The sequence below is a fragment of the Babylonia areolata genome, chromosome 13, assembly GCF_041734735.1.
Source record: "Babylonia areolata isolate BAREFJ2019XMU chromosome 13, ASM4173473v1, whole genome shotgun sequence".
Taxonomy (NCBI): Eukaryota; Metazoa; Mollusca; class Gastropoda; order Neogastropoda; family Buccinidae; genus Babylonia; species Babylonia areolata.
The window spans coordinates 23636849-23696848 of record NC_134888.1 but is presented as its reverse complement, the minus strand read 5'-3'; the positions used below and the strand labels follow the sequence as shown (position 1 = coordinate 23696848).

The 60000-nt window shown below is 40.4% G+C and overlaps 3 protein-coding genes across 6 annotated transcripts in view; 2 read left to right on the top strand and 1 right to left on the bottom strand.

Moving 5' to 3' along the window:
* Positions 1–3440: 3440 nt before the first annotated feature.
* Positions 3441–18628, top strand: LOC143289162 (dehydrogenase/reductase SDR family member 12-like). The gene is made up of 9 exons (XM_076598065.1): positions 3441–3509; positions 4094–4191; positions 4954–5170; positions 6473–6568; positions 7994–8081; positions 9839–9900; positions 11535–11733; positions 12376–12513; positions 13241–18628. The coding sequence occupies exons 2-9, from the start codon at positions 4136–4138 to the stop codon at positions 13351–13353; spliced, it is 969 nt and encodes a 322-aa protein (XP_076454180.1). The 5' UTR covers positions 3441–3509; positions 4094–4135; the 3' UTR covers positions 13354–18628.
* Positions 18629–18649: 21 nt separating this feature from the next.
* Positions 18650–46114, bottom strand: LOC143289161 (WD repeat and FYVE domain-containing protein 2-like). The gene is made up of 12 exons (XM_076598064.1): positions 45971–46114; positions 44951–45018; positions 43027–43100; positions 41241–41295; positions 39730–39880; positions 38952–39064; positions 38078–38204; positions 35829–35934; positions 34845–34946; positions 29346–29476; positions 27959–28067; positions 18650–26299 (listed from the first exon to the last, which is right to left on the bottom strand). The coding sequence occupies exons 1-12, from the start codon at positions 46111–46113 to the stop codon at positions 26270–26272; spliced, it is 1209 nt and encodes a 402-aa protein (XP_076454179.1). The 5' UTR covers position 46114; the 3' UTR covers positions 18650–26269.
* Positions 46115–58958: 12844 nt separating this feature from the next.
* LOC143289159 (uncharacterized) overlaps positions 58959–60000 on the top strand; it is a 46282-nt gene continuing 45240 nt past the window's right edge. For 2 of the 4 annotated variants that reach the window (XM_076598062.1, XM_076598060.1), the window contains exon 1: positions 58961–60000. This exon is cut by the window's right edge and continues 818 nt beyond it. In XM_076598062.1, coding sequence (XP_076454177.1) covers positions 59449–60000 — 552 coding nt within the window. In that variant the 5' untranslated portion in view covers positions 58961–59448. The other 2 variants (XM_076598061.1, XM_076598063.1) reach the window with 2 other exon arrangements.

Below are 60000 nucleotides of genomic sequence, written 5' to 3'. Positions count from 1 at the left end.
TGAGCCGCAGCTGAAAGAGGAAAAGAAGGGACCCTCGTTTCGCGCTGCAAAAACTGTACAGCTGTATATCGTTGTACAAAGTTATACAACAGGCCCGACACAGGAAAAGTTTGAAAGTAATTTACACGGCTAGAATGCAACCACACACATTAATTTTCGTTCTAATGAATAATAAAGAACATCTTCAACAGATAACACCTCCACAAAGTGAATGTATTTTGTGTTTTGTATGTTACTAATATTTCTTTTAATGACCATTTTCCCCGATTTGTAAATCCCGCCTCTCGGAAGGCCTGCTCTATATTTATCCATGCTCGCCGGCACTGGACAGGGCCGTGTCAAGGACGGCCTGATCTATATTTATCCATAGTTGCGCCAGGTCTCATTTTCTTTTTCTCAATTAACGAGTCAGACCAAGCTTAATACAATTTTCTGTGACATCTTATTTGTATAAGAATCAGGAAAAAATTGTTAAATCCAATTAAATTACCACGTGGTCGCGCGAGACAGGGTTTATAATCTCTATACCATATCGGAATATAATTTTTAGTTTCTTTGCAGCTATGACAAATTTTGATCAATTTAAAACAAATGTTCATAGCTGTTTTTATGTTGTTAATTTGTACTTTATAAAATTTTCCATAATATTACAATAGCAATGAGCACTTCCAAATTTTATTTTGGAATCGTCAGAACAACCGTTACTATGGTTATAGAAACAACATGGCGGCTGCTTTTGCCTTGAAACCCTTATAATAAGAAGCAGAGAGCTTTGCGAACTGCCCCGGCGCAAACCCAACTCTTTACCATTTTTCGTATCGCCGGCACACACTGCCGACAAGACCAGGAGCCGGCCTTATCTAAACAACCTGTCAAACGAAAGAGGGGGCGGCTCGTGACGAGCGTGGTAGGATAGGATGGTGGGGACAGAAGTGAGGGGCAAGATGGGGGTCGGGGGGGGGGGGAGAAGACATGAAGACACCGACATGGAGTGCGAATTCAACTCATTCAACCATGTGCCCGAGCACTCAGTGCTTGGGTGTTAAATTTGTTTCATTAACTCACAGAGAATTGTCGTATTCTTTGTCAACATTCACCTGTTCAGTATAAGAGCGTTCCGCTTGCAATATTTTGATTGGGATGAAACGCTGTTAACGTCGTCTCTTTCGCCGTTCGTATGGAGAGAGTTAAAATTGTTTCCACGTTCCTGCATAAAGCACAAGTAAAGGGAACTAACTTCTATAGCATTTCTGACTTCGTCTGCATGTGTCAACTCAAGTTGAATGAAAAACCAGCCGATTTCAGTGTATTTCTAATTTTTACCGCATCAAAATGGCAGGGAAGCATGATAAGGCTGTGAACTCCCTGGCCATGTTTGAATGGGTTACTTTTAAGAGACAGATCTGGATCGAAGATTGTTGATATGTTGATAAAGATAGATTATTTTTAATCAGTGGTCACTGACCAGTTCACTGCTGCCGGAGGGAAATTATGCAGTAAGTGGCAAGGACTATGCACAAATCTTTAGTCTCCTAACTGATTAAAAGAGCCATTAAAATGTTGTAAATCCGGCGTCTGGCTAGTTTCAGTTTCAGTAGCTCAAGGAGGCGTCACTGCGTTCGGACAAAACCATATACGCTACACCACATCTGCCAAGCAGATGCCTGACCAGCAGCGTAACCCAACGCGCTTAGTCAGGCCTTGGAAACAGAATTAACCATCAATGGCTTAAAATCTGGATGACTTTACCTCAGTACAACTGAACTATCAATGGAAAGATTTTTAAGTTCTCCATGTAAATCCAAATTTGGCATTTCTAAAGAAAATCACACACACACACACACACACACACACACACACACTGGTACGTGACACAAACAACCCGGAAACCGGCAGCGGCGTGTCCGACACAAATTGACTCACGGTGTGTGAACATGCACAGTTGAGCTAGAGCTAGCCATGTCAGTATGGCTTATCTTCACAGTCAGTTGAGCCCATCATGTTTTTTTTTTTCTTTCTAAATAAAACAATAAATGGTTTTCCAAGATTCTCAGTAGATCACTCCTTCTCCCGAGTCATGCCAGGGAAAAATATGGACTTCTCATATATCGGTCTTGTTTAATTTTCAACCTATTATAGTAAGAAGGCCACTCTTCGCACACCCCGGCTGGCCACGTTTCATCCTCAAGTTAATTGTAAAACATTTGCCGATTAAAAAAAATAAATTTTTATTTTTTTTAAAGACGAACGCAGCATGCACTCATTTGCACTCATCTGATAAATTCGTCAAATGGACTGACTGAATGATTCAGACGGCAAGTCGCCCTCACAACTGACAGGAACCTGCAACTCCCCAGAAAGTGGGCGAAACGCCCAACTTTCACTTTCTTTCACTTTCTCAAGGAGGCGTCACTGCGTTCGGACAAATCCATACACGCTACACCACATCTGTTGAGCAGATGCCTGACCAGCAGCATAACCCAACGCGCTTAGTCAGGCCTTGAGTGCATGCTTACATATTTGTGTACCTATGAAAGGGGATTTCATTTTACGTAATTTCGCCAGAGGACAACACTCTCGTTGCCATGGGTTCTTTTTCAGTGCGCCAAGTGCATGCTGCACACGGGACCTCGGTTTATCGTCTCATCCGAAAGACTAGACGCTCAGTTTGATTTTCCAGTCAAACTTAGGAGAAAGGGCGAGAGCGGGAATCGAACCCACACCCTCACGGACTCTCTGTATTGGCAGCTGAGCGTCTCAACCATTCTGCCACCTTCCTCCTAACGCCCAACTGAGTATCAAAACTAAAACAATCGCTTGTACTTCTAAGGTAGGCCAACGTGACAAAGCACTGGGAAAAGTGAATCCCCAGAAATTAGGTGGTCATAGTATTGACAATAACCATGTGAATTAATGCTACATACAATAAGTTATTGAGAAGAATACCTCCGTCGGTCAGCTCAGCTCTAACGGAAGGAAACTTCAGTTTCAAGGCGATGTAAGTGCTTGCGGACATATCCATATCCGGTATGTCACATATGCTAGAAAGGAAAAAAAGGGGGGGAAAGAAAAAAAAAACAAATCATATGTATCCTTATACTTGGATCAACAATCCCTTATAGTTATACTCTTTTTTTTTTTTCAAGCGACCTGACATTGGCAAGGCCTCAGTCCAACATCGTCATAACAAATTGTTTTTCCTCGTTGTACTGTATTTCACACACATCATCATCTTACTTTTGAATGCATCTACTTATTCCTTTGTTTCTTTATATCATTGAAAAACAACACACACACACACACACACACACACACACACACACAATCAACCAAAAAATGAACCCATTTTCATCGCCCACATCGTGCGACATTGAAACCACCCACGAGCCACCGGGGACCTCACCGACAGCACACAATCTGTGACGAAGCACACACAATACAGGTCAGTCTGTAAACAAGAGTACACACCCTCTGCATGTGTTCACTCAGTCCACGAGCAGCCTGCGCAGGTTTGCCTAGCGTTAACATATATTTACAAAGATCAGGACATTGAAATATTAGATCTTCAGTGCACGTACAGTGGTATAACGAAGACATTTTTAATATTTATTGTCAGGGGATTGTAAAAGATGAAAACGATTTTACTTATTCAGAACACCATTGGATATTTGTTATGTAAGCGAAAATCAGGCAGGTTATCGGGAACAACTTGCAGATAAGGACAGAACGATTATATCAGAAATGGCGAAGCGAAACCGTAGCAAGTTATCACCATCGTAGTTTTTTGTAGTATCTGTGTCATTTATGTTCTTCCTGATTCAGTGATTGTGTCCGAAGTTGATGGAAATATACTGTGAAAAGCACGAGCAACCACAAAATACACCAGAATGACACCAATATATCACGGAAAAAAAATCATTTGACTCTTACTGTCTTAGTGATGGTTACAAAAACTTTTTTTTTATGCAGAATGAATTTGAATGTTTATAAATGGAAGATTCCTCCCCTCCCCCATTTTGCCCCCCACCTCCGCTCCTACTCCCATTTTCCATACTTTGTGATCAGATGTGTTGTGCATTGCCACTTGTTTCAGTCAGCACAATAAACCAAGCTTGAACCCGAGGACAGGAAAACCATGACGTTTTTCAGAAATGTCGTGTGGTTTACCAAGGGCCTCCGAGAATATACGAAGTAAGTTTGTGATTTGTATCAGGGTTGATGTTTCTCTTTTCTTTTCTCCTTTCCTAGCCATGAGGCCACACATCAAAGGATACATTGCATTGCTACTGAATCACTTTGGTAGTTTTAAGTAATACCAGTTCCGGGTTAACACACCCAGGGGATTATACATCTGTTATTTGTACTACCGTCTGCGACAACAATAATTGTGTACATAGTCTTGTTCAGAGCCAGACTGTATTCAGGATTGGGGTACCCATGATGCCTCTTGAAGAGTGCAGATTGTGGAATAATAACAACAGCCCCCACCCCCACTCCCTAACCCTCCCATAAAAAAAAGCCCAAACTCATTAAAACAAAATACAATTTTTAGCATTATACTTTATAGTAAATTAAAGGGCATTGAGCTTCAAGAATATGCGCTATAGCAAGATATCTCAATAAATGAATATATTTTGTTTGTTTGTTCATATACAGATTGTTGGCTTTAAAAGAATATTTGGAACTAGAAATGCTTTGGGCAAATAATTGAATAAATAATATTGCGTTTTTTTGTGTGTGGTTTTTTTTTTTAGGAGTCTTTTTAAATGATTAAAAAAATTTATAGTTTTGTTTGTTGTTGTTTTTTTTAAGGAATCTTTTCAAACGCACACTCTTTGTATTTTGCTTTTTTCACTGATGGATATTCCCCACGCCTGACCTCCGAAATTGTCTGGTGGAAACCATTCCTCACACAGTGTTTGTCTTCTGTCAGTGGAAGTTTGTCTGCTGCAGGAGTGGCTATGAAAAGGCCAGTGTGTACTTTGGACAAGATGACCTCAAAGTGGACATCAGTCAGCGCAGCTTCATGATCACGGGAGCAAACAGTGGCATCGGGAAGACGACGGCCCTGACCATCGCTAAGCTTGGGGGCGTGGTTCACATGGTCTGCAGGAACCGAGAGAGGGGAGAGAAGGCCTTGAAGGAAATCCTGGAGGCTTCAGGCAATACAGTAAGTTAGTAAGTTTGATTGACATTATCTTTCATTTGGCAAAGAGCAAAGAGCTGTAAGATCAGTGGTTTCTCCATCACAATGGGCAGTCATTTACAGCTTAGTCTTTAGTGAAGGACTAACACTGAAACCAGGAGGCAAGACTGCACTAGTTCCTAGTGCTGCAGCCTTGGGGGCTAGTTGGCTTTTGAGAACCATCCCAGCACCAACTGCCCTAAAACCCTCTTGGCCAAGAGAGAGGGGGTGTACCCTGGGCAAGACATTCTCCACTATAATCAAATTCTAGCCTGGATAGTTGGGGCAGCAGTTGCCTCGTCTGCTGTTCTGATGGTCATAGTTGGACACGACTGACTATCATAAAATACATTATTTGTTTTTAGACCACAGAGTGGCAAGTTTAATACAACTCTTATCATCATTTCTATTGCTTTGTAGATTTCAAGGTGATGAGTTTGATCATTTTGAAAATTGGTAACTATGAATACAAGGAGTGTGATATTGTCATTATCATTATTTTTTATTATTTTGTACAGCACAGAGTACATTGTGAGGATCATGCTTTCTCTAGTTGTTTTTTGCTAATGGATTCGTTTGGTCTCAGCAGTAAGTTTAATTTTTTAAAAAGAAATAAACAACAAAAATGAAAACAAATAAAAGATAATTAAAGGGATAATTACAGATTGATATTTTTGTGTGAAAATTATTAAAAAATAGAGGTTAAAAGGTTAAATATTTGCTCCAAAAATACATTTACAATTGGTTTCATTTTTAAAATTTGACATTCACATTCACACAATTTACCCATCAAAATAGATATAAAGTCTTTATGAGTATATATCCAAAACTGTACTTAGTATTTCCTTTCCCATTAACTAAAAGTACAATGATGGTGATGATTTTGGCAACTTGTGTTCACAAGAACTTATATCCAGTATAAAATGTAAACAAGGAAGTCATAATAAGTGATAATTTGTGGTTGATATAAATAATGAATTTGCTGAAAGATGGGAGTGTGTCATTTTTGCTGGTTGTATGTTCACTGGAAGCTGTTGCAGACTGACAACTAAGCTGCTTATGATACAGTCTTTCAAAATACAGTTAGTTGATGTACTTTTAAATAAATAATGTGCGTGGGATGGGGGTAGAGAGAGAGAGATAATGTGTGTGTGTCTTCAAAGTTCACTTATTTTCTTATTCATGCATATAGTTTGTCTGTGTGAGCACTTGTGTGTGGGTTTGTTTGTTTTTTGTTGTTTTTCTTCTTTGTCAACAGAACGGGTTTTTTTGTTTTGTTATGTGCAGAATGTGTACCTCCATGAGTTGGACATTTCCAAACCCCGAGCCATCGCTGCTTTTGCTCAGTCTTTTGAGGAAAGTGGTAAACCACTTCATGTGCTGGTAAGGAACACAGGCCTTTTCTTTTTTTGTCGTTTTCTTCTTCTTTTCTTTTTCAGTATTTATTCCACATTTGTTTGGAGAAGGAAATAAATGAATACATAAAACAGGGGTGTAGGGTGGAAACAAACAAACAAGAATGAAAAAACTGATGAAGAAACCAACCAGGAATCCACATTCAATAGAGCACATGCATTAAAAAAAAAGTGTTGACATTTTCATATTAGACTTAAACATTCTGGATTTGTCCTCTCTTTTTTTTTCTTTTTTTTCCCTTTCCTTTTTAGAATGAAGACAAATAGATCAGATGACTTCTGAAATAGACCCTCCCGTCCTCCCCGCTTCCTGTTCTCCCTGCTCGCTGCGCTGGTGATGGCATATTGCCGTCAAAAGAGGGCGCTAGCCAGCGGGACAAAGGAGAGGTTACCTACTTCCGGGAGGTTATCGGCCGTAGTTACTTTCATTTTCTCTGCATAGGCAGATAGTAGTTTGCACAGGACAGGAATGTCAGACCCCTGTCGGAGTCTGCACTAGTTGGGTCATGGTAAGTAGGTTATTTAAACGTAATTTTAGATAGAAAATTTCCTGTAATATAAATCATGTTGAGGGTGTCCCTTGAACATATCGATATTGGATTTGTAGTTTTGGAAATAAATGTATAGTTAAAATTCCTTTTCAGAATCATTAAATAATATATGATATTTGTGTTACTGTGTATAGTATTCTTAATCTGTGCAAATCCAGATGTTGCTAAGCAATTTCAGTATTTCTGGTTTTTCAAAATTTTCCAGGAATGATGATGACTTGATTGCCCTGGTTGTCTGAGAGACATTTTCGTAGTCATTTATTTGTCGTTTTATTAAAAACAAATTGGTGAAAGGCTTGGCAGAATTTCTCATTTTTCATTTTACCCCTAGTTTGTTTATTTGAGTTCTTTTTCCTTACTGGATTGAAACATGAAAACATGACACATTATACCTATAATTACAAGTTCAACTTGTGGGGTTTGTTAAATTCGTTGCTGCATGAGTATTCAAGCACACAACATCTTGTTTAAAAAAAATACACCAGAACCATTTTGATACTGCTGGTTATCAGTATCAGTATCAGTAGCTCAAGGAGGCATCACTGCATTCGGTCAAATCCATATACGCTACACCACATCTGCCAAGCAGATGCCTGACCAGCAGTGTAACCTAACACGCTTAGTCAGGCCTTGAGAAATAAATAAATAAATAAATAAATAAATAAAATAAGATAAAATAAAACAAAATAAAATAAAATAAATAAAAAATAAGAAGAAGAAGAAAAATTTTTTTTTAATGGTTATCAGTGTATGAGAACAAGCATTCTGAAATCACCTGTACTGCACAGACTTAGGCATTCACAGGACAGTAAGAATCAAATTGCCAAATGTTTTGGTGCCAGATAAACAATGCAGGTGTGCTGCTGACGGAGACTGAACGACAGTTCACTGAGGATGATCTGGAAGTCACCTTTGCCACCAACACATTAGGTCAGCTTGCGTTTTATTTCTCTTTCCATGTCTCCAAATTGTGTATACATGTGTGTGTATGTTTGTACCCCTTTTTGTGTGCATTATGTGAATGGTGTGTGTGTGTGTGAGAGAGAGAGAGAGAGAGTGTATGTCTGAGAATGTGCATGCATCTGTGTGTGTTTGCTGTACCACAATTATATGTCTGACCACCTAATGTATTAAAAAATCGTATGCTTCAGTGTGGAGATGAAATGAAGAACTTTTGCTTTTTGTTTTTTTCATTCTTGTTTATTAATGACTTGATTCAAATTATTAGTTTAGAACAATAAAAGATATGAAACCCAATAGAAGAAGAAATTTTAAAAAGATTTTTTTTTTAAGTGATAGGAAGAATGCAGTGATTGTATTATTGGTAATTCATCAAGCATGGTCAAATGGGTCAACGGGGATATGTTGTTCCAGACTTGTTACAAGTTCACATTTAAATGTTTAGCACCTGATGTAAGTTGTTTTATTTGTTAAGTTTCACAGTACTGTTGTAATTGTTGGACTGTTCAAACTTGTTAACACTTTTGCCAGTCACAGTAACTGATGAACTCTCATTTAAACTATTTACCTGGACTTTTGCAGGTTTATCATAGTAAAATTGATGTGTTACTATTAGTGACATGAATAAATTGAATTGACATGCTGCACAGTCTCAGCAACAACACACTGCTAAAATCTTTCCGACACGCATGCTAATTGTAATGACATTGTTTTCTGTCCAGAGACAGCAAACTGATGTATGTGTGTTAGCAAACTGTTGTATGTGTGTTATGTATCTCTGCATATGTGTGTGTGTGTGTGAATGCGTTGTTAGTATTTTACGCTTGTGTGAGTACACATGCATGAGTGGGTGTGAGCAGGTTTACTGAACGTAGCCCATTCTTATTTTATTTCACTCATTTTCTGTTATATATATATTGTTTAAATATGTTTACTTATTTGTTTCTTTTGTTCATTTGTTTTATTGTATTCCAAATTTAATATTTCATACAAACCTAGGGTAGGCTCTCAAGGCCTGATAGGCACATTGGGTTTATGCATAGTGTCACAAATGAGATTTCTGTTACATATAAAAATGGAACACATACCCAGGCTCACATCTTCGGCATACCAGTTCCAATCAAAGACAATAACGAAATCATTTTCATCTTCCTTTCTTGCACATTTATTCTTCCGGAACCCCTTTCCCACAACAAATATAATCGCAAACACATTCTTACCACTGGCCTAACACTCTCTCATTCAGTTCAGTTCCTAACCTACTTCAGAAATTCAACATCACTTTAGATCTGGACATAGCAATAAAAGACGAGCTCAAACGAAGAACCAAAACTTACATTTTGAATCCTGAGGAGGGAGCCAGCTGAACAAAATAACACAAGGAGGGTTGCTGGTACTCAACAGTCTGGCACTTCAAATTTTAGATACATTCATCCTACTTTCATCCTACAGCATTCCCTCAACAAATTTCGTGTTCACATCTCTCTCTCTCAAACCAGAAAGTGAAGTCGAACCATTGACTACTCATCCCAACTTCCAACTGTCCCGTCCGACCAATCAGAAAGGAGCACACAAAAATTGTGCATTTCGCTCCCTGACACATAGGTCAAGCATTTGCTCCTGTTTTTTGTTTGTTTGGTGGGTTTTTTTAAGCAGATGTGGCTTAGCGTATATGGATCGGTTCACACGCTTTGACTTCTTGAAACCCAAGGTGAAATTTTGTCCAGGTACCCACATTATGACCACCTCCTTCATTCCAATCCTGTCGAAGTATGAGGATCCCAGAGTTGTGAGTGTATTTTTTATGTTAGTCTTTTGTTTAAACTGTATATTCGCTGTGCTGAGTGTTGTGAGCAGACCTGGTTTTGTCCAACACTGACTGATAACAATAACAACTGATAACGAAGAAAAGTAGTCGTCACATTGTGTTGATAAACACGGTAGCTGAGCGGTAAGAGTATTGGATTTTCAAGCAGTAGATCTTGGGTTCAAACACTTGTAGCATTGGGTTAAAAGTAGCCACATTGCGTTGATAAATATGTTAGCTGAGTGGTTAGAGTATTGGATTTTCAAGCATCAGGTCTTGGGTTTGAATACTTGTGGCAGTGATTTAAGTGTGGAGATAGTTTTTATACCTTATCTCCCAGGAATGTTCAGACCTGTCTTCGCCGTCATCCCCTATAGCAGGCTCTGTTGGTACTGTATTAATTTGTATGTATTGCTTTGTTTGTTTTGATTTGGGTGAGTTGTTTCATATGTGTTTTATTTGTGTTGTTTTTTATGTATTGATTTGTTGTTGTCTTTTGTATGGGTTGATTTTGCATGTATTATTTCATATGTGATGATTTATATTGATTTGAATGTATTGTTTGTAATGCACTTGTTTGTATATATTGATTTTTTATTGTACTGAATTGTTTGTATTGATTTTAATGTATTTTGTTTGTTTTGTTTTGTATATGATTATTGTTTCATGTGTTGTTGTTTTGTTTTGTTTTTTTATTGAATTGTATGTATAATATTGAAAGAATTGATGTGTATGTACTGATTTGTTTGTATTGATTTGTGTGTATTGTTTTGAAGGTATTGATTTCTATGTACTGATTTGTTTATGTTGATTTATATACGTATTGATCTGTTTGTTCTTTCTTTAAATTAAGGTCTTGTCACTTTCAGTGATATTAAACATGTAACGAGTTTGTGTATTAGGGGTGTTAGAGGACAAGAGGGTGTGTGTGCGTGGATAAAAGAGGAATGTTGTAAAATAAAGGAACATATTTTTTTTAGCATGTACAATTCCGAACATACTGATTTACATGTGTGTTTGTTGTTGTTTTTTGTATGCATTGATTTCCATGTGTTGTTTCGTATTATGATTTTGTTATGTGTTGTGATTATTATTCTCCCCTCTCCACCCTCCCCCCATTCACCACCACCCCCCCACTCCCACCCCACCAAAAACACCACCCACCAAACTGATTTGTGGGCTGTTTCCATGTGTTGTTTTGTATGCATTGTTTTGTTTTGTATTGCGATTATGATCCCCCCCCCCCACCTTTACCCACGCACACCCCCACCCCCACCCCAGCAAAAAAACACAAACCAAACTGATTTGTGGGCCGTTTTCATGTGTTGTTTCGTATGCATTGTTTTGTTATGTATTGCAGTTATGATTCACCCTCCCCCCACCCCCCCTAACACCCCAACGCCCCCCACCCCCACCCCCACCAAATTGATTTGTGGGCTGTTTGGATGTGTTGTTTCACATGCATTGTTTTGTTATGTATTACGACTATGATTCCACCCCCCTCACCCCACCTTCCCACCTGCACCTCCCACCCACCCCCATCTACCACCAAAAAAACCACCAAAAAAACCAACACCACCAAACTGATTTTGTTTGAAACACACACTGGCCAACAGGTCATCGTGACCTCGGGAGGGATGCTGGTTCAGAAGCTGGACCTGAAGGACCTGCAGTTCTCCAGGCTCAAACCCTTTGACGGCACCATGGCCTACGCACAGACCAAGCGCCAGCAGGTGGTCCTCACGGAGCAGTACAGCTGCAGGTGGCCCGGCGTCCACTTCTCCTGCATGCACCCCGGGTGGGCAGACACCCCAGGTCAGTTGGCTTCCACAGCCCGCGGGTGCAAATCTTGGGGAAGGTGGTAATGGGGGGGGGGGGAATACCCAGACTAAACGTGTTGTTTGAGACGACGACATTCCAGGTCAGTAGACTTTCTCAGTCCATGGGTGCAAATTATGGGGAAGGCGGTTATAGGAAAAAAGCCAGATTAAACATGTCTGAAACAGTAACGCCCCAGGTGAGTAGACTTTCTCATCCTGTGGGTGCAAATTATGGGGAAGGCGGTATCCAGGGGGAAAATACCCTGACTGAACATGTTGTCAGAAACAGCGACACCCCAGGTCAGTAGACTTTCTCAGCCCATGGGTCCAAAGGCAGTAATGGGGGGGAAATCCCAGACTAAACGTGTTGTCTGAGAGAAAGACACCCCAGGTCAGTAGACTTTCTCAGCCCGTGGGTACGAAGGCAGTAATGAGGAAAAATAACGACTAAACGTGTTGTCTGGAACAATGACACCCCAGGTCAGTTGACTTTTTCAGCTCATGAGGAAGGCAGTTTTAGGAAAACACCCAGACTAAACATGTTGTCTGTATGTCTGTCTTGTATGGACATGTTTGGAATTTATTTAACAGACGTTGGTAATAAATGTAACCCAGTTGGTGTGCGCATGTTTCCTAGGTGTGAGGACGTCCATCCCTGGCTTCTACAACAAAATGAAGGACAAGCTTCGCACAGAAGAGCAGGGGGCAGACACTCTTGTGTGGTTAGCTGTCGCCAAAGGTGTTACACAGCACCCCTCGGGACTTTTCTTCCAAGGTGGGTTTCTCAGCATCTCTCTTCGTTAACACATGCGCTCATGCGTAAGCGCGCTCAGACACACACAGCTACACACTCACTCACATATACACTCTCTCTCTCTCTCTCTCTCTCTCTCACACACACACAACTTGTGAACTTTCCTTCTTTTTTTGTGCATTATTTGTGCAAAGTTATGAAAAAGAAATGCTGTACCTGTGCTTGATTCTATTTTTTATGTGTGACTATGTCCTGATGCCATCATTGTTTTTGTATGCATTCTGGACATTTACATTGCTTCTGCTGTGTGATACCTTGGTGACCAGTCTATTTTTTGTATATTTTTTCGTCTTGTGTGTACATTGAAAATGACATTTTTTTTTAATATGGAAAAGTTTCAATGTGATGCACAAAATTGTTTTCCTCCTTATCATTTTATATATTGTTTTTTCACTTAAATCGGCCGTCAGTTGAAAAAAAAAAAAAGTTCAAATTTGATGTGGTAGTATAACAGTTGTTTATATTGTCAACAGGCAGACATGTGCATCACTAAACTGAGAACATTTGTTTTTTGTTGTTTTTTTCATGCAAAAGTTTTTAACATGAGCTCACAATCTTTGCTTCCTCCATGTCGTCTTCTTCGTTTGTGGGCTGCAACTCCCATGTACAGCGCACAAGTGGGCGTGTTTGACAGTTTTTACTCCCGCCATGTAGGCTGTCATGCTCCGTTTCCTCCGTGTCATTTCAGATCGGAAGGTGGTCCCTGTCCACTTACCCTTAGCATGGACCAGGTCCAGCCCTCAGGAGCATGAGAAACTGATGGAGATTCTGGACAGCTTGTCTGCACAGACAACCAAGTGACCATCACTCATCTTTTTCTTCTTTTTTTCTGTTTTTTTGTGGGTGGGGTGGGTTTGTTTCTTTTTTTTTTTTCTTGCCTGTGATTCTTAGCTGTTATGCACTCATTCCTCTCAGGACAACCAAGTCTGTTTACCACAGGGAGCACATGAACGAAAGCTGTTTGCTTTCATGCTGCTGCTTACAGCTACCTACCTCTTTGTCTTATGATGTGCCCGTCTTCTGTCAGAGACCAAGCTCTATGTGCTTTAAAGGGTCATTTGCATTACAGGCTGCCTGTCTGGGTTTAGCCAACTGAGCGCTGCATTTAGGCATTCATCATTCATATCCTGTGTTGTTCAGTCAGGCACACACACATGCAAGCGCACATGCACTCATACACGCACACACACATTATGCTGTTGAACATGTTTGACTTGCTCCTGATGGCAAGTTGGAATGTGGTGCACAACAAACTGTGACTAGTGTTCTGAAGGTGAAAGACTGTGATGTGTAGTAAAGTCTGCCTCCTTTTTTTCTGTTTGTCCTCTATTACTGTTCTTTGTGATCTGTTGTGTTTAGGCTGAAACCAAAGAGTCATTACATATTTTGTTAGGTACAAATATACTTGCACAGAGAGCAAGTTAAGAAGTATATGGGTGGCACTGTACTGTTACTGACATGTTCTCCCTTGGGAGAACAGTCTTAATTTCACACCGAGAAATCTGTTGTGACAAAAATTAATACAATACATTATTGATCAGACAATAGAGAAAGGAATTCTCATGCTCTGCCGACACTCAAATACTGAGGTGGATCAGCGTGTATACACCTGGTCCATTTTGTGTGGAGTCTGTGGATTATGTGTCAAAACCTTCAATGACTGGTTCGTTTCTCTGCTCTTCCTGATAGTAGGTATGTCAGCTTGTGTGTTTACTGACCCTTATTGACTCACTTGTGTAAACAAAGTAAGTCTATGTTTTAACCCGGTGTTCGGTTGTCTGTGTGTGTGTGTGTGTCCGTGGTAAACTTTAACATTGACATTTTCTCTGCAAATACTTTGTCAGTTGACACCAAATTAGGCATAAAAATAGGAAAAATTCAGCTCTTTCCAGTCATCTTGTTAAAAAAAATATTGCACCTCTGGGATGGGCACAAAAAAATAAAAAATGAAGCCTAATTATATGCAAACTGCATTTACTGTTATATTTATATTTTTTGTATTCTCTAAACTTGGCACTTTGATCTGATATTCTGACCCAACAACAAGAGCAGTCATTACTATCATTTTTTGTTCAAACAGGAACTTCTTTTGCTAAGCCTGGAAGTTATATTTATTTTGCAAACGTTTTGATGCAGATAGTAAAAAAGGGAAATTACTCTGTAATTAATGCTAGGGGACTTAATTCGCTTTAAACTGATCTTTCTCATCTTAAACATTACATTTTGAAATTATACTCAATACATAAAAAGCTTGGATTTTTTTTTTTTTTTTTTTCAGTGTATCACTAGTCTTGAAGGCCTTGCCTCTGGTTTTTATTGTGTAATGCATGTGTGTGTTGAATAACCAGTACAAGTGTGTGAGTGTGAACAGGCTGTGTTGTGAACCTGTGTGTTTCTACTTATCCGAAAATTCAGGGTGTGATTGTGTTAATCATTCATAGCTAATGTTGGCTGTTTCTTTTTCTTGTTTTATTTCTCGCTGTGTGTGTTAATTCTTCCTTTTGTCACTGTTACTGTTCAGATATTGTCCCCATGCCTAAAAGATAAGTGTTGTTGATGGCAAGAAAATGTTGTCTTTGTCAGTAACTCCTTTGAATTTTGAGGGCGGAATTGATCACAACTTGTGATAATCTGAAGTTAAGACACTACCTCAGTACATACAAGTTTCTGCCTTTTTTCCTTTTTTTTTTTTTTTATTCATAGTTGTCTTTTCTTCAGTTCAGTACTAATATTTCACCATTTCCCTTCCATCTAAACTTGCATTTACCTCGTTGTTTAAGTCAGATGATGAACACATTATTGACTCTTTTCTGTGTTCAGTTTAAATTTCAAGGGGGGGTTCAAAGTGTGTAGACTGATTCATGAGCTCAACATCACATCTGCTGGGGGGGGAACAAACAAAAAAACTTGCCTGCAACTACCTTCTGTAAAGGTACAGCTGCTGTGAAATGCAGCAGTTACCTGATTGGAACACGACTGAACACAAAAAGTCCTTCAGTATACACAAAGTATATAATAAATCAAACCTGTTAGATGCCTGTTACTCCTGAGGTGAGGCTAATTTGTTGGGGATATCAAAAATCCCATTGGGATTTTGGACGCAGATTAACAGACCATTTCTGTTTCTGAGTAGATTACAAATAAAGTCATTCCCTTGTTATAAGCTTTTAGTTCCAGTAAAGTGGGAGTTGGAGAATTGGTAGGTGTTTGTAAATGTGTTTATATGATTATATAATTTATTAACCAGAAAACATAATTATATAATTTATTAACCAGAAAACATACAGCAGCCTGGTTGAGTATGCACTATACAGATGCACATACTTTCACTCCCTCTGTTCACAGGGAACTTTATGATGTGATCATACTGATTAATGCATTAAAAATGTTTTGTGTCGGTGAAATTTCACATTAATCTTCTTTTTGTAGTTTTTGTTGTTGTGTTTATATATGCAAGACTTTACTGAAGTTAGTTTATATTTATTTGACAAGTTTTGCTGTGTCTTCATAGGACTGAGATTTATATCATTCTTGAACTGCTTTGGAAAATCTGTGTAAAAATCAGACTGAGATTTGTGTCATTCTTTACTGCTTTTGAAGATTTATACATGAACAGCAATTACATATTGATGCTGGGAACAAAAACCTGTTTGTGTCAGATATATTTGTTAGTTTAATGGACCTGTGAACACATATATGCACATTGTTGTAATGCATGACATGTGCAGATAGGTGTTGATTTGTGGGTGTTGGTGTTCTTTAGTTTAATGATCGATGGTGTGATGGCCTTGTACCTAGTTTTTGAGGTAGTCTTTTACTTTCCTAAGGACTTCCGATTTTCCTAGATGTAGACCGCAGGCTGTTGCATTGCCAGCAAGTCTGTCAGCTTTCTCATTTCCCTTAACACCTATATGTCCAAGGCAGTGTGACCATGTAAGCTTTTGAATGTGAAAGCTGCGCATTGCCTCGTACCACTCTGGGCTTCCCATTCCACTTATTTTGTACAAGTCAGAATCATAGTATGTTGGTTCCCAGCTGTATGAATACATGACAGCCACTGGAGAGCATGTGTCACAGCTTCAACTTCCATTGTCAGGGTGGAGGTTGTGACTTTGTACATGGCATTCTCTTCCCTAATTATTTTTCCATTTTGTTTCGCAGTGAATCCGCAACAGGATTTGTCTTTGGTGACTGAGCCATCTGTGTATATGATGATGCCCGCCTTTTTTCTGTCGTCTTCTATGAGAAAAGAAAAAAAAGAAAAGAAAAACATATCCTGCTTGAGGAAAATTTCTTTTTCTTTTTTAATAACAAAACCACAAAATATCCCGATGGGGATTTTTCTTCTTTTTTTTTTTTCTTTCTTTCTGGTATGTAAATGGTAAGTGGAGAACAATGTACTCACAGTCATACATGTGAACATTTGTCATTCCATTCATTCATCTGAACACATGAGCGTTCCGACTGATCCATTCTTGAGTCTTGAAAACTATCCAACAAAACACTGACATATGAACAAAAACAAAAAAAAATTTGGCGTAACGGCAGAGCAACATCACAAAACACAGCAATACCACCAATAATTTCAAAGAATGCATTTTTTTTTTCCATTCAGATGAAAATGAACTGGTAGCTCTACATTCAAATATGCTCTTTTTTTTTAAACATCACATGCTGGATTTCACAGCTTGGGTGAATTCACAAGCAATATTCCTGGTCAAAATGATGATAAAGGAAACAGTCTGTTCATTAGAGATGAACACAAAATGCAGACAAATGGTATGCAACAAGCCAAGAAAATAATCATCTGATATTTCACACTGAATATCTGTACCATCCAGAAAATAACTGATAAAACCACACAACAAACGCAACACTAACCAGAATGTAAAGAGAACAAAGTGGACGTTACATTACAAACGATCGCCAGAATTATACAGGATTTTCCTCAAAAAAAAAACCAACTAACATCTTTATTTAACATACATGTATAACAATATATATCAGTAGCATAATTACTTGAAGAAGAAAAAAAAAAGATATGTATATATTAATTACTTGCTCAACTTGATCATGACTAGAACTGAACTGAATGTCATGTTCTTTTCTTTTCTTTCTTTCTTTCTGCATATGTGAGCTTCAACTCCACGTTCTCGTGTAGATCTACAAGAGGACTTACATGAACTACTGTTTTTTCCCCAGCATACAGGCAGCTCAGAATAATAATAATGAAGTGCTCTTATACAGCACATTCTGTTTTCAGAGATGTACATGCTGGGTATGTTTAGGTCTCATGGAACACTGACATGGACTGCACAACCTTTAACATCGATCTTTTGCATGCGCATACACACAAATGGGGTTAAGGCACTGGCAGGTGTGCACATTATGTTGACCTTCATCCACCCAACACCAATACCAAAACTTCAAACAGAGGAGTCACCGGCATATTTCCTTCAAACAGGAATCACTGGCCTATTCTGTTCAAATAGAAGAATCACTGGCCTGTTCCCTTCAAACAGGAGTCACTGGCCTATTCTGTTCAAACAGAAGAATCACTGGCCTGTTCCCTTCAGAGGAGTCACTGGCCTATTTCCTGCAAACAGGAGTCACTGGCCTATTCCGTTCAAACAGAAGAATCACTGGCCTATTCCCTTCAAACAGAGGAGTCACTGGCCTATTTCCTGCAAACAGGAGTCACTGGCCTATTCCCTTCAAACAGAGGAATCGCTGGCCTGTAGTCACTGGCCTGTTTCCTTCAAACGGAGGAATTGCTGGCCTATTTCCTTCAAACAGAGGAATCGCTGGCCTGTAGTCACTGGCCTGTTTCCTTCAAACAGAGAAGTCACTGGCCTGTTTCCTTCAAACAGAGGAGTCACTGTTTCCTTCAGAGGAATCACTGGCATATTCCCTTCACACAGAGGAGTCACTGGCCTATTCCCTTCAAACAGAGGAATCGTTGGCCTGTAGTCACTGGCCTGTTTCCTTCAAACGGGGAAGTCACTGGCCTGTTTCCTTCAAACAGAGGAGTCACTGTTTCCTTCAAACAGAGGAATCACTAGCCTATTCCCTTCAAACAGAGGAATCACTGGCCTATTCCGTTCAGAGGAGTCACTGGCCTGTAGTCATTGGCCTGTTTCCTTCAAACAGAGAAGTCACTGGCCTGTTTCCTTCAAACAGAGGAGTCACTGTTTCCTTCAAACAGAGGAATCACTAGCCTATTCCCTTCCAACAGAGAAGTCACTGGCATATTCCGTTCAGAGGAGTCACTGGCCTGTAGTCACTGGCCTGTTTCCTTCAAACAGAGGAATCACTGGCCTGTTTCCTTCAAACAGAGGAATCACTGGCCTATTCCCTTCAAACAGAGGAGTCAATGATGGAAGAACCTGACTCTGTTATGCTGGTGGTGGTTTTGAAATACAAGAGGGGGGGAATGTAACATTGTATGACTCACTCCATGGATTTTTCAAATCACTATCACAGTTGTCACTGTCAGAGTATACAGGGTACAAGAACTGGACATGATTCTTTGATAAGATGAACTGAAATCCAAGGCAATTCTTTCTCCCTTTTTTTTAGTGTGGATGAAGTCATGACACATGTTCAGAAATGTTTTGGACATTTTAAGACAATTTTGCACCCATCATTTCAATAATTACAACATCTTTGTCAAAGGTACTTAAACACACTCGCAGCACTTATCAATTGACTATTTTTATCAATGGTACTTTGACACACTCACAGTACTTATCTATTGACAAACTCACACAAATCAAAGAAGACTGAAGACTGCAGACCCAAACAAAAATCATGTACTTTGCTCTCTTTGTCTTTTACTTTCCTAAGGACTTCCAATTTTCCTAGATGTAGACCGTTGGCTGTTGCATTGCCAGCAAGTCTGTCCGCTTTCTCATTTCCCTTAACACCTGTATGTCCCAGGCAGTGTGACCATGTAAGCTTTTGAATCTGAAAGCTGCGCACTGCCTCATACCACTCTGGGCTTCCCATTCCACTTATTTTGTACGAGTCAGAATCATAGTATGTTGGTTCCCAGCTGTATGAATACATGACAGCCACTGGAGAGCATGTGTCACAGCTTCAACTTCCATTGTCAGGCTGGAGGTTGTGACTTTGTACACAGCATTCTCTTCCCTAAAATCCCATTGGGGTTTTGGACGCAGATTAACAAAAATCATGTACTTTGCTCTCTTTGTCTTACACTTTCGACACGGGGGTGAACCAATAGAAACTGAGTAAATCATTGCATGTCTAAAAAGAAGCTTTCTTCTTGCTGTAATTTTTGCCACTAACTCTTGCCAACTACAATGAATCACAGCACCATTTGTCACAGCTCAACTTAATCATGAAACAAGCATAAACTTTGAATAATTTAAGACAATGCACAAACACACAGCTTTCTCATTTGAGAAACACACCTGATGGTAAAAAGAGTGATGGTCATACAACACCGTTAAATGTATATATATATATCATGTTTTCAATTTGATGAACTGAACATCAAAAAAACAACCACTGAGCATTCAGAATAACAGGCAATTTGAGAACAAAGGATCTTTTCTGTAAGATGAAATCAGTTATTTTCTTCTCTTATTCTACCGTCATTAGTAACCAGTTATTATACCTGATATCATTCTCTGGTAGTCATAACAACTGACTTTGAATAAACAAAACAGTAAACTACCCGGTAACCTCATACACACATTTTGAAATTGACCAATGTTTTCTTCTTTTAAAAAGAAGAAAAAACAAGAGAGGCAAGGCCTTCAAGACTCACTTGTGATACACTTCAAAAAAAAAAAAAAAAATCTAATCGTTAAAATGTGTTCTGTATTTGTTATTTTAAAGCTTCAGGTTAAAAAAAAAAAAAAAGAAGAAAAAAAAAAAGAAAAGTCCTAACCAGATTCAAACCTCGCGTGTTCAGGTGAGAAGAAACTGTCTTACCCATTACACTATCGTGGCTCCTTAACTGACGTTCTAAAATTTAATATTTAAACATACTTTTTTAAAGGGCGATAAATCGATTGTGGTATTCACAGTGAGAACGCTGTTTAAATCATATTATTCTGGTGTATCCTGGGCATTCAAAAAATCTTTAAGGGCAATAAAAAAAAAATCTTTTAAAGTCCGCAGTAAAGGAGACGTGGCTTTCGCCGCAACCACACTGCAACATTTAGCCATTTTCTCTAGATCTAGATAGATGTACAAGTTTAGTTACACCCGACAGGAATGTAGTATGACACGGTCGATTCAATTTCTCTTTTATGTTCATTCTAGTTTTATAGTTTTAAAGTTGATATGAAAATTTATTATTTTGTTAAACTAATAACATGTAGAGCCAAGTACTTCTAAACATCATATGAAGTGAAAAGGACTTCATTTTGAGAAAAATCAAGACTGGAAATTTTTTCGTTTCATCAATTCAAGGGTATTAACTCGCATGGTTTACAATTTTTAACTGTGAATTCCGACTGATTCTGTGGATATTTTTATGGCAGTTTGGGGCATAATCCAGTAAGTGATGAGACATTCACAAATCTTTCTCTGAATAAATAACGGTCTCCTTCTCCAACTTTCCATCACATGTTATTGTGTATTGTCCATTGAATATAGGATTGAACGGGCAGGTCAACAACCTGAAACAAAATGGCCGCGTTCGCGAAGAATATGAGCACGCGCTTTGAATGTGTATAAATATGTGTACGCAACTGATTTTTGCCCATGACCTTCAGGGCTCAGCCAACAGATCTGTAAAGTCCACTCCTCGTATTGATTTTAGTATTTTCCGAAAAAGACCACTTGGGCGAATGAACATAGTGAAAGCCCTGTACACTGAGAGTAAAACACACAAGCTTTTTATGTATTGAGTATAATTTCAAAATGTAATGTTTAAGATGAGAAAGATCAGTTTAAAGCAAATTAAGTGCCCTAGCATTAATTACAGATTAATTTCCCTTTTTTACTATCTGCACCAAAACGTTTGCAAAATAAATGTAATTTCCATGCTTAGCAAAAGAAGTCCCCGTTTGAACAAAAAATTATAATAATGACTGCTCTTGTTGTTGTGTCAGAATATCAGATCAAAGTGCCAAGTTTAAAGAATAAAAAAAATATAAATATAACAGTAAATGCAGTTTGCATATAATTTGGCTTCTTTTTTTATTTTTTTGTGCCCATCCCAGAAGTGCAATACTGTTTTAAACAAGATGACTGGAAAGAACTAAATTTTTCCTATTTTTATGCCTAATTTGGTGTCAACTGACAAAGTATTTGCAGAGAAAATGTCAATGTTAAAGTTTACCACGGACACACACACACACACAGACAACTGAACACCGGGTTAAAACATAGACTTACTTTGTTTACACAAGTGAGTCAAAAAACACAACAAACATTTTGAAATTGACCAAGGTTTTCTTCTCTTTTTTTTTAAAGAAAAAAAAACACAACTTCACTTTGGGAAAAGGCTAGCAGCCTTCAGCCAACACGAACCTTTCTGGTAAACACGTATCACCATCTTTTTTGCCTATACAAAAAATCAGACATAAATTTACATTTCAAGAAACACAATACTTAACAACAATTTAAATTTTATACAGGCAAGATTGAAGAAACTAACTATACCTTTTGACAATCCTCATAACTAAAAAAAAAAAAACATTTTCCCACTTTGCTGATAACCTACAGTGTGACAAAACTCAGTACACCATGGAAGAAAAGAAAATATTCTGAAAAAAAAACCCAGCTTTTATAAGGACAATGAACAGGCACAAACTGCTAAAAACGAAATGTCCTAATACAGACATGAATTGTATAAGACAGTATGTGACACTCAATGATTTGCCACTGATGATTTTGGCTTTCTTGGCGCGCACGCACACGCACACACACACATGTACATACACAAACACACAGTAAACATCACAATGGCCTAGAGGTAGCACTTAACAAGTTGGCTCATCTTCCGTACAAATCGACATCAAGATGAACTCATGTACAAACACAACATTAAGTGTGGACAATGATCATTTATCCAAATCATATGCAACACAGTCCCATAAAGTCAACTCAAAAGAGCGGAAAATCTCATAACATAACACACACTGCTTATAACAACAATGAATGTGGCTAATCTGAATCTCTGACATATATTTCACATAAACCTCACAACGCAAACATAACATGCACTGCTTATAACGATGAATGTGGCTGAATCTGAATCTCTGACACACACTTGACATTTTTACTCCATTGTTGTGAGGGAATGAGAATACATGATCAGATGAATACTGGCATGTGAAATCACCCTCTCTGTCACAGGCATAAAAACCCCACCGAAACATTTGTTGACAACAGACATGACCTGTGACCTTGAAGTATTAACATGGACAGATTACAAGACCAATCTTACCAACTAACGAACGCACGCAACCCCCCACCCCACTCCCCCCACACACACTAATACACACTAACATGCACACACACTTCAACATCAAATACCTGGAATGTAAAAGAGCAAGTCAAAACTTAAATCAACAATAAAACAACATACTGTCACCCCTGATCCTCTTGAAGATTCACTCAAACGTCAGTTTGGGAATCTATCAGATTCACATTCATTCACTCTCTCTCTCTCTCCCTTTCTCTCCCCCCCTTCCTCTCTGAGCTAGTGTGTGTGTGTGCGCACGCGCATGTGCTCACAAAAACATTAAACATCTATATCAAACTTTGAATGTCAATCAAATTTTTAAATCAGGCTTGCATGCGTGAGTTGCAGACTTGCACGTCGCTACTGATTCTGTGTTACCACAACTGCTTTCACATCCTTGGAGAAAGCATTTCATTCACAAACATCTCTTGCATGTGCATGAAATGAACTGCTCTGTCTTTCACTTATCACACAGGACAGTGCTGACTTCTGATATGCTTGTGTACAGGGCAAAAATTTACCCATTACAAATCATTCACTGAAACACTGTGTGCAATGCATCCTTTCTTCAGAAAAAAAAAAATCAAATTGGAATCTGTTGAAACAAAATGGGATAGCATACACACATCATCACAATGAAACTGTTCCGACAAGAAAATGCAGCAACAAACATCACAGAAAATGTTTAGAAAAATGTACACACAGTTACCATCAGAACACATCCGAATAAGTATCTCTCTAGCTAGCCCAGAGAAACTAGGTTTTATATGATAACATCCACTGTAACCAGTCATGCCCCTAAAAAAAAAAGTGACTGAATGGTTTTCGAAAGGGATGGGGAAAAAATACAGATTATTGTTGAGAGTGTGATAAACAAAAGTTCTTCATGAGTGCGGACAAAAAGAAGATTCCCTCTTTAAAGTGTGCTAAATGACATGACCACAAGACTCCAGGAAACCAAAAGAGCAGGTTGCATATCAACAGTCTCCAGAGACAACACAGCAAAAGACCACAGCCATGAACAACTTGACCTTAAGGGCTTACTGCCGACAGGTCGTTAAACTCAACTCTACCTACAACACAGCAATAACAAGGGCAACTGCATGAACATTACCTGTTACTATTTCTGTCTCAAGGCCTGACCAGCGCACTGGATTTACGCGTAGGTCAGGCATCTGCAGTTGTTTTTTAAAGCAGTGTGGTGTAGCTTATAAGAACTGGTCTGCATGCTTTCACACCTTCTTGAAACTAAAACTGTAACTTCTTCTTCTTCTTTGTTCGTGGGCTGCAACTCCCATGTTCACTCATATGCACACGAGTGGGCTTTTACATGTATGACCATTTTTACCCCACCATGTAGGCAGCCATACTCCATTTTCGGGGGTGTGCATGCTGGGTATGTTCTTGTTTCCATAACCCACCGAACGCTGACATGGATTACAGGATCTTTAACGTGCGTATTTGATCTTCTGCTTGCATATACACACGAAGGGGGTTCAGGCACTAGCAGGTCTGCACATATGTTGACCTGGGAGATCGTAAAAATCTCCACCCTTCACCCACCAGGCGCCGTTACCGTGATTCGAACCCGGGACCCTCAGATTGACGGTCCAACACTTTAACCACTCGGCTATTGCGCCCGTCTGAAACTGTAACAATCGATACAACACTGACAATGACTCCAAGACTGATACTGAGAAACTTCAAGCAAATACAACCTCTCTCTAAAACTTAACTGAAAAGAAAGACTGATAACGAGAAACTTCAAGCAAACACAACCTCCCTCTAAAACTTACCTGAAAAGAAAGCATTACTTTTTTCTTTTCTTTTTTTTAATAAAGAATATGATATCTGACATTTTAAACCAGTGTCATCAATCTCATACAACGTTATGCCTGTGTCACATTCAATTAACCCCTTGACTGCTACCGACAAGTTTTCTCTTTAGTGAAGGCTGTCACACCATTGGGAACACACTGAATTTACAGGTCACGATGTCAGTCACCATCTTTTATCTTAACTTCTTCCTCTTGGGATGGCGTTACTTTCATTCAGCAAAAAACCAAGGACACAAATTAAAACTACGCAAGGTGCACCGTGTACTTAAAATCGCACAACACTGATCTCATTTCAATAAAGTTCAGCAGTCAAGGGGTTAAAAAAGATGCCTGACCGACCGACATTCCTGAACAGCTGACACCTCTATGATGAGAGAAATTTCTCACCTGACCTCTCATTCATTTTCAGTGAATTTCCCCATCTTTTTTTCCAAACAGGAAAACTATATAAAAAGTGTGAGGGCAAAAAAAAAAGAAAAAAAAAGCTGACTATATCAGTAGGAATGCATCACACACTTCAGATATCTTCCTTTCTGCAAGCCTTCAACAATTATTGTAACAACAGCAACAACAGGCATGATGCTAGAGCAACACTGTGAGAATATCCCACAAACACTTGTGTCCTTCTTTGGTTTAGATCTGCATTTCCCCCGAGTCAACGTCGTCCTTTATCAATGTAAGCACTTGGAGAAGAAAACAAGACATGACATTAACTCACTCAGTACGGCCAGTCCTCTCTTCTCCTCTATACATACCCCTCGGATGTCCTGTGGGTGTCTGAATGACCCAACCTTTAGCTTCCGTCGTCAGAATTGTGGTCTTCTTTGTCAACTTTCACCTCTTCAGTATAAGAGCATTCCGCATGCAATATTTTGATGATGGTAATTGGGGTGAAACGCTGTTAACGTCGTCTCTGTCGCCGTTCGTATGGAGAGAGTTAAACAAGCAGTTCACATAGGAAAACAAAACAACAATCCTGGAAGATAATAACACTAACACACATACATTGTCCAATGACCCAGGGATGAAATATCATGTACAAAATAAAGCTGAATGCTTGTGTTTTGTCTCTTGATACAGTGCAGATATGCACACCACTTCAATCACATCACACCTGGTCTCAAAACTTCTTTCTTTTCTTTTTTTTTTTTTTTTTTTTTTTTTTTTTTGACATAGTTGGGAAGGAAGACCCTTGAGGAAAAGGTTCTGAACTCATAACGTGGAACAACTTAATCATCTCAAAACCAGTCCCCACCCCCCACCCCCCCGCCCCCAACCTCTCATTAAAAACAACTACAACATGACATGGGAGAGGTACTGATAGTGTGTTATCATACTCTGAATGGTGTGTGGCTTTAAAGGGCGTTACCGTGATGCAAAACGTTGAAGAAAGTCTGCAGTCTGCAAGCCTGAAAGACCGTGCTATGTTCCTTCAGTGTATTACACTGCTGATGTCCCATATCTGGGGAAAAAGAAGAAAGAAAGAAAAATAAAAGAGGTTGATAATAATCATACTTTTACTACTACTACTAGTATTGAATGACATTTATAAAGCGCAATTCTATAGAAGAAACTCTTTGCATACACACACACACACACACACACACACACACACATATATATATATATATATATATATACACACACACACACACACACACAGATGCCAACCCCTGTCAAGTGTTTGTAGGAACAATCAGGAAATTTGGAAGGAACATTTTGAATTTGGTAGGAACATTCGTAAATTTTATCTACAACTGTGTACAAGGCATACAAACACTAGGGCCTACCTGCAAAACAGTATAACTGCTGCAATTAAGCTGAATGGTCCACTCAAAGCCTTTTCAATATAAACATGCATGCAATTAGCTGAGCATCTTTACTTGAGAGGAGGAGTTTGTATTATACTCCATGTCTGGTGATACATATACTTACCGTGTCAAACTGATGCAAACTAGGCCTATTGGTTTGCTCTGCTGCGCCAAATTTCGCGCGGCTAACAGTGAAAAGACGAGCCGTCTTGCCCGGTCCGCTCTTAGCCAATCAAACGTCTCTAAAAGCCATAAGCGCTGAATCATTCCTTTGGCCAAGGCTCTCCACACCGTCTTGTCAGGTTTATGCTCTGTCTCGTCTTACGCTTTTTTTGGCTATTAAGCGTATTCATTTGGCCTTACTTTGCTGCATGCGGCTTGTCTGTATTGTATTCTTACATTCTGTGTATTCCATTCGACTTGGCCCCCTCGATTCGTTCGTTTTTCTCTACCACTAAGTCGATCCTGTCTTTCCTTTCTCTGTTGGGGGTCGGATTTTCGCTGGGTGCCTAAGCACGGGTACCATGCCTCGTATGCCATCCCACGAAAGCAGGGATCATGAGGCTGGAATTAAGACTCGGCAAGAGACCCTCCCAAATTAGCTGAGCATCTTCACTTGAGACCAAGGTTAGTGGTGACTGCCCTGGCCTCGTGATCAATAGGTCAATGGAATGTCTGGGTAATATTACGACAGGAAAGCATGTGACTATGCTATGTAGTTGAAAATGAACTCAGAACAATTTCGATGTTGACATAACGTCAATACAAACTGCGATCATGCGTAACAAAATATGTCAAAATTTTAACAGTTAGCATCTCTGTATATACACACACTCAGAGTGGCACGGATAGCAAAAAACCCATATACTGCAGCCGTCTGGGAACCCATTAAAATCTATTAAATTGTCTTTGCATGTTAGTCTCTGTGTGAGTGAGTGTACGTGAGACTTTGGTGCTTGTGTGTATATGTATGTGTGTGTATACAAGTGTGTGCATTTGCATGTGTGCGCATGTGTATGTGTGTCTGTGTTTGTGTGAGACTGTGTGTGTGTGTATGTGTGTGTGTGTACATGCGTGCACGTGTGTGTGAGACTGTGTGTGTGCATCTCTTTGTGTTTGTGTGTGTGTGTGTGTGTGTGTGTGTGCATCTGTGTGTTTGTGTGTGTGTGTGTGTGCATCTGTGTGTTTGTGTGTGTGTATGTGTGTGTGTGCACGTGCGCATGTGTGTACATAAGCGTGTGTTTGCATGTGTGTGTGTGTGTGTGTGTGTATGTGCATGTTTGCATGTGTGTGAGTGTGTGCATGCATACCTTCATCACTCTGTCTTTCCCTGTGGTGAGGAGCAAGCTGCGTGTAACGTCCAGACTCAGGTGTACAACGTTGTGTCGAATGTCATGGAATGTCGCCAAAGGGGCTTTACTGTCCACAGACACACAGAAAAGAGACATCACAGAGACAAGACGAAAGGATGACCACTGCATCTATAAAACTGAAGTTCAATATAAATATTGAATGGTTACATAGTGCTGTGTGTGTTCTTTCGATTTTTAGCATGTATCTGTGTGTGTGTGTGTGTGTGTGTGTGTGTGTGTGTGTGACACAGAGAGAGTTTGTGTGTGTGTGTGTGTGTGTGAGAGAGAGAGAGAGAGAGAGAGAGCAAGTGTGAGTGTGTGTGTGTTGTATACATGTATGTGTGTGTGTGTGTACATGGGTAGGTGTGTATGTGCATATTTGCATGTGCAGGTGAGACCTGCCTAACTTTTCCAAGGATCTGTCCAACTGTCTTCTTTCAAAGCGACTTTTTGTCATATTTTTCCTTCACTGATCTCTTTCTTCGCCTTTTAACAAAATTTTACTTCCTGATATGTTCATCAACTGCAGTGGACTATGAATTTGTTATCTGATACAACTGATAATACAGTTCATCAGCTGTCGTGTTAAAACTGAAGTGCAACATTGTGAGCACGGTATAAGCTTTAAGCTTGTTGATGCTCTTTTGTCATTGATTGCATTGTAATCATGTGTATTGTTGAACAATTAAAGATTATTCAAACCAATTTGAGTACAAAAAATCCTGAAATAGAATATGTCAGTACATATGAATTCTCTGTTGAAAAATGTAACACAGTAAAATCTCAAAAAAAGTATGTCATCAAAACTTGTCTAACACACACACACACACACACACAGACACACACACACACACACCATGTACCTAAAAAAATTAAAACAGGATGAAAGTTTTTCAGAATGGTTCTAAACACACACCCACACACACACAAACACAAACAATATGTACCTAAAAATTAAACGAGGATTAATATTTTTTCATAATGGTCCAAATCACACACACACACACACATACACACACACAAACACACACATACACACACACACACACACACACCATGTACCTAAAAAACCAAAAGTAAAAGATGATTTTTTTTCACAACCATGTACCTAAAAAAACAAATTTTAAAAAGATGAATTTTTTGTAACAATGGTTCAGAACACACACACACACACACACACACGTACACACACACACACACGCACACACACTCACAAACACACTCACACACACACACACACTTTCTCTCCCTCTCTCTCTCTCTCTCTCTCACACACACACATACACAAATACATACACTCTCTCTCACACACACACACACACAAAACTTCAGCAAGAAAACTCACTCTTCATCTGTTATCTGGCTGTAGCAATCATCACAGACTCGAACCTCATACTCATAACCCAGTGGAGGTATCGTTGAACGCTTACTGCTGCACTTGTTGCAGAATACTTGGCCACAGCGCCGACAGTGATGCTGCCAAAAAATACAGACGATTTAAAAGTGCTGCCAGAACAGGCATAACATGTCAGACAATTGAATGGCGCTGCCAGAACAGGCATAACATGTCAGACAACTGAATGGTGCTGCCATAAATATAGCCATTCTATACGTCAGACAACTGAATGGTGCTGCCAGAAAAAGCCATTCTATATGTCAGACAACTGAATGGTGCTGCCAGAAAAATAGCCATTCTATATGTCAGACAAAATAGCCATTCTATATGTCAGAAAACTGAATGGTGCTACCAGAAAAAGCCATTCTATATGTCAGACAACTGAATGGTGCTACCAGAAAAAGCCATTCTATATGTCAGACAACTGAATGGTGCTGCCAGAAAAAGCCATTCTATATGTCAGACAACTGAATGGTGCTGCCAGAAAAACAGCCATTCTATATGTCAGACAATTTAATGGTGCTGCCAGAAAAATAGCCATTCTATATGTCAGACAACTGAATGGTGCTGCCAGAAAAATAGCCATTCTATATGTCAGACAAAATAGCCATTCTATATGTCAGAAAACTGAATGGTGCTGCCAGAAAAATAGCCATTCTATATGTCAGACAACTGAATGGTGCTGCCAGAAAAAGCCATTCTATATGTCAGACAACTGAATGGTGCTGCCAGAAAAATAGCCATTCTATATGTCAGACAACTGAATGGTGCTGCCAGAAAAATAGCCATTCTATCTCATCTCATCTCATCTATCCCTTGACCCGTGGGTGGGTCGTTGGGGCACCATGGATGACTGCCTGGTCAGCTCGCGCCACCTGCCTCGGTCCTCAGCGGCCCTTTGAGTTGTGGCAAATGGCAGGCCCGTCCACTCTTTGATGTTGTCCTCCCACCGCTTTCTCTGTCTGCCTCTCTTCCTCCTTCCTTGTACGGTACCCTGCAGGATGGTCTTGGCTAGGCCGTCTGATCGTGTGACGTGTCCATACCAGCGGAGCTTGCGTTCCTTCACTGTGGTTAGCAGGTCTTTGAATGGGCCAATGGCGTTTTGGACTCTTCTTTTCACTTCCTCATTTATGATGTGGTCTTTGTATGTAATGTTCAGGATCTTGCGGAAGCATCTCATTTCCAGGGCCTGGATTCTTCTCTGGAGTTCTGCAGTGAGGGTCCAGGATTCGCAAGCGTATAGAAATATTGAGAAGATTCTATATGTCAGACAAAATATATATGTCAGAAAACTGAATGGTGCTGCCAGAAAAATAGCCATTCTATATGTCAGACAATTTAATGGTGCTGCCAGAACAGACGTGTTAGATGTCAGGCAACTTAACTCTTTCACTGCCAAGTTTCTGTGTGAAAAACACTCCCCAGCGCCAAATATTTTAGAGACAATGTTCTCAGTCACACGCTTCATTTCATGTCAAAACAACACAATGGAACTGGTCACTTCAAACTGGGTTAGGAAGCAATGGTTAGTCATTGTTCTATTGGCAGTAAACTGGCTGCAGCTGTCAAGATTTGTTACAATGTGAAAAACGGTCCTTTTAACATGACCCTGGATGTTGACTAAAGTCACCTATGGCGGTACACTCTCTAGTCAACTAAGGCTGCCTATGGCAGTGAAGGAGTTAATGGTGCTGCAAGAAAAAGAGACCTGCTACCTGTAAGACAACTGAACGGTGATGCCAGAAAAATAATGTCACATGTCAGACAATTCAACGGTGCTGCCAGAAGGGACATATTACATGTCAGAAAACTTAAAAGTGTCGGCAGTAAAAGAGACCTGCTACCTGTCAAGACAACTGAATAGTGCTGCCAGAAAAAAACAGACATTCTGTATGTCAGACAACGATGCTGCCAGGAAAAGAGACATATCAGATGTCATATTAGATGTCAGGCAACTTATTTCTACAGAAAGAGACATTTCTGATGTCAGGCAACTCATTTCTTCATTGCTGTTGTTTTTGTTTTTTGTTGTTGTTGTAGCTGGGTTTTTCGTGTGTTTTTTTGTCTAATCATTTGTCTTCTGCATGTCTTTCATTTTTATTATATTCTAACATATTCACTTACTTGTTTATTAATTTCATTTCACTTCATGTCAATGTTTTACGCAAACCTAAGGTGGGTTCTCAAGGTCTGACCGGAGAAAGCAAGACGGACTTCCTGTGTATATAGGAGTAGATGACTCCCTGTATATATAGGAGTGGGTGACTTCCTGCATATATAGGAGTGGGTGACTTCCTCTGTATATAGGAGTAGGTGACTTCCTGTGTATATAGGAGTGGGTGACTTCCTGCGTATATAGGAGTGGGTGACTTCCTCTGTATATAGGAGTAGGTGACTCCCTGTATATACAGGAGTAGGTGACTGCCTGTGTACACAGGAGTAGGTGACTTCCTCTGTATATAGGAGTAGGTGACTCCCTGTATATATAGGAGTAGGTGACTGCCTGTGTATACAGGAGTAGGTGACTCCCTGTATACATAGGAGTAGGTGACTACCTGTGTATATAGGAGTAGGTGATTCCCTGTATATATAGGAGTAGGTGACTTCCTCTATATATAGGAGTAGGTGACTCCCTGTATATATAGGAGTAGGTGACTCCCTGTATATATAGGAGTAGGTGACTTCCTGTATATATAGGAGTAGGTGACTTCCTGTATATATAGGAGTAGGTGACTCCCTGTATATATAGGAGTAGGTGACTCCCTGTGTATATAGGAGTAGGTGACTTCCTCTATATATAGGAGTAGGTGACTCCCTGTATATATAGGAGTAAGTGACTCCCTGTATATATAGGAGTAGGTGACTCCCTGTGTATATAGGAGTAGGTGACTCCCTGTATATATAGGAGTAGGTGACTTCCTGTGTATATAGGAGTAGGTGACTCCCTGTATATATAGGAGTAGGTGACTTCCTGTGTATAAAGGAGTAGGTGACTCCCTGTATATATAGGAGTAGGTGACTCCCTGGATATATAGGAGTAGGTGACTTCCTGTATATATAGGAGTTGGTGACTTCCTGTGTATATAGGAGTAGGTGACTCCCTGTATATACAGGAGTAGGTGACTCCCTGTATATATAGGAGTAGGTGACTTCCTGTGTATATAGGAGTAGGTGACTCCAAATAACAGGCATTATCATTCTATTCTTGGGAATATCATCAATGATGAAGACCTGAACTTGAACTGAACAATTTTAATTCACATGGCAATGAGAAGCAACATCCTGCTTAACTGCAGCCTGTGGATAATTGCAAAGAAAATATTTTTAGAAAATATAAAAAGCTTTCATACCAGAATGATTAACGATATACAGGATACATAATAAACACTGCTCAAATGATAGATACCTAAATTCTGCAATTTCCAGATCACTTGTATATACAGTCATCACTGACTGAGCCAATAAATGCCCACAAACTCTTCTTTTTCAGTGTTCATGTAAACAAATTCCACACTGACTTGTAAATTACACTGGGGATTTTACACGCATGACCATTTGTAACCCCGTAAATTAGGCAGTTACTCTTGTTGTCAGGGCAAGAATAATAATAATAATAATAATAATAATAGTCTGTACTTATATGGCATAAATTCCCCTTATAATGGGCTCTAAGCGCCTCACATGAAATAATATACATACAATAGTGCATTATAGCACACAAGAACACATGAGGACATAGAAGTGAAAATCGCCGCAGTCTGTTTCGGGAGGAATCATGAGCTCCGGGCCTGGGAGAGTCTCTTGCCGAGTCTCAGTCCCAGCATCATGATCCCTGCCTTCGTGGCATGGCACACGAGGCATGGAACCCGCGCTTAGGCACCCAGCAAAAATCCGACCCCCAACAGAGAAAGGAAAGACAGGATCAACTTAGAGGTAGAGAAAAACAAACGAATCGAGGGTGCCGAGTCGAATCGAGTACACAGAATGTAAGAATACAATACAGACAAGCCACATGCAGCAAAATAAGGCCAAATGAATACGCTTAATAGCCATAAAAAGCGTAAGACGAGACAGAGCGTAAACCTGACAAGATGGCGTGGAGAGCCTTGGCCAAAGGAATGATCCAGCGCTTATAGCTTTTAGAGGTGTTTGATTGGCTGAGAGCAGACCAGGCCAAGACTGCTTGTCTTTTCACTGTTAGCCGCACGAAATTTGGCCAAGCAGAGCAAACCGATAGGCCTAGTTTGCATCAGTTTGACATGGTAGAGTATATGACACCAAAACTACAAATTGCAGATATGAATAATCACAGAAAAAAGGCACAAAGTATGCCATACACACACACACACACACACACACACACATACACACAGACACACACACACATTCACATACACAATGAAACTCGAATGAAGGGGAAGGGGAGGGGGAACACAAGAGGAATGTAGAGGGTGGGAGGGGACAAAGGACTCTGCTCTGTCACATCCAAAGGCCATTTTAACAGGTAGGTTTTTAGTTAGGTAGTTACCTTTCTGTTATCAGTTTGAACAGGTAGGTTTTTAATTAGGTAGTTACCTTTCTGTTATCAGTTTGAACAGGTAGGTTTTTAGTTAGGTAGTTACCTTTCTGTTATCAGTTTGAACAGGTAGGTTATTAGTTAGGTAGTGATGGCCTAGAGGTAACGCATCCGCCTAGGAAGCGAGAGAATCTGAGCGCGCATGTTCAAATCACAGCTCAGCCGCCGATATTTTCTCTCCCTCCACTAGACCTTGAGTGGTGGTCTGGACGCTAGTCATTCGGGTGAGACCGAGGTCCCATGTGCAGCATGCTGGTTCAAATCACGGCTCAGCCGCCGATATTTTCTCTCCCTCCACTAGACCTTGAGTGGTGGTCTGGACGCTAGTCATTCGGATGAGACCGAGATCCCATGTGCAGCATGCACTTAGCAAATGTAAAAGAACCCACAGCAACAAAAGGGTTGTTCCTGGCAAAATTCTGTAGAAAAAATCCACTTCTAGGAAAAACAAATAAAACTGCACACAGGAAAAACTACAAAAAAAATGGGTGGTGCTGTAGTGTAGCGATGCGCTCTCCCTGGGGAGAGCAGCCCGAATTTCACACAGAGAAATCTGTTGTGATAAAAAGAAATACAAAAATACAAAATACCCGTCTGTTATCACTTTGAACATGTAGGTTTTTAGTTAGGTAGTTACCTGTCTGTTACCATTCTGAAAAGGTAGGTTTTTAGTTAGGTAGTTACCTGTCTGTTACCATTTTGACCAGGTAGGTTTTTAGTTACGTAGTTACCCGTCTGTTACCATTTTGAACAGGTAGGTTTTTAGTTACGTAGTTACCTGTCTGTTACCATTTTGAACAGGTAGGTTTTTAGTTACGTAGTTACCCGTCTGTTACCATTTTGAACAGGTAGGTTTTTAGTTAGGTAGTTACCTGTCTGTTACCGATCGTCTTCTCGACCCACATTCTGCGGAAGTTCCAGAAGAAAGGACACTGACACTTGCTGCAGGCGTCACCGTCCATCCACTCAGGAGTCTGCAAGCAAGCACAGGGCAACGCTGATCGTTCTTCTGCTGCTTCGCTTCATGTGTACACGCACATACATCTTCCGCTTACCACCACAGTACTTATGCACACGCAGAGTATCTCCATTCTTTCCTTTGCTTTTTGGTTTTCACAAGCAGGCTGCAGTAAACTTGCCAACAAGAGCTACAGCAAAACTGGTGCTGTACAAGTGGCGCCTTAACTGTTACAATCGTTCTTGAAAACACAATTAAGACATTTTAACAGTCCGCTCTAAGAATCATCGGAACTGACCAAATTAATTCCACTCAATTAATGTTCAAGAGCAGTTACACTACTTCAAATTTTCAGGAAAGGCCACCAAAAAACATTACACTGAACCACACCTTCAACACTAATACAAATTAATTATATTCCTCACAGTTTCAGGGATGATAAAATTTATTACACAACTTCAGTTCTTCAGAGCTTGTCAAAATAATATTGCAAATTCAAATTTTCAGACTTGATCAAAATACCCAAACTAAATCAATTCTTCAGCATTGATCAAAATAACCAAACTCTTTGTATCTTTAGTAGTGACCAGCTTATTATAATTACACTCTTCAATTCCTGAAGACTGAGCATTGATCAAAATAACCAAACTCTTTGTATCTTTAGTCATGACCAGAATAATTACACTCTGCAACTCCTGAAGACTGATCAAATACACTACTTGAAATCTTCAGGACTTAGCAAAATAATAACACAAATTCAAATTACATTCTCAACCAAATTTTTCTCATATATAATTTTGCTATGTCCACTCTTGTTCATATTATGATGAAGGTACCAGGAGTCAAACAAAAAAAAAAAAAAAAAGAATACAATAATGACACTACCACCAGTCAATACCTCCATACGATTGACGTCCATGTCCCACAATGCCAGGATGCAGTCATCGGCGACAGAGACCACCTGTTTGCTGCTCTCAATGTATGCCAGACCCTGAACCTTATCCCTGAACACAACAACACTCACTCTTCACTTTGGAACATGCGCTTTTAGAAAGGATTTTTTTTTTTTTACCTATGATTACCTTCATCTAAACATGTTTCCAATTTTTTTTCTCCACTGCAATGGGAAGTCATTTATAGATTAGGTTTTTTGGGGTGTTTTTTTTTTATAGATTGGTCTTTTGTGAAGGACTCTGACTCTCAAACTGGGAGGCAAGCCCGCACTGGCTCTTTCTTAGTGCGGCAGCCATAGGGGCTAGTTGGCCTTTGGGAACCATCCAAACACTATCTGTCTAAAAACCCTCTTGGCTGAGAGAGTGAGGATGTAACTTGGGCAAAGCACTCTCCACCATAATCAAATTCTAGCCCACATAGTCGGGACACCAGTTGTCTCCTCTGCTGCCCTGATGGTTCAGTTCAGTTACTCAAGGAGGATTCACTGCCTACAGACAAATCCATATACGCTACACCACATCTTCTAAGCAAATGCCTGAGCAGCCCTGATGGTCTAAGTTGGACACAACTGACTATCTTACATACCATGACTCACTGGCACAGACTCTGACAGTGGTCTGATTCCTGTCCTGGTCAAAATACTACTTAGCTCAAGCAGAGAAACCGAAAGTAAACTGCAGCTAGTAACATATATTATATCCTTTCTTCAAGCTGCCACTTTACGCTGGCAGCTTCTTTCCTCTACCAAACAGGTTCCATTTTCACTCCAATGTGTCTGTCTGCCAATCTGCCTGTCAGCACTACACAAAAAGTTGACAAATTATTGCTGAACTTTTGTGGATCTGATGACCATGGATGGTTTTAGGGGTAGTGGGGGGAAGTTGGCATGGACCAACTGATCAGATGTAGGTGATAACTGGAATCAGTTTCCTGATTCAGGGAATTTGTAGGAAGGGGGAAGATTCTTCACCACTGAAAAACAATTTGTATCCCAGTGCGATATCTTGACAAAATACTGTAACTTTTTGACTGAGTTAGCACACAGTAAGAGTGATTTACAGAATCAGCTTAAATATAAGCTGTACGCCTTGAAGAAAAAATTCCATCTTAAGCAGTACTTTTCAATGAACACAAAAAAATTTAAATTTTACACACTGATTATCTTTATTTAATGATGCATGTTCACAGCACAGCTGTCAGAATTCAATGTGGACACACTTGTACTTTTAACGAACAAACAAACTTTTTTTTTAATGAGGGAAGTGGAATAAGCATGCACATGCTTTTTCAGATCCAACCCTCAGGGCAAAGAGAAATGAAATCAAAATATTCACAGGATATCTGCGAGTAAGAGACAAGGTTCCCACAGAAGCGACCAAACAAAATTCCACACTTTTTGCATACCTTTTCCATTCGCTTATCAAATGCATTAAACTCTTTGTTGAACAGTACTGGTCAAGTAGTTTATCATTCAAAATTCCAAGACTTTTTCAGATGCCAATGGGCAAAAAGGAAATTTTCTATCTAAAATAGCATAAATAAATAACATACTTGCCGTGACCCAACTAGTGCAGACTCCAGCAGGGGTCTGACATTCCTGTCCTGTGCAAACTACTATCCGCCTACGTGGAGAAAACGAAAGCAACTACGGCCGATAACCTCCCGGAAGTAGGTAACCTCCCCTTTGTCCCGCTGGCTAGCAAAACATTTTTTTTTACACTTTTCCAGCCCAGTAAATCGTCCTCTCATTTTTCAAAGACTTTTTCCAGATCTCTGTGTGAACCCTGATGAGAGCACAAACCTGACATGAACTGGAATTTTAAAAAAAATCATTTATACAAGATTAAGTATCAACTGAACTGGATGCAGTTTTGAAAGCACCAAATAACTGCAATGACATGTTACTTTTAGCCTAAGTGTGGCTGCGTATGGGGATGAGTGGGAACAAGAGGGCAATATCGCTAAAAGAGGCAGCAAAAAAAAAAAAAAAAGACAAGAGGTTAGTGTTGCATTACCCAAACGATCACACAATAAAATAAAGACCGCCAGTACTGTTTACATGTATCCCAGGAGCATCCTCCCAGCATGCTTCATTTCAACATCTGGAATACTTAACAATATAACTCAGTAAGTAACAAACAACAAGGGTGGCACGCAAGGCTTACATCAGTAATTCTACAGTTAGCCCCTTACTGATGTCCCTGAAGTTCAAAAGCTGTGCCCCTCCTGCCGCCAATGTCCCACACGATGACAGACTCATCAAAGCTGCCAGAGAACAGCAACTTGCGCTCGACATCCCAGGCTAAACAGCGGACGCTTCCTGAGACATAGACATGAAATGATTATTTATCATTAAAAGAATATTTCTACAGCATGTAGCTACAGAGCACTACACGCTTTACAATGACTTTAAGGAGTTTACAAAATACATGTATAAAAACTCACATAGAATTAAAACAATGCTCAATACATCTTCACAGGGTGTCACCAGTTGCTTCAAAGCTGATATTCACATGGATTTCACTGCATCTACATAATTATGACCCCATCTCACAGACAAAGCTGATCTCTCTCCCTCTCTCTCTCAGTCTCTTTTTCTCTCCCCCTATCGCTCTGTCTCTTTCTCACGCACATGCATGCGCACATACACGCACACACACACACACACACACAATGTATGAGCTGATTCACATGCATTAATCATTTTCCACCTGCTTTTTCTTCTATATGTCAGACACACACACACACACACACACACACACACACAGAAGGAGAATGGCAATGCCTGGAGGAAGTGAGCTAAGACAGCACAAGACAGGCAACAGTGAGACCTTTATTGGCTGCCTCATGTGCTGTGCTACATGGCACAAAGACGGTTAACTCAGTAACTAAACAAGCATTTAACCACACAGCAAATACCGATCCTCGCTCTCTCTCTCTCGCTCTCTCTCTCCAGATTATCCTCATCTTGTCTTCTCTTCTCTCCCTTTATCTTTCTCTCCAGGCCACCCACTTCTGTTCCCCTTTATCCCCATCCCACCCACCCACATCTGCCTCCCACACTGACCTGAATGTCCTTTCAGAGTAGTGATCAGGTCAAAGGTGGTATCGTTCAATTTCAGAACAGACACCTGCCCAGAGTAATCCCCAACAAAAGTGTACTTGGCCTGCTCATCAAATCTTGTTGTTAAAGAAATGTTCAATATTCTGAACCCTCTAAAAAGCTGTGATGTAACTGCAATGCTCCCTTTTTTTTCTTTTTTTTTTTCCTTCTTTCCAAATATCTTCTGCCAATTTGAAACTGCCTGAGGTAGTAAGGGAAAACACACACACACACACACACACACACACACACACACACACACACAGAGCACATTCCAGAAAGAAAGAAAGAAATCAATCAATCAATAGGAAAATCTACAGTTACAAGTCAGCAAATCCAAACTGAAAATGTGTAGTTGTTGATAACAAGGAGAGCGTGTTGCTACACTGAGAGCACCACCCTTTTTTTTTTCCTTTTTTTATATACCTGGAATTTTATTTGTTTTCCTAACGAAGTGGATTTTTTCAACATAATTTTGCCAGGGACGACCCTTTTGTTGCCGTGGGTTCTTTTATGTGCGCTTAGTGCATACTGCACATGGGACCTCAGTTTATCATCTCATCCAAATGTCTAGCATCCAGACCACCACTCAAGGTCTAGTGGAGGGGGAGAAAATACTGGCGGCTGTGGCAGGATTTGAACCAATACGCTCAGATTCTCTTGCTTCCTAGGCGGACGCGTTACAACCAGGCCAACACTCCACCCAGAATGTTATCTGAGTGCAATCAGCAGAAAAGGATACTCCATACAGAGGCACCAGGAGACAGCCTGGAAGCCGCCCAGTCGACGCCCTGTTTCCGAGCAGTGCCACTGGAAGTACTTGTCTTTCCCACAGCTCAGCACCCACTCACAGGCTAGGGAGAACTTCACCGCCATCACACGGCCCTGGTGGGCTGAGGGCAGGACCGAGAATCATCTTCTGTCAGCATGCGTGTTGTGTGTGTGTGTGTGTGTGTGTGTGTGTGTTCCTGCATGCTTGAGTGGCACACACGTGTGTGTGTGAGGGGGGGGGGGGGGCAGGGGGGTGAGGGTGTGTGTGTGGGAGGGGTGAGGTTGGGCATGTGTACGTGCACTGTATATATATATGTGTGTGTATTTTTCAGTGAGTAAGAGAGAAAGAGAGAGAGAGAGTGTGTGTGTGTGTGTGTGAAGTTGGGCATGTGTGTGTGTATTGTATATATATGTGTGTATATTTCTGAGTGAGAGAGAGAGAGAGAGAGAGAGTGTGTGTGTGTGTGAGAGAGAGAGTGTGTGCGCGTGTGAGCGCTGTATGTGTATGCTTGCATGTATGCATGTGAGTACAGCATATACTGCAAAACATTGGACCAAGGTAATACATATGCAGTCTTCTCTTAATGATTTATCTAATGTTTTCTCTTTTCATTCTGCAGAAACTCTTTGCACAAACATGCACACACACACACACACACACACACACACACACACAACCACACACACAGCAAACAGATGGACGAATGTGCATATGCAAGACTGTAGGAAACAAATCTGCATTGCAAAGATATAAATCAGCAGAAGAATGCTTTCTGGAAATAGGTACATTTTCTGACTAAGGATTTTCACTGAGAGTGTCCCTAATTTTTTTTTTTTTTTTTTTTTTAATTTACAACAAAAAAAAAATATAAAACAATCTTGAGTATGCTATGCCAGTAATAGAAAATGAATCAGTGCAAGTTCGGCTGTGGTGGCATTTATTTGTATTTGTATTTCTCTTTTTTTTTCTTTTTTTTTTTTAATCACAACAGATTTCTCTGTGTGAAATTCGGGCTGCTCTCCCCAGGGAGAGCGTGTTGCTATACTACAGCGCCACCCATTTTTGTTGTTTTTTTTTCCTGCATGCAGTTTTATTTGTTTTCCCTATCGAAGTGGATTTTTCTACAGAATTTTGCCAGGAACAACCCTTTTGTTGCCGTGGGTTCTTTTACATGTGCTAAGTGCATGCTGCACACGGGACCTCAGTTTATCATCTCATCTGAATGACTAGCGTCCAGACCACCACTCAAGGTCTAGTGGAGGGGGAGAAAATATTGGCAGCTGAGCCGTGGTTCGAGCCAGCGCTCTCAGATTCTCTCGCGTCCAAGGCAGATGCATTACCTCTAGGCCATCACTCTACCCTGATCTAATCTTGGCAAGTCTGGTTACCATAATTTTTATTGTGCTTCATAAAAAAAAAAATTTAAGACTAGCAAAGAGGTCAATGAAAACTAATATGTCAGATAAATGAAAAATTCATACCTATAAAATCTCTTTTGTGTGTCATCCGATTGAAATCATTTTCCATCAGAAATTCCTGAAAATTCAAAAAATAATAATAATAAAAAATAACATGGCATAATTCAACATCACCTGTTTCTCTCACATTTAACACACAAGGCAAAGTCACAACACATGTTTTGATTCAAACTGACTTCACCAAATACTGTACTGACAAAAAAAAAAAAAAAAAAAAAAAAAAGAAATTTGGTCTTTAATTTTGTGGCAAATCTCACTGTATCTGGGAAGCTTTAGTGTTTTCGTAAACAATGCTGTTAACCCTTACGCCACTTCTCCGTCAGTCAGCCTGCCCAGAGCGAAACTAGGTCAGCTAAGCCAGAGCACAACTGGAAAGTGCCTGGGCAAGAAATTGACTGAGACACATTGGCATTGCTGTACTCAAACTATGGTATCTTATAATTATCAGCAGCAAACTGAGAGTTTGGACTTTCATCCATAATAATATTTACAGCATCAGTCAATGTATACTGACATGAAGCTCGAGTTCCAGTGTAAGCACTTTGTTGAGCATCCATGAGTGTTGAGCGATCGCAGTTCAGCTTGCTTCGTTTGCCGTCATAACATGCAGTGAAAATGACATGTCCCATTCACTGCCTTCAGTGGAGAACCAATGCTTTCGAATCAGGTCATTTCAATCAGTTCAAGTGGTGAGTCAGTTAAGCAATTAATGAAAATTCAGCAGCATAATCCATCCTGATTTTCTTTTCCACATCATTCCATTTGAGGACAGGAAGTGGAAAAGGGAGAGCACTGAACGGCTGCAGTGTCACCAAATTTCTCATCATAAGTAACATGGATATTTTTTTTTTGTTTTTAGTCATGCATGTCATACTTTTCATATTATATTCACATTACTAAATTACCACACCAAGTTCTCATGAGCACTGCTCCCCTTTACTTGCTGGAATTACTTCCCATCTTGGACCAGTAAGGCAAACCTTATCTAATCTAAAAAGGAAGCTTTTCTAATATTGTATTTATACAAGCTGATTATTTACTTACTTATTATGTTTAACTATATCATCAAAGAATGTCTTTTACTGGTTCTGAGAAAAAAGTTTTCAATTATCAAACAATAAATCACTGGAAAATCTGAGGGCTTGTAACTTTTGCCCATGTATGAACTCTTCATAAAGGTGATGGTTGGAAAGGTCTAATCAATATCTATCAGCATGGCAGTCTTGCCAGGCCTGGTTTATATACCATGTTTGATTGTTCAGAAAATACCAATATTTAAGCTTACTACATACACACACACACACTTACGCAACACCCACAGACACACACACACACTTACACAACACCCATTTACACAACACACACACACTTACATGCACGCACATGCACACACACACACACACACTATTTACACAACACACAGACAGACATACAGACACACCCACATGCACACACACACACACACAAACACACTCTTACACACCCACACCCACAAATACACACACACAAACACTCACACACACACACACACACACACACACACACACACACAAACACACACACAAATACACAAACACTCACACACACACACACACACACACACACACACACACACACACACACACACACACACACACACACACACACAAACACACACACACACACACATATTGCACCCTGCCTCAATGGACAGCAGTGGCAGAGGGTCATCATCAATAATGAATTTTTCAGGCTTATCATGACTTCAAGCATAACTAATACACCACTGCACGTGACTGCAACAACTTACAGAAATGGTTCCATTATCCAATCCAACAAAAAGGCGACTGGTTTCTGGGCTGTAGTCAACACAGGATGCTTCAGCTATGACAAAGAAATATTTGTGGCATGTCTTATCAACTTTATGCAGATCTGTATATATGCATGCTCACACACACACACACACACACACACACACACACACACACACACACACACCATAACAACTATATATGTTCCCACACACAAGTATGCACGTATTTATGCACATGTGACATACACCACAAAACAGTACAGCACTGCACAAATAAACACTGCCAAATGCTGGTCTATCACAAAGTGAGTAAATCTTGAAACAAAGCAGCTTTCAAATGAAACAAAGATAAGCAAATTTGTGTGATTCAATGTAATTTAACCTATTGTACACATACGATAATCATGACTTGCACTACAATATCCCTGGGGATTCAGGAGTGATCATCCCCAACCCAGCAGGTCTAGTTGCAGGCTGCAGATAGCAGACAGCCTCCAGATTTGGAGGTCAGCCCTGAATAAGCTGGCTTGTAAGCAGTGGTGTCAAGCAGGGTTGCGTGCTCACCCCTACACTTTTCGGCATAATATTCTCCATGCTCCTATCATATGCATTTGCAAACAACAAAGATGGAGTTTACCTACACACAAGATCTGATGGAAAGCTCTTCGACCTGGGCTGACTCAGAGCCAAGACCAAAGCCAGGCATGACACCATCAGAGAGGCTCTCTGCGCCGATGACGCTGCAGCGGACGCACACAGATGAGGCCCTTCAGAGACTTACAGACTGCCTTGCACAGGCTTGCAACGAATTTGGCCTCACCATCAGCCTGAAGAAAACATAAGTGATGGGACAAGGCACTAACTCTCCTCCAACAATCAACATTGGGAGCCATGAGCTCAACTCTGTTGACAGTTTTCAGTACCTGGGGTCGACAATAAACTCTAGTCTTTCACTTGAGCCAGAGATCAATTCAAGAACTGTGAAGGCTGCCAGGGTCATGTCCAAACTTCACAAGATGGTGTGATCAAACAAAAACTTGACAGAGAACACCAAGCTGCAAGTGTACAGAGCTTGCGTTCTAAGCACCCTCCTCTACTCTAGTGAAACATGGACCACACGTTCCGCCCAAGAGAAAAGACAACACCAAACAGTTTCCATCTCCATTGCCTCAGATGCATTCTTGGAATCCGATGGCAGGACAAGATACCAAATACTGAAGTGCTTAAGCATGCAGACTTGCTAACTGTCTTCGCCATTCTGAGTCAACACCATCTTCGCTGGCTTGGTCATGTTCGTCAAATGGATGAAGGCCGTATCCCTAAAGATCTGTATGGTGAACTTTCAGAGTGGTCTAGGTCTTAAGGCCACCCCCAACTAAGATTCAAAGACGCTTGGAAACAGGACCTGAAAAGTACAGCCTTTGACTCGCTGAGGAGAAAAAGAGCCACATGCAAGTCAAATTATGTAAACCAAGCAGCATCTACCTGTACCTGTCCCACATGCAGTAGAGACTGCCACTCCAGCATTAGTCTACACAGCCACAGCAAGGAATGCAATGCCCAGCAGCAACTAAATTTCTAGTGCAGCCATCATCTCTTGGGGCAGGAGGCCAATGATGGAGACTACAATATATTGGAAAAGCCCTCTTTTAAGACTAATGGGTTGGGTTTTTTTCCATGACTCACACTAAAATATTTTGGAAAATCCCTCATAGACATCTTCTAATCTTGACATTCTCTTTAACTTTTAAGATTAAAATTGTTTCTTCAGATTGTGACTCTCTCTCTCTCTCTCTCTCTCTCTCTCTCTCTCTCTCAAAACAAACATATGGCACATGAGTCATAAACTATATAAGGAAAGTTCTAGCTCTTGGAAATTTACAAAATTTACTCAAAGACTGAAATATAGTTCTATACTTACAAGGCATCGCATGGTAGATACTTGGCCAGTACTGCCCAGAATCTCTTTTCTGCCATACTCGTAAAGTTCTGGTAAAAAAAATCCAGAAAAATAATCACAATAAATATCTACTTTCAACAATTTGCATCAATTATGATAAATTTATAAGATGCTATTTTTAAAAGAAAATTAATAGCCTGCTGGCTTGGTTTTAAAGGTAGGTTTTTATTTCTAATTCATTATGATTTGAAATATCCATCACTGAAAGCTGCTTGTTATGAACTGACATTGGTAGAACTATCAGCAATTTTGTCAGTCCACTTGTTTCTTTTGTAACAATGTTCAGCCAGCTGCAGTTAACAAAGGTGGTAAATTATACTATGATATAACAAAAAATCAATATATATAATATAGTATGCATACAAATAGTGCATGCAAAATATTTTTTGAATAGACATGCAGTTGAACACACATGCAGAATGCACAGAAGGGTGAATCGGCGAATGTCCTTTCACACACCAGGACTATGTGTACAGGTATCTGTCCTTTTTTCTACTTTTCTTTTAATGTGCTAGGTGTGGATCAGTCTACATGCTTTGAGTCCCTTTGAACTGAAACTAAACAGTTTCGTGACTATTCATAACTGAATATGTATCAGTTTTTACACAGTGTCACTTCTTCGCAGTCTTGCCGTCTCTCCCTTCCAACACCGGGGGAGGGGTTTCACCACTGCACGTGAAAAGCTGTGCTTGATTCTAAGAATAAAGTCCATTATGCGTATCCACCACTGTCAGCGCACACACCCGAAGTCAAATCAATGTTATCACAACAGATTTAAATGACATTTCTTTTGTTTCATGGTCTCAGAATAATCAAAGACAGAGAATGTGTGTGTGTGTGTGTGTGTGTGTGTGTGTGTGTGCAAAACCAAACCATGCTAATGGGAGGCGTGATTCGCTGCCTGCTTCGGTGCACGAGTCCAAGACAAACATCACGAACGGAAGTAGAGGTTAGTATGGAAAAAGGGAACAACATACTTACTTGTCGTTGCTAACACTTATTACCACATCTACTCTGGGCACCAGCAATGCCATGTTGATTGTATCTGAGGATCCATCTATTCTACTGACAAGTACTGGCTTCCTTGCTGCGCCTTGTTTACTTGGCTTGGGATGGGTCGCCATCTTGTTTGCTTGTATCACGTGATGGGAAAGCATCAAATGGTGTTCTTTTGTCTTAAGCTTATGTCCCTTTGATTTAAAATATTAATAATAATAAAACAACTAATTTCTCGCGCGCAGAGATCTTTTTTTTTTCATTACTATTTTTCAATATCATTTAATTTGATTGAAATATGCAGTAAGAACTCATTCTGAGGATCACTGACGACTACATTTCACCACCAAGGAAAAATCCAGCATCCCTTCCAGTGAAGTATGAAAAAAAAACCCATAAAATGATAATAATGATAATATAATATTAATTTTTATCATGATTGTGGAAACTCAATTTGAAGAAGAAGAAGAAGAAGAAGAAGAAGAAGAAGAAAAGTCTTCTCAATCAGGACCCTGGAATGCAAAAGGTAATGTTAGCTTGGATTTTTTTTTTCCACTGTCGCCGAGTTTTTTTGTTTTGTTTTGTTGGGTTTTTGTTTGTTTGTTTTCATCCATTCCCCTATATAAAATTCAAACTTTAAGCTTATTTATTAGAGACAAAATAACTAGAAATGTTTTGCAAACCACCGAATTGAACAAATAAAGAAAGTGACGAAAACTGAGGGGCATCAGTCGTAAAAAGAATCCCGCAAAAAGCCCGGTAACAACTACTGGTTACAATTTATGAGGCCTACAAATATCCACAGTTTAAGCCATCCTTAGCAGTATGGAACCACTCAGATATGACGTCGACACCCACCTTGGTGATTTTGCCGGCCGACTAGTGGCCCTTGGCCACGGTAAAGAAACTTGAAGAATTGATAGAGACTCACGGTAATGACTGAGCTGGCCGCCATCGGCAGTACATGTGGATCAGTCTAATCTGAAAGCCAGGATCGAATAAAAGAACAAGCTGTAGCCATCATCAATTAAACACACGGACTAAAAAAAAAAACAACTATACATTGAATGTTCTGAACCTTCTTGTAGCTGACCGCGTGACAGCTTGAGGCGAGCGTGTGGCGTGCTCGGCAGCCATTGTACTCCCCAACTTCAGCCAACCGAGAAGGCCGAAACTGCCGCGGCTGTGTTGATAAACACTGTCAGTTGACTGAGGCCCTGAAACTCTTCTTAATACATCTATTCGAACGTTTGGGCGCATTTGCACCACACATACTATCAAATCATCCAAAACCTTTGAAAAGAAATTTGATTCAATTTCAGTAACTGGCTCAGTGTACTGCTATCACTGTGCTAACTTGAAGTGTTACGCCGGCGGCTTATATGGTTTATTGTGAGGTGTCTTGAAATCGTACTAGGAAAACTGTCGCCGGTTTGAAAACTTAATCTCAAAGGTTAAAGGTCCCGACAGAGTTGGTTTTGTTGTTGTTTTGTTGTTGTTTTTTAAGGGCAGTCAATTCAAATCAGTCACAGTGTGCACTGGCACTGACAGGAACACCGTGACGCTGAGCCAAGTCCTCTCCGTTATAACTACTTTTAATCTTCCCCGGCTGACCCGAAGTTAGGAACGTGAATTCACGTTTGTGAGAACTGTGGGGAAAATCGGAGTGACGGGTCTTTCCCATGGACACAACACTATGCCAAAACGGGCTCTGACTCCGAGATCACTGGATCCGACAGAAAGCTATTCTCTAACCGGGATTCTATTCTGCGACAGCGCTTCGCCTTTCCTCAACATAACCGTGGACCGAATGATATTTCCTCTGCTTTCGTTGCTGTGTGTTCGTCAGTGTCAAGTGAAAGGTGTATAAACAGACCCCCTTTTTGACTCACTTGTGTAAACAAAGTGAGTCTGTTTTAACCCAGTGTTCGGTTGTCTGTGCGTGTGTGTGTGCGTGTGTCTGTGTGTCCGTGGTAAACTTTAACATTGACATTTTCTCTGCAAATACTCAGTTGTCAGTTAACACCAAATTAGGCATAAAAATAGGAAAAATTCAATTCTTTCCAGTTATCTTGTTTAAAACAATATTGCACCTCTGGGATGGGCACAAAAAAATAAATAATGAAGCCTAATTATATGCTAACTGCATTTACTGTTAAATTTATATTTTTTGTATTCTCTAAACTCAGTGGCACTTTGATCTGATATTCTGACACAACAACAAGAGCAGTCATTATTACCATTTTTTGTTCAAACAGGAACTTCTTTTGCTAAGCATGGAAGTTTTATTTATTTTGCAAACGTTTTGGTGCAGATAGTAAAAAAAAGGGAAATTACTCTGTAATTAATGCTAGGGGACTTGATTTGCTTTAATCTGGTTAGGACTTTTTTTTTTTTTTTTTTTTTTAACGCGAAGCTTTATAATAACAAATACAGAACACATTTCAGTTAACGATTAGATTTTTTTAAGTGTATCACAAGTGAGTCTTGAAGGCCTTGCCTCTCTTGTTGTTCTTGTTTTTAATGATGTGTTGTGTGGTGATTATATTTAGTCCAAAAGTTAGTTCTTTGACCGTGGCTGTTAACTCGGCTGATTAATGTTTTGGTGTACTTGTTCATATGTGTGTGTGTGCGTAAAGTAACCTTAAGGACATATGTGTGTACGCGCGCGCGCGTGTGTGAGTGTGTTTGTGTGTGTGTGTGTGTGTGTGTGCAAATTAGCCTCAGTTGAGGACTGGTGTTTCTTATCCGCTGTTATATTAGTATAAACTAGGGGGGAAGGGGGTGGGGGAGTCAGCTGAATTGCATGTGTTCGTTGTGTTGCTGTAACTTGCAATGGACAGAAGGAAAGTGTACCTGTAACGTTCAATGGTCATGTGGGAATGACAACAAGAGACGGTTATGTGAATAGCGAAATTGCTACTTGACGATCATGAAGCTATTTGCATGTTGTTTTAAGTTATTCGTGTAGTACTGATTACGTAGGTATCAGATTATCATACACTGTCTCATTATCTTTGTTCCCCATATGGCTTCTGTCTTTGGTTTCCCTGCCAGTTTTCGTCCCTGAGTAGGTTTGTTTTTTGTTGTTGTTGTTTATTTATATTTCTATTCTTTCTCCATTTCCCTTTATTATACTCTCCATTTCTTTCTCCGTCTCCTCTCTAAGTTAGTCCGTATCTCCCACATGTCTAGCTCGCTTTGTCAGCGGTTTACCACCCTGGCTGTCTCTACAGGCCTCGTATGTGTGTCTCTCAGTGTCTTCATTGCTTCTTGTCAGTGTCTACTGTTTTTGTCTCCGAGCCGTTCTCTTCAGCCCTTTGGCTTGGCTCCTCTCCCCATTCTGAGTTCCCATTGTGTCCGCCTCGCTTTCCCACTTAGCTTGCCCCTGTGTCTCCTTCACACCAGTTTCCACAGTCTGTGTATCTCGCTCTCAATCAATTATGTCTTCGTTTCACCCTTTTCTGTCTCAGTCTGCCACCGTTTCTCAGTGTCCACGTCCGAGTCACTTTCGACCGTCGGTGTCTGTCTCCTGACATTGGTTTTGTCCGTGCCCCGTGTACCCTTTCTGGGTCCCCAGTGTCTCCGTCTTTCTCTGTATCCGGCTGTCAGTCTGTGTACGATTTCCTTGTCTCCGTACGTCCGTCAGTGTCCAAGTCAGTTTTGACCGTGTCTGTCTCCCAACGTTCTCTTTGTCCGTATCCCCTGTGTGAGTGTCTCCCTTGTCTCTGTCTTTCCCTGTGTTTGTCAGTCAGTGTACGTCTCCCTCAGCTGAGTTCAGTTGTCTCCATTTTAGTTCCCATATATGTATATATTCCTCTACTGTTTCCGACGTCTCTGTCTGTCTCTCCTTTCCCCCTGAAGAGTCACCCCAGCCCCCATCCCTGCCTCCCACGTCTTTAATTGTCCATCCCAGTCTTTGTCTGTGATCCTTATCTCGGTCTTCCCTGTCTCTGTCACCCACCTCAGACTTTTTTCCCTTTTATTCATAACCTGATTTTTTCAGGTACGTGTGCGTGTTCATAAGAGCATTTTCACTATTTTTCAGTCGCATTCAGGGGCCGGCGTCCAGGAATCGAACCCACAACTTCCTGATCATGTTGCGAGATCGGCGGTCAACCAACTGAAAACGCAGAACTGATGCCGGTTCAACATAAAAAAAAAAAAAAGAATTGTATCTTCGTGAACTGTGTTCAAAACTTGCATTCACTGAAAACATGCATTCACTAAAACCGTGCCTCATCTCAGTAAAGGAAGAGATCAACGACAAATGGTAGTAAAAACGAGAAAGAAGAAAGAGATGGTTAGAGAGACGACTGAATCAGAATAAGGTGAGATAAATTAGGCTGAAGATAAGGAGAAAGAAAAGAATGATTGAGAGATCTCGAGAGGAAGATGTTGGTCCGGAGAAGACCGGGGAAAATAAAGAAACAGAAAAGAAATAAACAGGCAAAAGAATGAAAGAAAGGAAATTGAAATGAGAGAAAGAAAACTATATCCGAGGTCATGGTGATTGATAGAGATATACAGCCGCCCATTGTCCACACCCATTTTCAACGGAAGGGAGCAAACCAAGCTCAACCAAGCGTCAACATAGCTTCTTTTTCTTCAATAGCCTTTCAAGGGCCTTTCAGTCTTAAAAGCAATGGCAACCAAAGGAATTGAACAACGCCACCTCTTCCTGCTATACCAATCACTCGTCCTCAGCGTGATCGACTACGGACTTGGGCTTACAACACCGTCTCAAAGCAACCTCCTAAAATTAGAAAGAGTACAAAATGAAGCTATGAGGCTGATCCTTGGAACAACAAAAGACACGCCCACAGAAACCATGCGATACCTGCTTGACCTTCCTTCAGTACAGGCCAGAAACAAGTTAGAACAGGTCAAGACCTACTTCAAAGCATTAGAAAACCCTCAAAACCCACTGCATGACGCAGTCAAAGAACCAAAAGGCAGCCGTCTAGGACGAGGAAGATCATGGATGGGACAAGCAGAAGACACAATCCAGCTAGTATGCCGACTACAAGACCTGAAAGAAACAAAAGAATGGGAGAAAAACCCCAAAAACCTCAACCATCTATTCAACACAGTCATTTCACCCACTCTAGGAAGACATTGTCGGGAATGGCCAGAGGGCAAAACAGATGCGGAAGTGAAGCTACTCATAGAAGAAAACAGTAAAGAAGAGGACATCATCATATACACAGATGGCTCAGTCACCAAAGACCAGTCTGGTTGGGGATTCACTGCGAAACAAAATGGAAAAACAATTTGGGAAGAGAATGCTGCCTACAAAGTCACAACCTCCAGCCTAACGATGGAAGTTGAAGCTGCGACACATGCCCTCCAGTGGCTATCGTCCATCCATACGCCCGGAAACCAACATGCCATGATTCTAACCGACTCAATGAACCTCATACAGAAAATTGAAAACGGAATGGGAAGCCCAGAGTGGCATAAGGCAATGCGCAACTTTCAGATTAAAAAACTCACATGGTCATACTGCCCGGGACATGCAGGTGTTAAGGGAAATGAGCGAGCTGACAGACTTGCTGGTAACGCAACACCAACGAGCGGCCTACATCTAGGAAAATCGGAAATTCTCAGAAAAGTCAAAGAATACCAAAAAGAACAGGTACAAGGCCATCACACCATCGATCGCCTCAAAGAAATAAAAGCAGAGAGAGGGAGCGGCCGAAAGTCTAACATGAAAGGTAGAGCACGATGCTTTGCAAATCAAACAAATATCGGCATCATTTCCAAACCAACATTGCGCAAATTTCTTCAAAACGGAACAGAGTCTCTGTGGGCCTTTCCAAATACAATAGACTGAGCAACACACTAGACGCCACGTTCTTGGCATCAGAGATCTTTTCCCATCCCTCTTGGCAGCCTCTGTGCGTGTGCGTGTGTGGATGTGTGTGTTTGTGTGGATGTGTGGGTCTGTGTTTTTGAGTGCGTTTGTGAATGCGCGAGAGTGTAAGTGTACACAAGTGTCAGGAGAGATCTGTGTACGGGTGTGTGTGTGTATATATATATATATATATATATATATATATATATCTTTGTATATATGTGTGGGGGTTGGGGGTGGGAGATATGGGCGTATATGTGTGTGCTTGTACAAGTAAGTGTTCATCTCTGTGAGTGTGTGTTTGCGTGCGTGTGTGTGTGTGTGTGTGTGTGTGCCGTGGAAGCTGCGATACGTAGGCTAGAAATGAGTGTGTGGAGGAGGGGGTTGGAGGAGGTGCAAGGTAATGTGTGTGTGTGTGTGTGTGTGTGTTGGAGCTCATGTACGTTTATATGTATTTGACTGTACTTTCATATCTGTGAAACTGCATGTTTGGTGCATTTCTGTTATGCATGTGTGGGTGTATGTGTGAATGTGTGTCGTCATATTTTACATTCATTCGCTTAATTATCACCATTGTTGTCTTATTTATTTATTTATTTATTTTTTATTATTATCATTTTATTAGTATTACTATTATTATTACTACTACCTTTTTCTATATTATAATTATTATTTATTTATTTATTTATTTATTTATTTATGTAAGCTTATCTATTATTTATTCCCCCCCCCCCCCTTTTTTTTTTTTTTTTTTTTTTTTTTTTTTTTTTTTCAAGGCCTGACTAAGCGCGTTGGGTTACGCTGCTGGTCAGGCATCTGCTTGGCAGATGTGGTGTAGCGTATATGGTTTGTCCGAGCGCAGTGACGCCTCCTTGAGCAACTGAAACTGAAACTGAAACAATAGCCTCCCGTATGTGCACTTCGGCTGGACCATACATGCATTTATTCTTCCTCTCTATCTCACTCCTAAATTCACACACACACACACACACACACACACACACACACACACACACACACACACAATCATGTTCCCGGCCCCCCTTCGGTGGACGGTAATCTTATCATCAGTGTGATCAGTGTAATACAGTATTCTATTTCTATCGTTAAAAAAATAAATAAATTTTTAAAAAATAAATAAAAACGGCTATGTTGCCAATGCTCACATTTGAACCTAACGCAAATTTTTATCTAAATTCCATGCTCCGCTATTGTCAATAGTTGGATATCATGGTTCTGTTTATAAAACTGATTTACAAATGAGACGAGTCTCAGATGTCTTCAGTTGTGCCGCACCGGCCGGGGTGCCGGCATAAGTTTCAGTGATGTTGCTTCGCCGGCGGGAAACATCTTCACAGCCTTTAGTAAATAATGTGACATGGGGCCGTGCACCGCTGACTGTTTTCCGCTGTTCTGATCCAGCTCAGTCTGCCTTGTCATGGCCCGGAGAGCATATAATTATTAGAGCTTTAGTACAATGTAAGAAAGAACGAAGAGAGACTGATTTGATAACACAAGTTAGAGTTAGTAGTTCAGTCTTTCGCTCCAGGCTGTGTCAGTGTGGGTATTTTTTCTTCTTCAGTTTTTCTAACATTAAATTTCTTCTTTTTCTTCTTCTTCTTCTTCTTTTTTGTTGTTGTTGTTGTTGTTGTTGTTGTTATGAATGACAACCGATATCACTGAGTATATAAATCAAAATATCGACATCAGTACATAAACTGACATGCGTGCACGGCACACACCTACACACACTGAAACACACGACAACACATGAAATGTACATGTCCAGGACTGACATAACGAACACGACAGCAACACACACGCCGGTACAACAACGCCATGCACCTCAATTCACACACACCGTGACGGCCACAAGCAGCCATGGACTTTCAGTCTGTCCTGTCCGCTGCCGGCCGTGCCGGCCACTGAGCTGAGTAGCACCTTCGGTGCACTGTGCAAGCTGACGCCGTGTCTGTGTAATGCTTGAAAGCGGCCAGTCATGGTTACTTCATTGAACAATTATTAAAAGGCAAACGCCTCTTAATTGTGGTTTCAACGCGCGATATCATCACGAGGACTGACCGCGAAACAACCACACACTGATTACACAAACTTTAAGTGTACAAGATCTTCATACGAGTCTTCTTCTCAGTTCTTCTTCTTCCTCTTCTTCTTCCATGTGAGTATCCACAATCATCAGGTTGATTTCGCGATACTACTATATGTGGTCGAGGTCCGATGGTCGAATCGGGTAGTTTCAGTTTCAGTTTCAGTAGCTCAAGGAGGCGTCACTGCGTTCGGACAAACCATATACGCTACACCACATCTGCCAAGCAGATGCCTGGCCAGCAGCGTAACCCAACTCGGGTAACAAAAGATAACAACAACAACAACAACACACACACACACACACACACACACACACACACACACACACGCTGTCGGATACACATCGTGACACACTGATACCGTCAGCGACTGAGTAGGCGATATCTGCGGCCGCGGCATCACGTGGATGTTGAGAAGGTCGAGGGTTGATTGTGGTCGCTCAACGGAAGAAGAGAAGAAGACTGATTAGTCGTGCGCGTTTGACTGATTTTATCAACAGACCTTTAGGATGTCACAAAGCCTTGTTTATTCAGACTTTGTACCTTCAGACCTAAATTTACATCCATCACCACACACACACACACACACACACACATACACACACACTCACACTGGTCACGTGTGTGTGTGTATAATAATAATAATAATAATGGTATTTATATAGCGCTGAATCTTGTGCAAAGACAAACCAAAGCGCTTTCGCACCAGTCATTCACTGGCACACGCATGCCGCATAACTCTAAAACTCAAACTAAAGACAAGGAAGAGGCCGGCAGGCAAAGGAGGCTATTTTGGGAAGAGGTGAGTTTTAACTCTCTCCATACGAACGGCAAAAGAGACGACGTTAACAGCGTTTCACCCCAGTTACCATCATCAAAATATTGCAAGCGGAAGGCTCTTATACTGAAGACGTGAATGTTGACAAAGAATATCACAATTCTGACGATGGAAGTTAAAGGTTGGGTCATTCAGACACCCACTGGACATCCGTGGGGTCTGTGTAGAGGAGAAGAGAGGACTGGCCGTACTGAGTGAGTTAAGGCCAGACTTGAAAGAGCTGAGTGTGGAGACTTGACGAAGCGAAAGAGGAGGTTCATTCCAATTGCAAGGTCCAGAGACAGAGAAAGAACGGCGGCCAACAGTCGAGTGTTTGAATCTGCCGGGGTAAACGGAGTCAGTGGATCCGAAGCCGATCGTCACGTAGTGAGCGAGATGGACTTAGAGGTGAAGGCAGCCGCACGGAGATAGGAAGGGGCAGTTTTGTGAATACATCTATAACATAGATTACTGATCTTGTACTTTATTTGGTGTGAGACAGGGAGCCAGTGGAGATGTTGCAAAAGAGGAGTGATGTGCTCAGATCTTTTCTTTCTGAGGACGAGTCGGGCAGCAGAGTTTTGTATGCGCTGAAGGGACTGAATGGATGAAGCAGGCAAACCAGACAACAGAGAGTTACAGTAGTCAAGGCGAGAGAGAATGAGAGAAACGACAAGTCCGTTAGATGTTGCGTCAGTGGACAGTGTGTGTGTGTGTGTGTGTGTGTCTGTGTCTGTGTGTTGTTGTTGTTGTTGCTGTTGTTGTCAGTTGTTGGCTGCCTGATCGAATCTCGCTGTGTGTGTGTGTGTGTGTGTGTGTGTGTGTGAGTGTGTGTGTGTGTGTGTGTGTGTGTGTGTGTCTGTATCTGTGTGTTGTTGTTGTTGTTGCTGTTGTTGTCAGTTGTTGGCTGCCCGATCGAATCTCGCTGTGTGTGTGTGTGTGTGTGTGTGTGTGTGTGTGTGTGTGTGTGTGTGTGTGTGTGTGTGTCTGTCTGTCTGTCTGTCTGTCTGTCTGTCTGTCTCTTTGTGTGTGTGTGTGTGTGTGTGTGTGAGAGAGAGAGAGAGAGAGAGAGAGAGAGTTTTGAAGCGGTCGCATAACTGTGGTGTTTAGACACAGAACCGATGAAGAGAGCAAAAGTGATTATACAGATCCAAGTCCTGACAACAGTCAGTACATCAATGCTCCACTCACGCTCAACGAGGTTAAAGAAGCATTAGTATCCCTCCCTAAAAAGAAAACATCTGTAGGACTTGATGCAGTCTCAAATGAGATGCTGAGACATTTACCAGAAAATTTTGTTGTTTTATTGTTTGACATTTTTCAAAAGTGCTGGATTGATGGTTTGATGCCAGCACAATGGAAACAGTCTATTGTGATACCAGTTCATAAACAAGGAAAATGCAAAATAGATAAGAGCAGCTACAGGCCAATTGCACTAACATCACATACTGGTAAACTAATGGAAAGAATAATTTTGAGAAGGCTGATGTACTATTGTCATAAAAATAAGATTATCCCAATTAACCAAGCAGGCTTTCAGAGAGGTAGATCTGCAATTGATAATTTGGTAAAACTTACAACACATGTAAAACAACAATTCACTAGAAGGAAAAACGTTCTTGCAACTTTTTTTGATGTGAAGAAAGCCTATGATCAAGTTTGGCATGCAAAGTTACTCTTTAAACTGAAATCTGTTGGCTTTTTAGGACATATCTATGATTATATCAACGATTTCCTGAAAGAAAGAAGTATACAGGTACGGGTCGGGAATACGTACTGGAATCCTAAGACTCTTCACATGGGATTACCGCAAGGTTCTGTTATTGCCCCTGTTCTATTTAATATCTTGTTGAACGACTTACCCAAACACTTATCAAAAGATGTGATCCTAGTGCAATACGCAGATGATATATGTAAGTGGATGAATGTAACTATGAAACGGAATACATCCAAAAGGGCTTTAAACTATATCAAGAAAATATACCAAAGAGAAATAGATAGAGATATACTGCTGATAATGGTCTTACATTATCATCAGAAAAAACACACATTATGCTTTTTAACAACTTGGTACAAACCCAGAAGAGTTACCAACATTTAAGATTGAAAATGAGACAATTCAGTATAAAGATACTGTTAAGTTTTTAGGATTGATACTTACTTCAAAACTAACTTGGAATAGCCATATTGAATATATAATAACAAAAGCAAGAAAATCTTTAAAACTTACTCAAAATTGTGAGTAAACAGTACTGGGGACAAGATACAACGATTTTGAAACATTTATCATCATCACTTATTCAGAGTCGATCCAAACTACCCTATGGACAAGAAGTCTTTTTCAATGCTCCAAAATATTTGCAAAAGAAACTTCAAAACATAGACTGTAAGGCATATAGACTTGCCCTTGGCGTCAGTACCTTTCCATGCATCGCGGACCCTCGGAATATACAAAGAAATCAGGAGTACTACCTTTAGATGAATACCGAAACTTCGCACTGTGCTAAATACGTACTGAGAAGCTCAACAACTAAAAATTATACATCAGCGGAAGTAAAAATTACATCCGAAAACAACTTCCCCCAAAGAGCTAAAATCATATCTTATTTAACACCCATTGGCACGTTTGTGTCAAACCTGTTCGAAAAGTCTGAAATTAATTCAGATGACGTAGACACACAGAAGACCGTAAGTCCATATCCCATCTGGGAGATTAATAAAGCACATTTTGATGTTAATCACACTGACATGAAAACCCGGAATGAAAATCCGAATACCATGGCAACGGAAGTCCGAGTATACCTTCAAAATAGATACTGTGATCATTTACAGATCTACACAGACGGCTCACTATTAGACTATGGCCAAGCAGGTTCAGCTTTCGTTATACCAAAACTGAAAACGGAAAGATCATACTATACTGGTAAACATCGTTCAATATTCACTGCTGTTTTTATGGCTCTAAATCATATTCTTCATCTTCCAATTTGCATTCTACAAGTCTTGTTTTGCGTTGATTCCAAATCTGTATTATGTGCTTTAAACTCATCAAATTGTAAGAACAAATCCAAAATCATAATAGAAATAGCCACTGACATTTTACATCTTTTAAGCTTGAAAGGAACACATATTACGTTTTGCTGAGTTCCTTCACATCTTGATATTCTCTGCAATGAATGGGCTGACAGGGCTGCACTGAAGAAATGGTACAAAAAACGAACAGGGAACCATAGAACTTTATGTGCCTCTGTCTGTACAAGAGGGTTATCGAATACTAGAAAAAACATCGTGGAACAAAGTCAGAGAATTATACCAGGAAAACGGCAAAACTTTAAACTATAGTGTAATTCAGTAATGTTCAACAACCGGGAACTATCAATTTGTCAAATACATACAGTAATTCAATGAGATTAAGGCAGTTTCATACATTATCAAACAGGATAAAACTGAACGCTTTTATAACTAAGTTCAGCAAAGATGTCAGATGCATATGTGGAGAACATATATCTAGCAACCATTTAATATTCGAATGTCAGAATCTAATTTTTTTTTTTTTTTTTGCCAGTCTTCACCAAAAGTTGAGTGTGTTATTAAAAATTCCAGTATGTTACTTGTTGTTGCAGAAGGTTTGCTGCGTAGTCTAATAGGACATTTGTTACAGCTGTTTGATGTTGGCGTTTATAACTTTTCCATTTTCCCTAGAGTTGTCTCTCCCTATTCACCCTCCACACATGCACACACTTTTACACACCCCCCCCCCTCCTCCCACAACTCCTACCCCCACGGGTTCCCCCCCCCCCCCCCCCCCCCCCCCCCCCGTCTAATATCACTTCAAGTGGAAAGACGTTAAACTGAAGACGACGAGACAAGATAGTGGTACACTCTCAAACCGACTATTGTTTGTGGTCTCTCTGTGGTTGGCTGCTCACGTGGCACGCATGTAAATAGTATCACAACTGCGGAACATCAATCAAGGTTGTTGTTTGTAATCGTTTCTGTATCTGCGTTTAAGCCATTCAAAAGGGCCAAGAAAAGGCAACCGTTTGAAGTAGTATTTATGCCTTTGTCTTGCTCAAAAAGGCGACAGTTATCTTGCAGTAGTTGTAATAATAGTGGTAGTAGTAGCAGGGACTGGCATTTTTTGCCTTTGGGCCTCGTACGTGTGTGTCCCCTCTTTGTGTTATCTTTTTCGTTTTCGTCTGCATTGTATGCTTCATTCAAGAAATATCAAAGCAATTATTCATCAAATTTATAAAACATGTTACCAAATTTTGGATCGCAATCCAGAAAGTTCTCAAAACTGAGAGTTACCGCAATCGTTTCTTCACTGACTCTCTGTGCCTGATTAGCATGCCATTCATAACATAAGGTCACGAGACAGACGCAATGTGTCAAGGTCATGAGGTTGTTTCCTTCCCACCATGCACGGTTGTCCGCCATTCGCTGCAGCTGAAGAGCAGACCTTGTGTGAAGTTCTGTAACGGAGGACCTCCCTGCGTCTAAATTCTAACAAAAATGTGAGAATAAACATTATTTTACTGAAGTGTGAACGACTTTCCATGGAAGGAAATCTGATTGGAGAAGATATTCTCGGTTTCCCGTCCTGCTGATTGAAGTCGGACGAAGCAGACGAAGCAGACGTCACGGTTCAAAACAAAGTTTGTTGTGGTTTGTGGCAGAGATGGCTGGCGAAGGCTACCGTGTTTCACCCGATGTTAGTACTTCTCAAAATGGTCACAAAGACGAGAGAGAAGAAAATGATCTTCGATTTACGTCTAGTTATGTTAAAACCGATGTCCCAAAGAAAAAGACAACTTTTAAGATAACTAGCGTTACGAAGAGCTCCCGAAGAGGAGGAAGCGGAGATCTGTTGCTAAACGAGAATGATTTGGACTTGGATGATCTGGACGAAACAGCCGACAGCCACACGGAAGATTTAAGTTCAGAGATTTTTGACACAAATTCCAGAGCGACCGACGTCGACAGCCAGGATCCATTGCTAACTCCGGAAGAGATTGTTAAAGAAAGTGAACCAAAAGAAAAACCAGCAAGATTCAAGGTTGTCAAAGTGGAAACAAAAGAGCCATTCAAACGAGGACGGTGGGTTTGTTGTGATTATCTGGATGCTCCTGAGAAGACAGATATCAAAATGGATGAAGTAAGTAACAAACCATGCAGTTCAAATGCCACTGATTCAGTACACCATGTTCACGGCATTGGTGATCCATCCAAA

Coding starts and splice junctions, on each gene's coding strand:
- LOC143289162 (XM_076598065.1), top strand. CDS start 4,136: ATGACGTTTTTCAGAAATGTCGTGTGGTTTACCAAGGGCCTCCGAGAA. Junction 4,192..4,953: donor GGCCTCCGAGAATATACGAA/GTAAGTTTGTGA, acceptor TGTCTGCTGCAG/GAGTGGCTATGAAAAGGCCA. Junction 5,171..6,472: donor TGGAGGCTTCAGGCAATACA/GTAAGTTAGTAA, acceptor TGTTATGTGCAG/AATGTGTACCTCCATGAGTT.
- LOC143289161 (XM_076598064.1), bottom strand. CDS start 46,113: ATGGCGACCCATCCCAAGCCAAGTAAACAAGGCGCAGCAAGGAAGCCA. Junction 45,019..45,970: donor ATAAGTGTTAGCAACGACAA/GTAAGTATGTTG, acceptor TTTTTTTACCAG/AACTTTACGAGTATGGCAGA. Junction 38,205..38,951: donor TACTCTGAAAGGACATTCAG/GTCAGTGTGGGA, acceptor TCTATGTCTCAG/GAAGCGTCCGCTGTTTAGCC.